We start from the raw sequence: 72,089 nt of genomic DNA, 5'->3' as shown, positions 1-72,089 counted from the left end.
GTTTCATTTCCCAGACCTACTAAAGTGTGTTAACAGACACCAAACACACAGAATGTCCCACACACACACACACACACACACACACACACACACACACACACACACAAATACAAAAGTGTGTAATGTTGTCATGTGGCACTGAATGGTTTGATGACATGGAAAGAGGAAGACAGATACAGACACACACACTCTTATAATGCTATCATGCAAGCCTGACTGAACACATTATTCTAAGAAGAAACCACGTGAACTGTCTCTTGAGTGTGTACTAAAAGGAAAACACACATACGTGCATGCACACTCACACAGTGTGGGAGTGTAGCATGCTGGTGTCAGGTCACCTTTAGATCGCTAACAAGGGAAATGAGTGATCATGTCTAATCATTAATCCATCAGGACGAAATCTGGGTCAAAGACTCAAAGATCATCAAATATTGCTGACAGGCCACAGACACTGAAGAACAAAGAACGCATATATGTAACAATGCTATGGTTTTCTTATTTTGTATTTATTTATTTTTTTAAGATTTATGAGCCAAAGAACAGGCTAAGAGCTAAATAAGCTTGTTGTCAATAACTGTCTGCCCAAATGATTGACTGTCTTTCATTAAGTATGACACAATATTATTTCTTTGTCCACAAGAGTGCAACTCCACAAAAAAGCTTTTTTTCCTTTTTAATAAAATACAAAACAAATAAATTCAAAAAGCCTTTATTAAGATGACTACATGATGAAAAACTTTGTGGTTGATAGATATTTTTCTTGCTTTTTAATTTGTCACTGAAGTTGAAATGTTGATGGTATTCTTTTAATAACAGTTATTTTAATTTAGTTTTGGACAAATGATATAATGTTATGTCTGAAAGTGTGTGTTGCGAAATAGCACAACAATATATCAATGCCTTCTGCTCAATACGGTATCATCCTCTCTCTCTCTCTTTCTCTTTCATTAACGCACAGACACACAAACACATACATATTCTTCCTAACTACTGCCATGGTCCTTCTCATGACTATTCTGTGTCTCTTCATTTCATCCTCCTCCTCCTTTTTCACCACCTCTGCACCATATTTCTCCATGTTTTAACATCTCCCATATTTCCCGCTACATCCTTTTAGCCTAACAGCTAAACACTCTGATAACACTTCCATTAAAACATAAATCTTAGCTTTTTGTGGCTTGCCCGGACGGTCCAAACATGTTTCTGGGTGCAGGTAAATTGGCTTATTATTGCCCCATGTGGTCACTATAGGTAAACCGCCTATTGTAGGGGAAGTAATGCGCCTATTAACGTGTGGCGGACCAGAAAGAGACAAAAAAGATGCCTCACTTGAAAACATACTTGGACAAACCACAAAAAGGCAATGCTTTATTTTAAGAGTTTCAGGCTATACATTTTATAGGCCTTGATGAGAAGGACAAATTGGTTGATTTGGCTAATGGATGGCATATGGTTATTCATCCAAAATGGTTTCCCAAACATTTAAAAGCCTGAAATCATATGCAATGTACATAGATGATGCATTGACTGCTTCACTGCTGTAATATGTCAATGTTGCCAACTTACTGGACCTGGAATTCATTTTCAAGGGTTTATGATATACATGGAGTAGAGTTTTAGGGAAAAAAAGCTTATTTTTTTACTCCATGTAGATCATAAACCCTTGAATATAAAAAAAAACACTCATTGAAATAAGCTGAGAAATATAAACATTACAGTATTTTATGTCCAGAAATACACATTTCCCCTGTTTTTTCTATGGGTTTACATTTCAGTCTTGCTTGGTCCAGTATGGCAGCAGTGTTGACATACGATGCAAAGGCCATTTCGATGTCTATGTCTATGTATATGTCTATACCAGAAATGATAAGATATTATTACTGCGTTACACATTAAAAATGTATTATTTAAAGCATCTATGCAGGTTTTAGTCAACTTCTGTTTCTTTGCTGTAAAGTGCCTGTCTCTTAACTCTCTGAAGTTCTCCCTCCCACTTTCAATCCTCTCTTTCCCTTAAACTTTTTCTGTCTAACAATCAATGCTTTTTTTCCCCTGCCAGCAGATAGGGGTGGTGACAGAGGGCTGAAGATGGAAGGAGTCAATGAGAATAGAATAGACCACTGTAACTCAATCTTTTATGTTTTTTTCTTTTCCATCTGCCTTCCTCTCTTCTTTATAGCTCTGGATGGCCTTAAAACAAGGCACAGGATGAAATACAAAGGATTTAATGAAGCATCTCTCTCTCTTCCATTTTCTCTGTCTCACATACACACACACACACACACACACACACACACACACACACACACACACACAGAGAGGACCACTATTTCCAGCACCCTCTTTTTAGGGTTCTTCGCCCACTCCAGAGTTTTATGGCGCTGTAATAAAACAGACAAAAGACAAATGGCCAGTGAAGAATTGCCTCTGCAAGGGACGTTTAGCAGTCACTTAGTCATTCAGCTGGTCAGTTACACAGTCAATAAGTTGACCATATAGTCAAATAGTAAGTATCCAAACCAGGTGTGGAGGCAGTCAGTAGTGTAATTCAGCCCAGCGAAAGTGCAATTTGAATAACAAGTCATATATCTAGAACTTCTCCAGTTTGTTAGTCAGCAGCCAGTAAACCAGTCAGTCAGAAAGAGATAAAAAATGAGTAAAAGATTAGAAAATGAAGACATAAAAGGGGGAATAAAGAACAAGAGAGAGGCTCATTCCAGTAAAGCTTAATGCTATTAAACTCGTATTATTGTAAATCATACATAAAAAACCTCCTAACCAAAAAATCTGATCTTATTGTCACTTTTATGACCCTGCGGAGGAGTTTTACTATTACAGCAGTCCTTGCCATTACAGCAAGGACACATTCACATACCATATGTAAAGCTTTTTTCTCCCGCTAAAACAATTGGCTGAACTCAACTCCTCCCAAACACAGTTGGTCTCTTGGTGTGACCCCCTACTGCTCCCCCACTCCATCAAGACTAATGGGTTGTGACACACACACACACACACACACACACACACACACACACACACACACACACACACACACACACACAAGCATGACATTGCACAGCGAGAACACTAAAAACATTGGGCATATCTATCTGTCTCAACAATCTCTGTGACCCCTATTACCCCTGTATTTGGCTGAGCAAAGTTCCACTCAAAGCAGTAGAACACCAGCACTCAAATAAAGAGAAACATCGTCCGTCTTGCCATTTGTCCATGTCAGGTTTGCGGTGGCAATCTGAGAAAGCAGGACATCCTGGCAATGATCTCATGTACCCTTCTAGGTATGCTCGGAAAGCCTGTCTCATAGAAATTAGGTTTATATAATATGTAATTCTAAAAGCAAATACTGTATGTTTTGGAGGAAATTTGATGCCAACTGAATTATGTTTTCTGTCAAAATAATGAGGAAATGTTGTTAATTATTGTATCTGGCATGTCTCAAAAATGTTGATACTGAACATATGAGTAAAATGTTCAGTGACAATGTTTTTTTCCCGCAAATATATCTGACTTTGCAGTACAATATCCGCAGCTAGTAAGTACAGCATTATTTAACTTATTTTCTTTATGTTTAGGCACCTGCAGCATTTGGTCTTGTTTAGGGAAAGTTTGTGGATGTGGTTTAATACCATAGAGAGCCAGCAGAGATTTGAAGCAACCCTAACCCTAATCCTAAGCACAACATATTTATTAACAAATCCAAACCACAATCTTTCATTAACCTTAACCAAAGTGTTGCAAGTGCCCGAACCTCAGCACACACTGGACTCAGGATGTCAATCTCGGTCCACCCTTACTCCCTCCCTCTGACTTTGGTGCTTCATTCATTTGGAAAAAAACAACAACAAAAAAACTGATTCCAGGCAATAATTATATTTGCAAATGTAATGTTAGAAAACAATTTAGTTGTATAAAAATGTAATTTCAAGGAGAGATGTTTGCACTGGGAGATGTAGACCGTACACCACATCCTGCATTTATACCCTAAAATGGCTTTGTTGTTGGTTGTGCTGCTAAGCCTCTAAAATAGAGGAGATTAATTTGTTGAGCTCTTCTTTTTCTAATGAACAACATAACCTGCATTTTCTGTTAACTTGTATACATAACCCCATTATTATTCACACTTGAGCTCATGACCATAAAAATAAGACACAATGTTGATTGCTGACTCAAACAGCCAATAACTGAAGGAGAAAATCAGAACAACGATGGAATCATCGATTGAAAATTATTTGTGCTCTTTCTTCATCAACACAGTTCAGTACAGCACTTAGAGTCCTGCATCTAATAGAAAAATGAACCTTTTTACCTTCACCTGTGAATAACACTCAAAGATACTTGAATTCCCCTATTCACCATTCACATGAGTAGACAGGCTGCAACTGTTAAAGACACACTGATGTGTCCAGAGGAAGTAGGATCCACCAATGACCAAATTTGTGTGAGGGTATGAGACAGAGAGAGACAGAAATAGTTGTACATGTCATACACAACAATACTTAAACACAGAATTACAGTATCTTGTATAAATCTATTCACTTGACAATATTGTCATATTTGTTTGTTTGACACTAAAATCACAACAATAAAGTGAAGGTAATCTCATGGAAAAATAAAGACTTAGAGAATTTATCTTCATTCTATCACAAGTTTTAAAGTGGAAGTGAAAGTGATTATGAGTGTTTAGTTTTGGTCCAGTGGGGCTCCAAACTGCAGCATGAGATAACATCTTATATCCCACTGAGAATGACAGATTTACATGGATCAAACACATGTTCGGGGTTTACCTGAATGGGTCAACTAGCCTCAACTGACCCTCTGTCACAACCCTTTTTGAACAAAAATGGTTGGACACAAAAGTTACAGAAATGACTCTAAACAGCCACCCCAAACCATCTGACCATTTGACAAGCACTTTTGAATGTAACATATCGGCCCCTTGTCTTCAGCCCTCTCTGGCAAGCAAAAAGCACCCACCGCTAAGAAATGAGTGCATGATAATGGTCTGTTTGGCTAGGAAGGAGCCTTGTAGTATAGTACAGTACTGTGCAAAAGTGTTAAGTGCTTTCTATGTTTAGATTCTTATCCATTATGCAATACCATCGGGGAAGCATCTGATCAGTCTCAAATTTATTTTGCAGCAACGATCCAAACATAAATCCAAAGTCATAAAGAAGTACCTTCAGCTGAAAGAAGAACAAGGAGTCCTGCAACAGATGGTAAGGCCCCCACAGAGGCCTGATCTCAACATCCTCGAGTCAATCTGGGATTACCATTACAAGCGCATTCAGGATTTTTTTCTATTTATTGAACTAAAAAGCTATTCATGGCATTATTTTTGGAAGCATCCTTACTTTTACTTTTACTTTTACTGCTTAAAACCTTTGCACAGTAACTGTATTGTTTTCTGTGTGTACCCCAGGAAGAGTAGCTATTGCCCAGCGCAATTGCTAATGGGGATCCTAATAAACAAACAAACAAACAAACAAACAGTATAACAGCCCCCTCTCCCCAAAAGGAAATGTGGATGCTCAGCTGTGTCCACTCTCCAAATCAGTCACAAAATTCTCATTAAACACAGGTGTGGACACTTGCTCTAATGAGCCTACACAGCTCCCATCCCAGGAAAAATGTTCCTCTATTACAGCAGGTTTTGGAAAGTATTCAACCATTATGTACAGTATGTGTGAATAAATCCATAATAAGATGTGCAAAAGTTGGTATGGTATTATAACCTTTAAATAGAGATTTCCTGTGGGCATAATCTTCATTTATTCCCCCCCTCTGGTTCATGGGTGTAGATTTTGGGACCTGTCCCTACCAGCGTCAAGGTGTTGCTGTATTGTCCCTACCATTATGTGTACTGATCTCAAACAATCTTGTCATTTTAACTCCACATAACATCACTGGTAAGATCTATGTAAGTCAGCAGGTTTGTGTGTTTCCTGTGAAAAGAGTGCTATGATAAATAAAGTTATTATAACTAAGATTTAGGAACAAGACTACACATCTCTCCTTCATTCGATCACCTACCTATGTGGGTGTGCCTAACACCCTTTTCTCCATTTTGTCTTAGTTGTAACGACCCTCCCCAAAACCCCATTCGCCTTCTCTCTCAGTGCAGGAACCGCATGTGGATGATGAAGCCGAAGCTCATTGAGATGAGCCGTCAATCTGAATCTTGCTCCCTGGGCTCGATGTTCCAGACACATCATGACCACCATTCATTTCCTTGTACTCAACCTCCTACATTCCTCCCGTCATCCCACCATACACGACCCTCATGCAACAGTCAAACCAAATAAACTATTAGACTGAAAGAGTTGGATAACAACTTGATGATCTGGCAACCCTCAACTTCAAGCTGAACACGTCAACTAGTTGCACGGCAGTAGTAGAAATGATGATGAACAATGGAGAATGTATTTTCTTGGAACATTTATTGTAAAAATAATACTTTTGGTTTCATTTTTTTATTGACATAATAAATGTGAATAGTCAATATAGTAAACTTTTGGCATAATCAAGCTCTTTTTCACCTACACTGTGTATGTGTGTGTGCATATGAAAGAGCAAAGAGTACATATGCAACAGTTTATTTTGGCCATCCGACAAAAAATGTCCCTACAAAAGTTAAAACCAAACCTAAGCCCTTGTTGGAGTTCAAATCAGACAAGATTATCTGTGGCCATCAATATCAATTATTATTCCTTTAATTTCAGTTTACAATCCTGTAGAGAAAACCTCAACATGCAACAGGGTCAATTTATTGAATTAAAAAATGTTTTTTATCCTAATTTTTTGTCAACACTGTTTACCATCAGTACAGCACACTTACATGAGTTAAATTAAAAATGTATTTAACATAATTTAATTGATTTGAACAGAATTGAAATTAAATTAATTTGGATGAAACGACTGAATTGGGAGAGCGAGGAAAACAAGCCCTCCACAGGTGATGAAAAGCGTGTGTGTGTGTGTGTGTGTGTGTGTGTGTGTCAGTTAATGCATTGTTAGGCTAATTTCCCAACAGCCTCCTGTAGAGACACATTGTTTCATTTCAATATCAAACGGCTGTGAGGGAAAGCTTTTTAAATGGCACACTAATTGTTGTAATGGTCTGTTCTTCTGCACCTCTCCTGTGCTCACTCGCTCTCTCTCCACTCCCCTTTTACAACCTCTCTCTCTTCCTTTCACACTGTATTATAATGACCTGCTCCCATCTTTTTGGCTTTCTCTTGCTCCACGCACACATGAACACAGATTTGTGAGTGACAGTTTAATGAGAAGTGCTTTTCCATTAAACAGACAAAAGGAGAGAATGCATCAATTAACACCCACTTACAAACAACACACACACACACATATACTCACACATTTCTAGATGAATAAGATTTTATGTGTTAGGCTCAGACATACAAATACACACAGCAAAGACTGATGTATAGATGCATCAATTAAATCAATCACAACATCGCATTCATGCCACTCTTACACTTTGATGTGGATGAATGAATCTCTTTCTCCCCCTCTCTCTTTCAAACACATACAGCACAGTAGGTATAGAAAAGATGTCTGCGATTCTTGTGTCTTTTTGTCTAGTCTCCTTGCACACAAAACACACACTTGTGCACTTGTACGCTATGTACATGAGCATTGTACGGCTATAAAAAGCTAAAAGTCAACATTCAGAGAGACAGACTGGTAAATCAAAAGATAAAGTATGATGTTCAGTAAGTGATTCTCACGGCAAACCAGAGAAACCAACCAAAATAGAGCCAGAAGATTTCAGAACTTATGCAACTCATGCAATTCTTTCTAGATATTTAGTGTGCCCAATTCTAAAATTTACTTGCCATCTTTCGAACCTAGTCTGCTTCCTCAGAGCATGTGCAGCTAATAAGAACAAACAACTTTTCCAAGTGTTATGGCCTTTGTGTTTATATCTGGAACACAGTAAATTACCTGGCAACTACAGACTTGCAGCAACATGAGCTACCATATATTATATACTCTAGTCTAGTGTGTATATGTGGGGGTGTTATTAAAACAATGAAAATACATGAATTCAAGTCAAGACTTTAAATGCCCTTCTAAAGTACAGAGTACTTATGAAATTATGCACAGCGAGGCATGCATACTTTGAATATTTATTGTAAACAGTCATACTATAACTTCATTAGTCCTGAAACAAATTGATTAATAATATACGGTACATGTCATACTTTTAAACAATATGTTTCTTTTACGCTGACTTAATTATGAGGAATATAACTCAATTCTAAATTGGTGTACCAAATTTGTTATCCTAAATTCCATAGAGATGTGTAGTGAGACTCAGAAAAAGACAACTTGCCATGGCAGATATCTAATTGGGGATGTTGCTGAAACAAAACATGTGGCAGACTGCTGGCCCAACAGGATGCAAGATCAATGATGCAGCCACAAAAGGTTTAAGGTTTTTGAAAGAAGCTTTGGTGTGCCAAGTTTTGAATGTACATACAGTATGTGTGTGCATGCACATGTACATGTGGTGAGTATGACAACAGACAGCAGAGGCACGCAGAAATAAGTACAAAATAATCAGAGCCAGTGCAAAAGAGCACCAGCCAAAAAAAAAAAAAGAAAAAAAAATAGCTCGAAGTTAATTTTCCTCTTCCTCAGAGAGACTGTGTTCATACATGCCCGCACACACAAACACACACACACACACAGATACAGGCAGCAGGAGTGGAATGACTGGACTCCGCCAGTGGTTTATATCTCAATAAATGAATATAAACAAACAAATGAGCACCGGAGGTCTTTGCTCATGAACTCCATCTAGCTTTTTTATTCTAAAGGGGAGAGAGAAAAAGAGTGTAGAGATACAGGTAGTCCTTAAAATGAGAGAAAAAGAAAAACTACAGTAAATAAAAATTTAAAAAAAACTAAAGAACATACAAAACCACAAAAAGACAAACCAGAAGAGAAATGGAAGGAAAACAAAAGCAAAGCCGGAGGAAAAAGAATCAAAGAAGACTCACAGGAGAAAAACAGAATGATAAAAGCATAAGTTCACATTTTTTCAAATCTATCTCTTCTAGGCTGCTGAATTTACTACATGAACAGTTGTTGTACATTACAGATAATTCCAATCACCTCATTAAAAAAAAGATCTGGCCTTTATTAGTGACCAGCCTTTATTTGTTCATGTTGGCAACCATTTAATTACTGACTTTTGCTGTATTTGAGGATGTACAGTATATCTAGAGAACCAAGTAGAGCATGACATCTAATGTTTGTCAAAAGGGTCTGTCTTATCAACTGCACCTTACCAGATGATGTTGTTTTCAAACTGCCATTGAAGTAAAACAGCTAAAAATATAAGAAATAAAAGTGTCTTGTATTTTGCTTTGGTGTTTTTGTGTTGACTGCAAATTTGTAATCATCTGAAAAAACTTCACAGTATTAATTTCCATTTATACATTTATGGCATGACATCCATGGCATGACTTGGATTACAGGAAACTTTTTTTTCTTCACTAATTTCTCTTCTCCCTTGCTTTCTCTTTTTATCATTCCTATATCATTCCCCTGCTTAGATTGTGATGTTCTCTGTGTTCAGCTTCCTGTCTTTCTCAGGTGTACGTGTCTGAATCAGAATGAACTAAATCACCTATAATCAACTTAATAAACAGACACACACACACTCAACCACAGAAATAGAGGCAATTTCCATGACAACGCAACAAAGTGTAAAACACTGGAGCAAACATGCCGACAAGATTTGCAGAGTCTGATCTCACACGTACGTACAGTATGTGTCCAGATATGTGCGCTACCACGGCAAACACCAACACTGGTGTCAGCAGCATGATGCATCTCCAATTAACAAGCAGCAGCAGTCAGAAAGAATAGCAGGACATGTCCTATGAATCAAGATCACAGTTCAGACTCTCTACATCACCTCAAAAACACTTTTCTCCTTTTATGATTATAAGGCCTCAACTACAGCAATCTATGAATTATTTTATTGATGAATCAATTATTATTTTGTCTTTACAATTTCAGAAAATTATTAAAAGTGTCCATTACAATTTCCCGGAATCCACAGTGACAAATTGCTAATTTTGTCCAACCAAGAGTCCAGATCTCAAATATATTCAGTTTACAACAATATAGAAACACTGGAAACAGAAAAAAATTCAAAAGCTAGTACCAGAAACTGTTTGGTATTTGTGTATGAAAAGTGACTCAAGTTTTTCATTAGTTATCAAAATGGTTACCAACTAATGATCTGTCAATGCTGATCAGAGTAATTGACCAATCAGCAACTCTAGATGATCACAATGCACCACATTAGAGCTGGTAGAGATGTCACTCAGATCCACTTGGGTATTAGACACATAGTCCATTAGCACCTGGCCTTAACATGTGTCAGTAATTGGATACGTTATCTGGGTAAGTAAAATCGCATGTTAACGCCTGGTGTAAATGCACTCAGAACGCATTGTTATCGCATCTCAGCCAGGAGGAAATGCAATTTGTACAGCGTGACCACATTCAATAGGGAAAAATCGGCCCAGTGAGTTGAAGGTCAAGAAGATGTCTACTTTACACCAAATTATTCACAATGTCAGTCACAGCTTTTTGTGTGTGTGTGTGTGTGTGTGTGTGTGTGTGTGTGTGTGTGTGTGTGTGAAGGGTGAATACTGTGAGGGTTCTTTCATTAAGCCATTTCAGAGAACAGCCGGTCCATGTTTGTGAATGGAGTGTGTAACTGAGAGGGAATGAACAAGACTCAGTGTGTGTGTGTGTGTGTGTGTGTATAGATTCTCAAAGACGACATTCAGGCTTTTGGGCAGTTCAATGTTCTTTTTTGTGTGTGTGTTGAGAGGAAGCAAGATATGAGGCGCCACTAAAAGCTTCCCTACTCTCTCACACACACACTCTGTTGCTTGTTTTTTTAAAAAGGGTCAACATTTTTTTGTGTTTGTAGTTTTGTGTGCGTGTGTGTGTGTGTGTGTGTGTGTGTGTGTGTGTGTGTGTGTGTGTGTGTGTGTGTGTGTGTGTGTGTGTGTGTGTGTGCATGCTTGAGTGTGTCACATCCTGAAACAGAACGCTATGACAGAAACAGAAGAGAGTGATGGAGAGGGGAGGTGTTGAAGTCACTTGGGTGTCAAAATGACAGAAGGGAGGAAGCGGAAGAGAAGAGAGCAGCAGATGAAAAGAGAGATGAACAAAGGTCAAGTATTTAAAAGAAGAAGGAAGTGTGTGTGATAATCAATACCTGATCCCTCTCTTTATTTCCCAACCTAACTGAGAAACTGTTTGTTTTCTTTTCTCAGTCATGTTGACTGGTCTCTGCTCGTCCAGCCCTGCGCCCTTTCTATTTGACTTGGAAAGAGACAAAGAAAGACACAGACACACACACACAAATTACAACAACCAGTTGAACAAGGCTTTGGGAGGAAGTAGCTCAGGCCAAACACACAATCAGCTTAAAATAATTATTGACTCTTGGCTTTTTGTTTTAAAAAAATGAATAGTTTTAAAAGGGAAGAGATAGTTAATGATGCTGTGGAAGCAGAAAAAGAAAGATTGGGAAAAACAGAGGGAAGATGCACATTCCATTAAATATTTGAGGTACTCAACATATTTTTTACAGATCAGCTATTTAAAACACTGAACAACAACAGTTCAGACAACAGTTCAACAACAATAGATACTCCTTGTTCTGGTAGAAGCAGACCGTAGCTGCACTTTACAACTGCAGCTGCTGGTTTAACATCTGAAAAAGCCAACAAGTCCACCAAAAAACAGCCACATAGGTCATTTGACCATGCACTCCAGAACGACCCCTACAATGATTTTCTGATCAGTTGTCTCTGTCAGCAATAAGCAGCAGGACAACATACTTTGTCAAATCACTGTTAAAAATAATCATGTTTTATGATGTGACAACACTGTGGTTAAGGTCTGGTTAGGTTTTGGCACAAAAACAACTTGGTTAAGGTCAGGAAAAGATCATGGTTTGGGTTAAAATGATCACTTGAAACGTGGTGTGGGTTAAAATGACCACTTCTTTCAAGTTAGGGCCTTTGTCATCAAAGCAACAGGAAACACAATGACGATCATCGTACCGTTTTTAAAAAAACTGTCCTGCCTTGATGTGAACAACGGTCTCCAACCCACGAATTCTGAATATGGAAATGTATAACCTTAAATAGACGTCATCTGAACTGAGTCACTTCTCTGGGTCATTATTGCGACAGCTGCTACATGCCATCTGTCACTCAATCGTAAGTATAGGTCATTCTTGGCAACTGACCTTATGACCCACTGTGCTGATTTTCTTGGGAGAAAAGGCTCAAAAGAAGCAGATTTTCTATATTTCAAAGTGTGGTTACAGGCTTTGGCAGTAAACCAAAGAGATAGACAGCAGGGTCAATAAAAGAACATGTTTCATTCAAGAAGTATTTTCCTTCCAGCATACACATACACACTCTTAAGAGCACAGTTAAATGGCTATTTTCATCAGTGCTGGACCGACTGAAACACCGTAAATTGTGAGTGCTGCTTCAATGGCTTTTGTCAGTACTGCTCAACTCAAACAGAGTTTTATTGACTTTTGTTTTATTACTGTTACGGAAAACAGTCATGTAACTTACATTTCTGGGTCATTTTTGTTATTGGTGCTGTAAACAGAGAAGATGATGTCTTAGGCAAGCATTACATACCCCAAAAACGGAGTAAAGTCCTGCCTTTTCTCAACATCCCATATAAAAAGAAGCAAATAGAAAATAGGTTTAAGAAGGCTGTCTTACAGTATTGTTAAGGGGAGTCGAGTACAATGCAAAGGTACATTTTAAGCAGATAAAAGAATGACAGCAGCAGATTTGTAGGACAGTTTTATCTTCACCTCATTGTTCAGAAGAACTAAAACCAAATAAAAGTTTTCCCATTCTTGCTTCCAAACACTATGTAGTGTATCAAGAATGACACACGCACACAAAAAGACAATTCTCCCAAATCTTAAGCTTCAGTGCAACCTATTGTTGATTCCTGCACTGATTGCAATGGCTGTTGTCTGGAGTTACTTTACTCCTGAAATGCCTTTTTGTCTTCAACCAAAACAGACAATTTTCACCTTTTTTCATAGTAACCACAAATCTGTGCATTCCTTTTATTGTTAAAATGTTTAGTATTACACTGTAATACATTTGGGGACTCATTATGGGCAGATTGAAAAAAAAAGAAAGATCAAACTTTAAGATATGCTGACTTTTATCTCCTAGGGTCTGGAAAACACTGGATTCAATCAATAATATCTTTTAATTGGACCCTTCCTGTCTGGTAAACAGCTTTCAAACTCTGCATCTGTAGTGGTTTATAAATTAATTTGTAAAACAAATTTATGTTTGAATTTATAGTCTCGAATCCCAAGTTGAGATAACTCTACTGACATCACCATGACATCATCAGGGTCATTTTCTCAGCCTTGACAAAGCAGCTCCAGAGCCCCAAAAGACGTTATAGAGAGTCAACAGCACATGCTCAGAAGTTGTAACCCTTCACAATTTTAACAAATTAAATATTTTATTTATTAGTATATAAAAAAACACTACAGCTCCCATGAAAATGTACCTGGGTATTTACGTCATTGTAACTTGGCTCTTAACTCTTTAGCTGTTATCACTGCTGTCTAAAAATGCCTACACTGTTCAGTCCTCTCTGTCCTGCTGTTATTACAGACACGTTTGAACTGACATGACCCCCTCGCTCACCCATGGTGTTGGCACGTCTGTCCAGCTGTGATATTTCACCCACGGTGGTCAAAAATAGGGAATGCCGTTTATCAAAGGCTGTGAAAAAAAACCCAGAAATATTAAATAAACAATGACATTAGATTACGGTTGTTTTTAATTTACCATCGTTGTCTAAACATATGGAGTGAAGAACATGACTTAAACTCTGGACTGTGGAAATGCATTTTTAAGTTATTTACATTACTACAAATGTTAATGAGATTTTAAATGGGTGTATTTGAAGACATAATCAGTATTATTTACCAAATTGACTCATGCATACTGTGTCCTTAGTTCAAGCACAGGTAGTTAGGACAAAGGAATTCATTGTCAAATAATATTCACTACAATAACAAATCTGAATAGCACAGGGGGAAAAAACAAAACAACAAAATTATTATTTTTTGGTGAAAACAGTACAGGCACCTTTATGTTAGCCAGCTTGGGGCTAAAATGTCAAACTAATTTAAAATCGAAATCATCATTTAGCAAAAGTAAATGAATGCTTACTGTAAACTGGATCTCAGTGTAGAGTAGAAACAGCTGAAAGAGATTAACTAGAGTAGCTGGAGAAGAATGGCTCATTACTGTGCACATGTGTGTGTGTGTGTGTGTGTGTGTGTGTGTGTGTGTGTGTGTGTGTGTGTGTGTGTGTGTGTGTGTGTGTGTGTGTGTGTGTGTGTGTGTGTGTGTATGTGTTTATGATTATTATTCATGTGGAGTTGCTATGATACAACGAAGCCAGCTGGGGAGCAAGCACTGCGCTCAACCTTTGTTGCCCTTCCTCATTTATTAAACACACACAGAAATGCATGCAAGCAAGACCCTAAACACACAAACACACGCAAATCAGACAAATCGGTAATCTACCCAAGCAACACAAACACAAACACACAACCCTTCGTGCCCTCACTCATGTTAACATTCAGTTTATAGTAGCAGGCTTTGTAAGTGGCTTCCTCTCCACCCACACACTGCTCACACAGGCTGGGAGCATCAAAAACATTGGTACACTATGTAAAGCGTTGCCAACTACAAAACAACAGGAAGAAATCCATATGTAATCATTTATGTTATAACAACACCTGACTTTTCCACAGATGCCTGTACCATAGCTGGCCAATTAAACAGAGCAACTAGCACACACATTTCCAGTTGGTGTCCAAAGAGAGGGTCATTAACTCTATATCACCATAACATACTGTAGAGGGCACTGAGTTCAATCAAGAAAGTGATACAGAAAGAAAGAAAGTAGCAGAAAGAGAAGGAAGTTCTTGGGGGATATGGACCATAATATCACACAAGAAAGGTGAGCACACACAGTGCCTGGCAGTACCTCTCAGTAGTGTTTGGTTTATACAGGATCTGTTTGCCTCTACATAACATCTCGGTCCTCTGAGAACCATGTATCTTTGAAATATGCCATGAGAGGTCGCTTGTCAGTAAAATCTAAACATATTGTACATATAGGTTGTTTTATGTGACGACAGTCTCAAGTGAAACACGGAAAAGATAAAGTGTGAAAATAAAGAAGTTCCAGTATTTCTATATGCTGTCGTCGTTGGGCAGAAACCGTGTATCTCCATATTTCATCATTTACGTCTGTCTGTTACAAACATTTCACCAATTAAAAGTATTAAATATAACTTGATTAAATCTTGTTACTCCATTGGATTTTTGAAATTTGCTGAAAAGTAATAGTTTTGGATACAAGATTTGCACCTGAAAGCAAGGATATACTGTAAGTATTATGTTTAGTTGTAAGTGTTTGCCTGCAGTATGTGTATTTGGAGGTAACATGTATCCATTTGTGCGTGAGTGTGTGAGAAAGATAACAAGGCTATTCTGGTCAATATGATAATCAGCACAATACAGAGTAATAAATGTGTATGTGTGTGTGTACAGTCCTCTGTGAATGTGCTCAAGTCTAGTTTAAAACAATACTGACATTACCAATAAGTAAAATAAAATGATTATTGTTTGCTATCATTTTTATTCCTGTCCATCGTGATCGCGATGAGATGCCTTCTAAAAGCAGTTTTGTTGTATGTGATGGAGGACAAAAATGTGCAAAATGATTCTGAAATTCAGTTGAAGCTAACCTGAGGCTGCTGCAACATAGTCAAATGAAGAGATCTTCCAAAGTGTAAAATTTGCTCTTTGGCTTTCTATTCCTCTGCTGCAGCTCAGGGAGTAAACACTCTCTGTGGAAGCAAAAAATAAAATAAAAAACTTTGAAAGAAACCAACTTCATTTCATTCTTTAGTGCACTTATGTACTGTGCATATTTATCAACATTAATATGTGTCTTCATGTAAGAGTAAATATGTGTAAATATGATACTTCATGATGGGAGCAAGATGGTTAGCCAGCAGGCAGCAAGCATGAAGTAGGTCAGTGCAGTGCAGAAGTTTCAATGTAAACACAAACAATTGAAAGTTACTTTGGGTCAGTGACAGAACGATTATTGGATAACTCGCCAAACTGTTTTTTGTCTGCAGCCTACAGAGTCAAAAGTACGGTGGCCGAGACCCGCCAACGTTGCAAATAAAAGTAACGCTGCAAACAAAAACAAACGCTGCTGCAAATAAAAAGAAACGCTGCTGCAAATAAAAGAAATGCTGCAAATAAAAAGAAACGCTGCTGCAAATAAAAGAAGCTCATATGCTGTATGTATATATGTTTTTCATAAAGATTGTTTTTATGGTTGATTAGTGTTTTTTGTTATGAGTGAATAAATGACTGATTGATGGATGGATTGATTTGTATATTTGAGTGTTGGGCAGCACTGGTGCCCAGGGCAGTAGACACTGAGCAATTAATCACATAATAATTTCATACACAATAGCCACGTAGTGAACACCACACAACTCGGACGGCGCGAGTGTTATTGTCTTGTTATTACAGTCGCGAATATGGCATAACTATTGCACGGCGATCCGTCCCCCAAAATTTTAATCAGTTGTTCCTGGTCCCATCGCGGACATTTCCTGAAAATTTCATCCAAATCTGTCCATAACTTTTCTGGAGTAAACTGGATAAAACACCGGAGGCCGCCACCTTGCTTTTCTGTTTATCAAATGGAGCAAGCCTATTGGGCTATCGCGGTCACGTGTCGACCGCGTAATGCCTCGCCGTAAAGATCGGGCAGGATTTTTTGCGACAAACTTTTTGCTGTGAGCTTAAATTTGCAGCGTGTTTCTTTTATTTGCAGCGATGTTTCTTTTATTTGCAGCAGCGTTTCTTTTTATTTGCAGCGTTTCTTTTATTTGCAGCAGCCTTTCTTTTTATTTGCAGCGTTTCTTTTATTTGCAGCAGCCTTTCTTTTTATTTGCAGCGGCGTTTGTTTTTGTTTGCAGCGTTACTTTTATTTGCAGCGTTGGCGGGTCTCGGCCACAGTACAAAAGTGCTGAGTATTTCTGTCCAACAGGAGCCATTTTACATCCCCACCTAAAAATAAGCAAACAGATACTGCAAAGGGAATGCATAAAAAAAAAGCACAGATGGCTTGGACTATTTTACATTGATCATAATGGAGACTTAAAATTGTGAATTGGTAAATCAAAGATATGAAGTTAGTTGTATTACGATGAACACAAGGAATAAAAGTGCACGGTCATAAACTGAATGAACTGAAAAGTCATGAATTCAATACCAACCCCGCTTCAGCCAACACCTGCTGTGAAAGTATCTCACTCAATTTTACATAATTTTATAGGTTATGAATACAAAAAGGAATTTGGGGGAAGAAAATACAATTACACGCTCAAACACGGACACACTCGGCAACAGCAGAGAGCACAGCAAAACAAGAGAGGGAGACAGACCCTCCACAGGTGATGACGACCGTCGGGGGAGCCACACGGGGTTCAGTAAAGAGCAACAGTCCGTGACCTGTCTGGACAAACACACACACACACACATTAAACCCTGCAGTGACATGGCAGTGCAGTCAACTAGGACCTCATTATCACTTGGCTCTGAAATGCACCGCTGACCATCCAGGAACAACACACACACACACATACACCTGGCCAATGCGGTGGTATCGGTTAAGGGTTACTGGACAGGATTTGAACCACATCTCTCGGGGTGTGTGGGCTTGTGTGCATATATTTGCAAGCTGTGTTTGCTTGTCCTCATGGCCGTAAGTGTGCGTGTGCATGTGTGTGTGCACGAGGAGTCTCAGAGGGCCAACAAAACCTGCCCCTGCTATCGATACTCTCAGAGTGTCACACACGCCTGACTGACCAGCTACAGGAAAGAGGAAATGAGAGGATTTGGAGTGTGACATTTGCGCCTGCATCTAAAAGAGTGTATGGCTGCGTTTGTGTGTGTGAGTGTAGGCGGTATTTCCTCGTCAGTCTGTGAGCTTGCATGGGTCAACGAGTTGGTCTGCGTATACTGTGCGCGTGCAATCGAGCATTCACTCCTGTCTGTTTGCTTCACTGCAAGTGTTTGTGTCAGACAGAGAGGGTTCAATGTATGTCAGAGCGCTACCAGGTAACTCTAGTAGGTGAAACAAACTAAGAGGAAGTGGAAATGTATATGGGGTGGGAGAGAGGGAAGGAAGAGAAGGGGAGAAGAGGGAGGAAAAGGTGGATTGAGTTAAGAAGAAAGGGACGGGAGCTGAGTGAAATGAAGTCAAGCCAATTTTTAATGGTATAGCCCAATATCACAAGCCACAAATTGGCCTCAGGGAGCTTTACAATCTGTACAGAAATATATCTATCCTTAGAGACTTCATTCGAATAAGGAAAGACTTCCTAAAAAAAAAACCCTCAGGAAAATGGAAGAAACCTCAGGAAGAGCAACAGAGGAGGGATCCCTGTCACAGGACAGACAGACGTGCAATAGATGTCAGATGTACAGATGGGGGTGTGGAGAATGGATAGACGGGTGTGCTGAGTCAGCTGTACCGTATCACCTCATCTTTGTCCAGAGGCCTCATCATTTACATTTGAAAGCATCCATTTCTTGAAAGTCGAGTGGATAGAAGCATCCTTAATACTCAACATGAGGCCTAGCACCATGGATGGCAATGTCAGTTGGTCCATGACTTTGCTTCAGACTGAAATATCTCAGCAACTATTTTATGTATTGAGATGAAATTTAATACAGCTATTCGTGGTGCCCAGATGATGAACTCCTGTGATTTTGGTGATCCCCTGACTTTTTCTATAGTTCCACCAAGAGGTCAAAGTTTTCACTTATCCTGTGAAATGTCATGAGCACGATGGATTGGCACAGACTTTTGCACAGAAATGTATGGTTTCTGGAGGATCATCTGACTTTTCCTCTATAGTTTGACATTTGTGGTTTTATATGAACTGTCTTGACTACTGGATGCATTGCAATGGCGTACATGAATACAAATACTCATGTCCTCCTCAGGATTAATTGTAAGTAGTTTGGCAATTGACTGACTTTTCATCTACAGAGATAAATATAAGCCAAACTTTTTAAGTTCAGCATTTCATCACCGCTGCTTTGAAAGCATGCATTAGGTTCACTGCATAGTGAAGTATTTCTTAAGGTTTTACAAGGTGTCTCACTTTTTCTTAAATGAAACAAAGATGAAATCAAGAAGTAACATATATTTTTGCCTGGCTTTTTGCTGTCTGCCACATTCAAAATAGCAGAAAGTGTTATGAAACAACCTGCAGGGTTTTGGAAAGTGTCTTGCGGCTTATAGCTGTGATTCATCAATGCAAAAGCCTAAAAAAGCCTAAAAATGGTTTTATGAGTGGCGAAAACCCAGGGTTATTCAAGACTAGAGAGACATTGTCTTGCTCTAAATAAAAGTGTCAGTGTTATCAAAAAAATAGGGGTGCCAAAGAAATATCTTAAACCTGCTATGGAGTTGAGAGTGGGTGCTTTTAAAGCCAATTCATGTTGTGTAACTTTGCACTTTTGACTTTTTATGGATAGTTTGTGTAGGCAGGATCTAACCACACAGCCAAAAGTTTGAGGTAAAAAGAAGTTGGTTATTGCAACTGAGATTGAAGCACTAACTCTTTCCCAAAATGAATTTTTTTAGGGAATTTACCACATTATACCTGAAGCTGCCTCAGAAAAAGCTTATCTAGTGCTGTAATATTCAGATTTTTGTCCTCAGTGAGAAGGCGAAAAAGAGAGAAGACTTTTCAAATTGAGAGTGGCAAGGAGAAGGTGAAAATTTAAAAATGGCCTGAAAGCAAAATAAAGAGAGAAAGAGAAAGGGAAGGAAAGACAAAGTAAGAAAGAAAGGGGAAAAAAGAAAGAAAGAAAGCCTGAGAGAGTGAAGTGTTCTTTGATGAATTGGTTTGGAATGAGAGCAGAGTGCTGGAGAGACCAGTGAAAACAAACTGGACTGAAGCATTTATTTACACTCTGCTTCTCAATTAAGTCAAATGGGCCACTTTAACGAGGCTGACATTTCAACAGTATAATGGGATACGGAAAGCTGAGTGTCCTTCTGCAGGATGTATGGTAACCGTGAGTGAGTGTTATGTGTGTTTATGTGCCTGGATGAACATCAATGTAAATGTGCACATGAAAACACATTTTTGGTACAAATTCTGTGTGTATTAAGATGCACATGTGTTTCTGTGAATGTCATGCACTCTTGCACACGTGTGTTTATTCTTTTCTTTTTTTTTTTGCCTTGTGGTCTCAGTCCTACATCCCTCAACTCCTCTGTCTCCACCGCTCCACTGTGGCAGCGTTTGTCTAAACAGCGCAATCTGGAAAGCTTCAGCGGCCGGCACGGGAATGTTAACAGGCTGCATTGTAACATTACACCTACAGGAGTGTGTGGGTGTCTGCAAGTGTGAGTGAAGGAGTGGAAGTAGCAGAGAGGAATACAAAAAAAAGAGAGAGGGAGGGAAAGAAGGTGGGGTGTGTATACTGGTGTAATAGAGCGAAAGAAAGAGATCAGCTTGATGGAGACAGAGGGATGGAAAGTGAAGGTTTGGTTTCCCCTGTATATATGTATGTGTGTGTGTGTGTATACTGTGAGGAATGCAGCACTTTGGAGCAAAGGGAAACTCCCTCAGTGGTAATGTTTTAAGCAGCTAATAAACTCTCATGGCTGAGAGAATGAAACTCTACCCACGCCAGGTGAAAACCATTTCTCACGCTTTTGTGTTTTGATGTGTGTGAATGAACACAGATTTTTTCCATGTCTGTGTGTGTGTGTGTGTGTGTGTGTGTGTGTGTGTGTGTGTGTGTGTGTGTGTGTGTGTGTGTGCGCACCAGTCTCTTCGCATGTGTATTTGTGCACACGTGTACTGTTTATGTGTCTTTGTGTGTAAAATGCCTGAGTTTAGGTGTCTGGATAAAAGCTTCATTCTCAGGGGATCTTTGTGAGCACGTAGACTGTATGTTTTTATGTTGTAACACAGAGCAGAACCCATGTTGAAATGATCCATTAAATATACATCACTGCACCTTCTCCAAAATATAAGAGGCTATGAGTAATAAGCCCCCATAATTGGAAACATGGCATACTTTTCTTTCATCCACAGAAAGCCGGTTTATAGAGGCAGACAGAACAAATTCATGGATATTAAAAATTAGTTTTGATGTGTGTAAGTCAAAGGTGGTTTGGCTCAAGTTTGTGATGTAATCAATTGAAGATTTGGGCTTTCTTGTACAGATCTGCAGACAAGGAAATGTGATTACTTTCTTCCTACCACCAAAAATCTATGATTTGTGAGGTTTAACAAACACTTTAGTTTGGGAAAAACATGATTGTCCACGAGCACGATTCAGAAATTATGGCAAGTTGATGGAGAGGGCATTTGGGTCTGTATCAAAATCAGAAAGCCTTTTGTATGTTCCAACAAGCTTTACTTAAAAAAAAAAAAATTATTAGTTACAGATACACTTTTTTTTTAACCAGTGGACATAAGTAAGAGTGACAACAGAGTGACACATGAAGGAGAAAAAGCCATTTACTTTTTACTGAAGAAGTTGTTATTAGTGTACCTGTCAGGCTTGTTTATGTTCCTGCAGCCTCTCGCTCTCTGGACTTTGTCTTTGCTCTGCATGTGTGTAAATGCATGTCTAAGTGTTTGTGATGAGAGCGTGTGAGAACTTTTACAAGTGTGCATGTGCACCCAAAAACTTGCACACTTGCGTACAAAAGGAGGGGATGAGTCTGTGCTTAGACCACAGCGGAAAGCTTCATTCCTTCCAAACCTCTACATAGACATTTTGAATAATCACCAGCAGGAATGAAGCAACATTATTTGATCATCAAACACAGGAACTACAAAATACACCCTCAACAAGCTAATCCAAAACATAATTCTTTAAAACATACATACTTGATTATATATAAGAAAATATAAGGATAAATACAAGTTAATGAATGTGTCTCCCTCTAGATTTTAGTCATTCAAACCTTTGTCACATTGCAACACTCATTCAAGCGAATAATGAACAATCCATAATCACAACAGAGCTTAAAAAGAAATGAAACACTTTTAGCTTATTTGCATTTCAGAATTGGCTCAGAAAGCACTGCTGCGATGGACGCCACATTCTGGAAAATTAATTAAGTCCCTATTGACTATACCTCTCAGTATCATCAGTGCTCTTTAGTGCTTGTTGCAAATCTAGCGTTGTTAATTCTCTCGTGGCAACAGTGTGTAAAACGTTTCTTCGTGGGGCCAGTGTGCTGTAAGAGTGTGTGTGAGTGTGTGTGTGTAGTTGAGTACTGATGAATAATATTATTAAAAAGCTTTCTGGAGTGCACTCAGTTTCAAATGCTTATGAGCTCCATGGATTAGTTCTGTATCAGTTTGCGTGAGAAAAAGTCATGGCCACTGCCAGCATCCTTTCATCATAACACCCACCAAAACGTGGTTTGGCACAAGTGGTGAGGCTTTGTCACTGGTTTTACCCAGATTCACCAAAACCCCCTTATCACAATGTCTTTTCAAACCAAAGCACACCCTCAGAGCTTATAGTTGATCCACATGGAGAATGTCAACAAAAATCATATCCTAACCCAAACAAACTCTGATCTTTTCTCTGTAACTTTATTGTTACAGTTTTTTCTCTTCGTTTTTTTTAAGGTTGCAACTAACAATTTATTCTTAATTCAATCTTTTCCCAGTTATTTTATTCAACAATGTTTGTATAAAAAATGTGAGAAAATTGTGAAAAATACCCATTATAATTACCAGAGCCAAAGGTTGCCTCTTCACATTCATTCTTTTTAATCCGACAAGCAGCACAAATACGCTAATATAGTCAGTTTTCTATCACATATGACAGATAAAAACAGCAAATCCTCACATTTGAGGAGCTGGGACTGGGTAATGATGTTTTTGCTTGAAGAAATGATTAATTATCTAAATAGTTGCCAATTAATTATTACTAATTGATTAATTGACTCAGCTCTAGCTATGATACATGTTCCAATCAACAACTAACCTCTCTTTCACTTTCTTATTTAAAAGAGCAAACACACAGAAATACAAGAAATGTGCCAAAATCTTTTTATGACAACATCATTTTATTTTCTGCTTGCATCTTACTGTTACTGTGTTTTCTGTCTATTGGATTAGAATCAACGAAAATTGATTTCACACCATCCACATTAACTAAACAATATTTTCTCTATAATTTCGAGAATTGTAAACTCACAACTAGTGTGACTGATTTAAAGCAAAGATGACTTTTACGCTACAGTATGAAAATTTGGAAACTTTATTTTTAATTTAATGTGATATAAAACTGGCAAAACAGCGGAACAAAAATGAAAGCCGTGTTTTTCAGGTCAAGGTAATTTATGAATCCCTGTTTACAAAACATGCTCTTCACCACGTTGCACAGAGTAACAAAGAGCACGAGGACCTTGCATGCTCTCATTTCCCCTTTAATTGAGCTGCGCACATCCTGCCACGAAAACCCTGAAATTATAAGAGCTTCACCTTGTCCTCTCTTTGGTATCAATACAACAGACGCAATGACATTAACAGGCAGGCACATGGTTACTGTACACAATTGGCCCGTTTTTCTACAAAAGTGTAGCGAAGTGGCACTGTATATGTGATACTGCATGTATGCCAAAAGCCCGGTAGGACTTTCTCTTTCTGTGGCCATTACAAAATGAAACACTGTATTTTTTGCATGCACCATATAAACACAAATAGTTTCTTAAAGTCAGCAATATTATCTTTCAGTTCCTTCCACTCATAATTTCAAACTCTATGAACTTCCCATATGGGACTTGTTATTCACATTTTCAGTTCTATATTTATATCCTGGGCATCTACTGGAATATCTTTGCTTGATTAACATCTCAAATAGCTAATTATTTATCTTGTAAATGCCCTTTATGCAGCTCCTCAGTTCAACCTCTCCGTTTAAGAGCCATTCCTTTGTTTGTTCTTTACTTGGAATGGAAACGTCTCAAATACGTACATGTTCAAACCCAAATCCAGTCCAAAATATATGAGTGGACAACAACCCATGGAACAATCTTAGCAACAAAGGCTACAGAATGGACGGCCATTTGTAGGTATGTGTGAACAATCTCACGTCATCATGAGGAGGAAGTAAGAGTAATGAAACGATCAGAACAGGTGAATCCCTGACTTTTGACTTGCAGGAAGCATTTTTACAGCATTTTAAAAGAAAAACCAACATATCATGTTTTATTAAGACGTTGAGCCACTACATGCTGCCAGAACAGCTTCAGTTCTCCTTGGCATTGGTTCTACAAGTCTCTGAACTCTACTGCATAACAGAGCCACCAGATCTCCTCACTGTAGGGGTCAACCAATCAGACCTGTGCCAGATTATCCTTAAATTTGACCTCCATTTGCCTGTTCACCTAAAGTTTTGGACCTTTGACCGAGTTTAACATAGACATCAGACGTCATAACAGTATATCAAATAGGAGAAAATCACAAAAATACATGATATGTCCCCTTTAATGTCTCACATGGACACAGATCATTATTATCTGAAACAGGTGTTTGTTTTCAGGTACACTTGCTCATAAATAAAGTAAGTGTTGGTTCAGTTATGACTTCTCTCTTTATATGTCTTTCTACATCCCACTCACCAGAATTTAGGGGGGGATTTTGTGTATACAGTATATAAATAACAATAACAGAAATAACAACAAAAATCATAAAAAGCATATCTCTTTTAAGGTGTTTGCATCTATGCTTCTGAGGAGTCTCTATGATACAAAAAACAAAAACACAGAGGACATTAAAGCTACCAAAAGGACAGCAGGGTGTGTGTTACGGTGTGTGTGTGTGTGTGTGTGTGTGTGTGTGTGTGTGTGTGTGTGTGTGTGTGTGTGTGTGTGTGTGTGTCAGCAGACACATCTGACAACCAAGTTAATGAAGTCAGTGGAGGCAGCAGGACTCTGAACTAACAGTAAAGAAGTTGCCCACATCTCATTAGTGTGACGACTGTTTCAATGTGGAACAAAATGCTAATAATATCCATCAAAATTATGCTGAAGAACATTTGGTGCCAAATCATGAAATATTATCGCTATTATTTGTACCTTCATGGCTTTTAAAACAGCTACAGACATCTACAGTATCCAGCGAGACCAACCCACACACACACACACACACTCACACACACGCACGCACAGAGTCTGGGAACAAACCAAATCGGCCATGGAGAAAACAACAGCTAATCCTCATCCTGTCACAGTCTTTATCCTTGTTAACTCCTTTATCCATGTTTAACTCTTCCTTTCATCTTGCACTCACTCTCAAAACCGTTTCCAGGACAACAATCGAGGCACATGACCCCAATACATGCCGGATATAACACAGATCATCCCAGTGTCTCCAACACTACAGGTTTCCATCACAACTGCTACTCATATGCTTAGATTGACTCTTTCCATTCATTTGTGCATTGTTTTTACAAAATGCTTTTCTGTCAAGAAATGACATGATGGAAAAGTACCTGAAGTGATACACAGAGAGGCAGGAAACAGCTCCAGACAGACAGATGGAGAGAGGAACGTTGGTGACATTTGGAGGGTTCTGACCTGATACACCCCACTCTCCATCTCCTCTTCTCTGCCCTTCCTGCTCTATTCAAGCCTTCCAGAGGATAAAATGGGCTTTAGGAGAGAATCTGTCCACTAGTTCTCCATGCCAGCACATGGCACTCAGTCACAAGAAGATCAACTTATGGCACTATCAACAAAATACGTATCAAATGAATCTTATAGCCAGAGCCGGACTGGCCATCTGGAGTATTGCGAGGACTGGAGTGACTGTCCAGGAGTCTGTTCCAGAAAGCAGGACTCTGATCCTAAACCTGAATTCTGGATTCAATGGCTTCAGGTTGGCAAACTTCAGAGTTCATGCATAGGTGATCAGAATCAGTTAAATCAACTATGAGTGAATGTGCAAAGCTACCGACAATACAAACCACCCTGACAATAAGTACATAAATGGCAGGGCCTTTCTTTCCTTTGATACCATGTGTTTGTATTGGAGAATTTAAACAAACTAAAGAGAAAATATCAAATGTATTTGGGTGTGCAAACCCCCTTTATGTGCCTTGGAGTTTTGACAATATGCACCTCATCCCCCATGTCTTTTAATTGAGTGTGATGTCTTGACTGAACTATAATTATGTGCATATGCAGATTTACGTGCATGTATCTTGTTTTTAAGTGACACAGCATGCAGTAAATGAGCAATTAGCTTTGCCCACATGCAATACACATGTTGCAGCTGTCAATTGTGTAGAAGGAATTAGAATGTGTTTCATTTTATGACACTTACTGAATTTTGCAAATGTTACCCACTCTTTGTTCTCTACTTTTGCACTATATTTAATCCTGTACATCCCTGTTTAATAAAAATGTTATTTGGAACTCCTCCTCTATGGCATTAAGTCCAATTCTAAAATTCATAATGGCACCAAAGTAAAACATTTGACCATATTTCCTTACCAGAGAGGTGAGCCTGTCTGGGGCTTGTATCAGGGTGCAAGATCAACTTATTCTGGCTCTCTTTAGGCTAATTCACTTCACTTTACAAAGTCTAACACATTAGTTATCCTGCATAACAGGTATCACAAAGCTGGTCAGCACCTGGCTCTAATTATCTAATCATGAGCATGTTCTCATTAACAAAGTGGAGCTCTTACTGTCAATCAGTGGAGTATTTAACAAAAAAAACAAACAAACAAGTGGAAACATTTGGTCACTGCAGTTTATTTATAGATTTCTATCTCGTCTAGTTTTGTAAAACATCAGCACTTGGGAACAATACTGAAGTAATCTAACTTTCTGGTAAGTTTAAGTTTTAGGATAAGTAAATTACATTGACACAATGACCTGCTATAGAGTGCTGGTGAGTAGTCACAACTCTGCCAGCAAACATAGCAGCTGAGCTATGGAGATGCTGTTGGTGAAGACAGAGAGCTTGTGTGAAGGTCAGGAGAAGTATCGACAAACGCTGGAGATTTAAAACTCTCCGTTCATTGATCACTACGGGGAATGTGAGATTGCTCACCAACAAGGCAGATGAACTGACAGTCAACAGCCGGTGCAGCCACAGCAAGCACAATTAGCTGCTTGACAGAGATGCAGCAGTTCACAAATTTCAATTAAAGGTGCTTAAAAATTATTTGCAGGTCAAACTTAAACTATGTGGCAGGAAATAACATTAATCTCACAAGACTTTTTTTGGATTGTGCATCATGTGAAATGGCAGGATTATGAACATACATTGTAAAATATTCATCAGACCACTGAAACTATCTTATTAAATTATTATTATATATAATGAATTTTGCCTCTACTGAAGGTCCTATTGACAGACACTTACATTAAGGTGACATTATATTTAGTAACATGATCATTTTATAAATCTAATACCTCTAATATATTCATGGTCATTGCTGGAGGTAAATATTTCTTCAGATTTTTGACAAGTGACACTGGATTCTCAGTACAGCTAATCTACTGCAGTTATTAAAGGTAATCTTGTATTTAAAAAAAAGGCTCAACTGAAATTAAGTGCCAGTTAAAGAAGCACTGATATGTTATAATTGCAGAATTGGCATCAAATTAAATCCAGACTGTGATTTATCATTGCTTGTTGCATGAATTTCTTTAAAAAACTAATAAAAAGTGAGAAGATAATGGACTGATGCCCTTCTGCATGACAAAGAGAAACATAAACAAGTGTGCAATATCCTTTTCTTGCTACTTATCTTCATATTTCATATTTCTCTTGTCATCTTTGAGCTGCTCTGTCGCTAAGTGCCCCTCTTCTGGAAAAAAACAACCCTTCACCGTCTCTCCTTTAACCATCCGTCTTATTTTAATTCCTATAAAATTTCCTCTTGTATCTCTTGAGAGCGTTATAGTTAAATGTGTGGGCAAATCATTCCCCCTATTTCACACATATTTATCTGTGTCTGTTTCTTTCAGAAAACAAAGCATGGCTGTTAGTCTGCCATTCCCTCTCTAACTTATTGCCCTGCACAGAACAATCTCTATTTAAAGGCTGTCACAGGGTAACAGAGAAATACATCTGGGACAGAGGCTGTTTGAGTGTTTTGGTGTTTACTGCAAATCACAGGCTCAGGATTAGACAGGCATGTTTTGGTGCATGTAACCCCCCCCCCCCCCCCCCCCCCCCCCCTCCCTATCTCTTTCTCTGTCCCTTCTCCTCCTTCTTTCCCTGAAGCGATTTGAACACAAACTCTCAACTACAGAGTCTATTAGCTCGGTCAGGGATTCTGTAAAGAGGGAGATGTATTTTTGGAAGATTATAATTGCTCATGTCATGCTGGTCCCATCCCTGTAACTGACTGTGTGATTTGTGTGTGTGTGTGTGTGTGTATATACTGTATATATATAGGCTGAAAGCTCCCCAAGGCTGTATAAACAGTGGTGACCTTAAGAGAAGAGCTTTAAATTTAGTTAATAAAAAAACAGATATTCGCTCCTCCTGGAGTTCCCTCTTCCAAATAGTTCTAAAGAAGCAAAACTTGAGTTGAGGTTCTCAGGCTGCCCCTTTGTCAGGATTTGTAAATGCTAACCCAGACCTTATATATTATATTTTTGGGCATTTTTTTACCTTTAATGGATGGCTGGCGGTGGATAAGCAAACGTTGCAGTTAAGTGGTATGCGTGGTAACAACTCCCTTACAACCTTTAATTTAAACACTTGTTTGGTGGACTATATTGGGGTCTGTAAACAGTCTGAGAGTAAGCACTACCTTAGAGGTTAAACTCATGGCAAGCTAGTTCTCCAACCAAAAAAGAAACTTTAAGGAAGCTGATATCTTTTCAAACACACACAGTTACTTTTCTCTTTTATATAAACCACTCAGACGTTGTAGTGTATATTTACGGTGGTTACAAAACGAGGAGCCTGACAGCCTAAACAACCTTTACGTGTTTATTTCAGAGGTGTTTATGTCATATAAACATCACAATGAGTTCTGCCTTTTCAGGAAAAGATTGCAGCCTGCTCGGTGGAGTTTGTTTAGTGGGGACCTGAAGTTAGTGTAGCTGAAAGACAAAATGGAAAAATGTCACAAAATAAAACAAATTTGCATTAAAGCGCTTGCCATGCCCAGCATTCTCTACCAGCGTTTGAAAGAGAAACTTTTATCTCACCTTAGTGACGTAAAACAAGTCGATGGTTAAAACTTCTACCACCATTTGAGCATTTTTGGTCTATGTGTCTAACTTGCTCATAGTATTTTAAAGTTACAGGCACAAATAATAATAACAATAAGTGATTTTGTTGCATTTTGATTGATTGACTGAAGATGCAGCATGTGTTATTCAATTGAAAACAATATATAGATGACAAAGTGGAGCGAGAGACTGAAAATGACCTAAAACAAAGGTCATAAGTTAGACTTGAATTTTCATGGCAGGCACCTTAAACTCAGACACCACAGGGGACCTAGGACCTGTACCAATTAAAGTTTGACTCAAATCAGTGCAAAGATAATGTAATAGATGGTGTGATAATGAGTTAATCAGGTCTGCCCTTAAAATAAGGTCATCTTTACAGTAGAGAGTGCCATATTGGACACAAGGTGTTCAATGTGCAATGTGAATAGGGTAGTATGTATTTATTTCTTACGGTTATTTTGTTTTATATCTTTTGCAGCTTGGCGTACATTTGTTTTTCAGTGTGCTCTTAAAATAAAGTTACTTAACTGGTGACGTATGTGATTGGCAAGGTTAGTTATATCTGTATGTTTTATTTTATCTTTCCAGCTAGCTGTAGTTATTTATGAGAACTAAATATTCTTTACAATAAAAGATCGAAACATTGCCAATGTAATCAAAGCTGAGTGATAGCCTCACAACTCCATGTTTTCTTTCTCTAACTTTTCTCGAAACTTCACGTCATCTTTTATGTGCTAAATTTGTTTCCTGACCACAGAGCCAATAAAATCCTTTCAGACTCCCCTGGAAACTTTCACTGATACATTTGCACCAATGGAAAAAAGGCTTTTTCTATTTCTTGAAATGATTAGTGTTAAAAAAGTGGATAATGCAACACCGAATTTTCTGTTTAAGCCTCATTGTGTAACAAGGTCAGAAAAGGTTTACAAAGATGCACAAATGAAGGTTGGAAGGATGGAAAAAATGTGGATAAAAACAGAGAAATGTATCATATTAATGAAAAGTTGAGCAAGCTCTGTTTGGTGGTGTAACTTTGTTGTGGGGAAAAGGAAAAAGATGAAAGAAAAGTAGACAATTACTGAGGTGAATAAAGCGACTTCAGATTTCTTCATTTTCAGAGAGAAAGCAAACCTTTGCTGTTCCCTCTCTCTTCCCCAAAAAGATGATGAGTGTCATTTCTCCTTTCATCAGCTGACAACTAAATGCTGACGCAGTGAAGGATTGTGTTTGGTTGTTTTTTCAATGGAGAACACAAGCACAAGTGATGGATAATGTGTGAAGGTTTTTCGCAGCAGAGGACGAGTTAAAAATGCTAGATCCAGTTTTAGAGGACTTTGATGCAGGTAGCACACTATTTTAAACACAGAGTAAAGGGCATCCACACATTCAGCATCAGGAATCATTATACCATGTGATAGGACTAGATCCAGAGTGTGACCTTCTGAATGAGTAGGTCCAGTCACAGCACGTGATAGGTTAAAATACTCAATAATGTTTAAGAGCTCCAGGCCCAGGGGGTCATCAGGGCAGTAGAAATTGATATTAAACTCTACAAGGATCTGAAACTTATCAAATCTAGGCAGGATTGAGGAAGTTATAAAGTTTATAAAGCTGGGATAATATATAGGTGGTCTCTATATTATAGACAATGAAATGTCCTTTTATCGAGAATGAAAGCGCTTCAGAAGTGCTAAATGGCCCCAAATCAATACTGGAGCATTTGTAGCTATTTTTATATAACACGGCAACCCCACCACCCCCGCCTGTTTGTCTGGGCTGGCTTAAAAAACAATAGCCAGGTGGGCTGGCTTCAAGTAGGGGAACATGATCATTTGATGAGAGCCAAGATACTATGATCAAGAAGAGATCTGGGTCATTTGAGAGAATACAATTGTTGCATCAAAAATATTTGTTAACAAGTGATCTCACATTGAGAAGAACCGATCGAAATGAGGAACTGGTAAAGATGGCAGGGGATGAAGAAAATGAGTACTAATGTGGATCATTTTTTAGGGTCATGCTGGGATGTGGGTCAGAAAGAGTTAAAAACGATATTATATTATTTCTGGTTCCCTTCCAATAGTGATGTAAGCCAATAGATTTATACAGATGACAACCTGTTGCTGTACAGAAGTTTTGCAACCACTGATGGAGACCAAACAGATGGCTGAAACATTCTCTGAGTAGGTCCTCAAATCGAGTAGCCCACAACCAGAATTGTGGGGTTATTATAGTTTCCAGAGACTCTATACACAGAGAGGTTGGGTGGAAGCTGGTCACCGGGCGCACCACTGGGTACATGCATGGAGTTATCTCTGGGACTAATACTACCTACAATTGTTGAGGCTGATAATTGGGGCGCTTGCCGAAAGGACATCATCCCGAGGTTGGACAAGTTAGGCGAGTTGCGCCTTTTGGATGATGTTGTAATGCGTTTGGCTTCGAGAATGTGAGAAGATTGGGCAGCTGTGTTGTGAGTAACCTCAGCTAGAGTTGAGCAAAGTGGTTGAAGAGCGGAAGAGTTATCTTCTCCATGTGGATTGTAGAGAGGAATGGAGAGCTTCCTCTTGCCTTTCACCACAGTTGCTCAGGAGGAGCTGCCAGGAACGTGGCTAGTGTCACCCACTTGTGTCATGATTGCTGAGACCAACGGGGACTGAGAGCCCGGCTGTTCTAGATCGGGTAACCAAGAAGAGAGCTCCATTTGTCATTGGAGAAGATCAATGATGAGACACTCAATGGATTACAGTACAATCTTTATGTCTGTGATGTCGTAGCCATTCTTCGAGAGGAGACTTCAGTCAGATGGTTGGAGTGACATGATCATCAAAGTAGGTAAATGTTATTCTTTAGTAATGAGTAACATATGGTGAATGCCAGCAGGGTATAATTGTGCACCGTAGTATGTTGCAGGCCGTCCAGCTAGTGAGATGATCCGTAGGTTGAAAGCAGAGAAACAGACAAAAACTTCAGCAGCAGAGTTTAATTGTGTTAAATGACTGTTGTTTACTGTGGTGATCCAGGTCTTGAAAAAACACAGATGTTCAGTTTTACTCAATACTCTGTAGTCATCTTCATCTGGTTAGGATTAGGATTCATCAATGTTCATCCTTCATGGAGGTTTATATTGGGATCCGAATTGTTCAGAGGTTTTCTCCATTCAAAAATGAACGAACACTGAATAAAACAGTTCCTCATTAAAAATCAACGTTATGTTAACACTGTTTGGGGAGTGGCTGAAAACCGAACAGCTGCAAACATTTGCTCAGTTTGTTTCTTTGAAAACTTCTAATCCAGATGTTTGATGACTGAAATCCTTCATCCAATTAAATTATACAGTACAAAAAACAACAACAAAGAGAAATCTAAAAAGTGAATCATAAAAATGTGGCTTAAAACTAGATAAAACTGGATAAAAATTGATAAAAAAATGGACATCTAGATTTGTTTATGTGACCTCTAAAGCCATGGGAAGTCTACTGCATTACTGATAATGTAATCTCAATGGGGCTCACCTGGTTAAATAAAGGTTTAATAATACAAAATCCAGCTAAATATACAAATAATTGAATAGGTTCAATTTAAAAGGTCTTGTGCCTTTGAGAGAACCCTCCATTAATTTTAAATGAGTTTAAAATAGAAAAATACAATATAAAGGGAATTTTGAAAAGCACCAGGTTGTAAAATATAGCTGTGGTTTTAGGTATGTATGTTTTAATGTTTGATGCTACAGCAGCTGCTACTGAATCATTAAAAAAGAGGAAATGTAGAGAACAAAAAAAAGCTGCTATTGTGATTTTGTTGTTTCCTGTAGTGTTGTTTCTGTGTTTGTGTGATCACTAAGGAAGCTACATAAAGCTGCTGCGTATTCCTCCAGGCTCGGGCTCGCGTCCACTTTCAGCTGACTTGCTTGGCGATAGCTAAAACTTTACTGGTATTAGTGTTTGTGTCTAAGTAAGTAAGATAAATAGCGTTTTAGTGTCCTGCTTGTTTGTTTTGTGTCCACATTACAGAGTGTGTGGCCAACTGTGTAAAAATTCCTGCTTTTTGTGCTTGTTTATAACTTCAGACTGCTCTCCTCCGTCGCATACACAAATCTCAGTGTGGCTCAGTGCTGTGGATCGACCCCGGAACACAAAGCCAGGCCTGTCACCCTCTCTTCTGAGGGACACTGGAGGATCCGGCGAGCCAGACAGTGTGAGTATGTATGCTAGCAAGATGGCTCAAGGTTACCATTGAGCTGGTGTGTGTGTGTGTGTTTATGTGTGTGTGTGTGTATGTGGGACGGGAAAAGGGGAAACAGCTGCCACTGGAGTTTACCACAAGTCATTATGGTGCACAGGGGACAGAGGAAATGTAATTTTTACACACAAACACTTAATGGGACACATTCAGTGTTCTTGATACACTGTCCATGACCCTGTCAGGAAGTGAATCTTAGGATGCACACACGCACACACGGCGTGCACACGCACACACACACAAAAGCACAATGCATGTGGTCATTGGTTTATTCACACACTCCCACAGTTAAGGGGAAGTTTGATCTACATTTCTACAAGGATTCATTTACACTAGAACAGTGTTTCCCAACCTGTGTTTAAGGACCTACTAAGGGGTCTCGGGATAAATCTGAGGGGTCATATGATGTTTGCCAGGATGCGAAAGCAACATTTTTTTTTTCTTCAAGTCTGGCTTTTTTTCTGATGAATTACTACACAATATTACCTCTTTAGGCCACTACAAATCATTCAATTAAAACTATCTAAGAAGGATTAATCACTCTTATGTTGAACTGGTCAAAACCCACTGACACAAGCATGTACTGAGAAAGGGTTCCCAGTAGCCATAACTTTGTTTTAAGGGGTTGCAAGTAAAAAAGGTTGGGAACTACTGCACTGCGCGACATGGATTTTAAAAGTTTCAGCTGAGCCTGGCTCGACCCTATATAAATATAAGTAAAACACACAAAGTGTCTAAAAAAGCTCACCACTAACAACTGTCTCTGCTTTGTTGTTTTAGTACGATCTCATAAACCTTTGTCGAACAGAGTACAGTGGGTGGGAAAATTGAATGACTACGTGAAAAATAGACATTTGGGCTTGTGTTTCACTTCTGCATATGTGCTGATTTATACAGTGTTGAGTTGTCATCAGTTTCATCAGATTTTAATTAGTCAAGGTTCCAGAGGCAACAAACATGAACACTGTGGTAAATTTATATTGACATGACTGAAATGGGTTGGCTTACATGGCTTTTGGATGTGTGTGTGTGTGTGTATGCTCAACTGTGTACCAAAAAATGAAGACTCCTGATGTTATACACGCCTGACACGCTTGAATCACGAGTGCACAGTCAAAGAGAAAACAAAATGGTAAGATGACAATAATTAATGAGGATTTTTGGGTGGTCTGGCAGTTCCAAGGACAGCCTTCAAACACAGTGTGTACATGCAAAACAATCAAAAGTCAAGGGAACAAAAAGCAGGCTGCCAGTCTGCCTATAATAGCAACAACTGAACAATACCTTGCCAAGTAGACTCACACACACTCACACGTCGGCAAACTGGCAGCCACTCATAATAGGAAATCCTAATTACAATGGCTTCCAATGCTTATTAAAACTACTAATAATAACTGCTAATAATTACAGCATGCCAAACCTGCCCTGGGAGGGAGGCTGGAGCAATTACACACCCAGTCAGTCAGTCAGGAAGCCCAGCCAGTGACTATTTCCTACAGTCAGCCGGGGAGTCAATCAAACTGTTCGTCAATCTCTCGAACAACGCATTAGTCAGAAATTTACCGTCAAAAGTCCACTCGGTCAGCTAGTCTGTTAGGAAACTTGGGAAGTTACTGCAGGGTTAGTCATTTAACCTCAACACATTACGTGTCAATAACAGCTGCATTAGGTGATTGTTGGCGTATCCCAGCAACAGAATCTTGGAAAACAGTGAGCTTCTTAGGTTCTTAAAAGACACAAAAGAGACAATTAGACTTAAAAAAAGCAAGAAACAGTGTTTATTCTCCAGGAACCCTTTCTACTACACTACCCACAATGCAAGCCAATACCATTTTATTGTAAAGTTTTTCTGTGATAGGCAACATTTATCTCTGACTATGCTTGCATCCACTTAAGTAGCTAAAAACTTCCAACAATTTGAAGCAATTTTTGGTTTTGGTGGGAAACATGAGCTGAAAGGTTTTCAAGGTTTTTTCCAAGGTTTTGGAATGAGTGATATCACATCATCAACATCAAGATATTAGTTTTTTGTTTCAACAATTGCAAAGTTAATGGTAGTAATAGTAATACATTCATATTACTATGTCATATTACACCAGCAATGTGTGCTTGCATGCACTGTAAGTGACTGGCAGTGCCTTTAGAGAAGATGCCACACTGCATTGCATCAAAAGTTGAGCCAGGTTCAACATTTTAGCCCAATGACCCCGCGTTGTTTTGCCAGAGCCCTCTGCATTGGCACTCCTGCTGCATCACTGGACTGCCCCTATTGCAATGAATGAGAGGCCTTCATTTTTTCACCCTGGTGTCAGTCTGAATGCAGCATTTTGGGATGAATTGGAGAGCGGGACCTATCCATTCTGTAAGGTGAAACAAAATATTGAGCGCAAAGCTGCACAGGCTTGAAGAACAGTGATATAATTTAGTACAGATTTAAAGAGCTAGTGAGTTTTTCACTACTTTACTCGACCAGCCAGACAGCTAAAAAGCAGTGTCCTCAAAAGTTTATCAGTCATTTAAACAACCAGTTAGGCAGCGGACCACTTGTTCAAGTCCACCCACTCAGTGACATGTTTGATTCAGACAGCGAGAAGAGTCCAAAGTACAATGCAATTAATCTCTTCAACTAATATAAATTCTGACTTGCATTAACGCTAGGACTTAATTAGCCATTATAATCAGAATATGGAATGTTGAAAACACACACACACACACTTTATAGATCCATCCTAAACCCTGTGCACAAAATGAATCTTGGCAATGAGTACTTCCTCTCTCCCTCTCCCCATTGGCAGAGAGGTCTGGGATATGCTAATTAAGCCTTGACTGATAAAACACTCCCTTGGCCTCTATGTCTCATTACTACTAACTTCTCTGATTGCAGCCCAAGTCCTGCACCTACAGTGTCTGATAAATAAGAAAGCACCTTAAGCCACAGACTGTGACTAAATGCTTATTAAATGGAGGGATATGACCTAGCAGTGCAGTGGCAATATGCCAGAAAAACTCAAAAAACTTCACTGCAATCAGTGTACCTTATCTTCTTTTTCTAATTGATAATTAGTCTTGCATTAATTTGGGCCAACATCTATCTCTTATCACAAAGGTACAATTTATCAGCTGCTTAAATGATGGACTAAATTGGGTTGGCAATGTTAATGATTCACCTTGCAGGGTATGGGGGACATGAGGGAAATAATTTCTCCTGACTCATATTTAATTAACCTTAGCAGATGTGCTGGGCATGCATTGTAGCTTGAAAAAGAAGCACATTTAAAGTATGACATCTTTCGGGAAACATGTTTGAAAATGAATATTTTAATGCAAAAAAAGATGTTATATACATAAATATAAAATGTAGGAAAACAATAATAGAAATCATGGTTATCATTGATACATTTGTTTTTGGAATTTTGAATACAAGCAGTTTAATAAAATAAAAAAAGAAGTTATATTTCTAAGACAGAGAGGTTATTTAGTTGGTTCCTTCATACACTGATCTCTGTGAAAAGGAGATCCAGGAGTACCAGAACTCTTCAAACAGAAGACTCTCATTCGTACCTTCAGCTTGTGCAACTCGTATACTGCGAAAAACCAAAAAGCCGTACATACAGATTGTTTGATATGTTTAATAATGCTCTGCAAAGTGACAAAATGTCTCGTTGGTATATTTATTAAATTTTTTGAAGTTGCAAATTGCTTGAGTAGTCAACTTTTATTTGTGTTGATTGTGTCTATAAAACAGAACAAAACCAGCATGAATTGAAATTAGGAACAATGTGGTCTGAAGTATGCTGTGTAGTAGCATGTTAACAGTCAAACAATCTGTGGCTTGTTTCAACTCAACCAGCAACACCAACTGTCATTAAAAAGAAACATATACAAAATAAATGCTTGAGAAGAGTTGCATACATGTAAATGGCGTACTAATATCAGACGAGTAACAATTATTATGATAATAACTTCATGTAACGTTTACATCTCGACATACTGTAGCTAAGCAAAGCGCCACCGAACACTGACCCAGCATTCACATACACATACAGCTGAGGTGACGTCTTTCATCTAAGCTTCCTGCTCACTCTGTATTAAAGGAGTGCAATTTTCAGAATGATGACAGCAAAATCATCCGTGCGGCCACAGTGGATCATTTTCTCTAGTGCTCCATGTTTGCTCTTTATCATACTGTAACACATGTTTTTCAGTATATGGTTAACCAAGGTCATAAAATGGATAGTTTAGCAATAAGGAAAACTATTTAGTCTTTTGTTTTATTATTATTGGCTACAGATTCATACATTACAACTCTGCAGCATGTTGAGTTCAGAACATGCTTTTTGTTCATCATTTTGCACATAGATTTATACAATTTTCCCTTTCAATCCCATTTTAAAACTTGCCATTTGTCATTGTCATATTTGAGGTAATGTTGAAGTGCTAGCCCACAGTTAGCACAGAGCACAGGAGCGAATGATCTAGAGGGGTATGCGGATGATTTTGGTGTTTAGTTCTGTACTTTATTATTGTATTTTCAGCAAGAGCTCGACAGTTTTGATTTTCCTCCTGGATTTGGAAGTTTGATTTTCATAGAGCTGCTGAAAAGGGATGGTAGCATGAATAAGATTAATATCTGTTAATAATACCCAGTCACTACATTCAGTCAATACAAACCCACTGCTGTAAGTTTTGTGCACTTCTTTTTCTTTCCTTTCCTTTATTTTTGATTGAAAACTCTCTGAATCAAACAAACCTGAACCACAAGGGCTCTCTCCATCAATCTGTTCTATTTAGTTTCTTTAATCCTTCTTCATCAATATCCCTCTACCTTCTCTACACCCTTTTGTTTCATTTTCCTTCCTGGTTTCTGTACTTATCCCTCTTTTCTATTCCTTTGTTCTCTCCTTTTACCATCTTTCTTTTATCTAGATTATTTTAACCCATCATTCTTTCCTCTGTTCCTCTCTGCCTGCTTTCCTTTCGCTTTCCAGTCAAATCCAGATTTGTCAACAGTAACAAACAAGCATGGTCCTCAGACAAAATCTGCTTCTTTTTTTCTTTTTCTTTTTTCTTGCATGGTTTCAGTCAAATTACTCTCAACATTCACTTCAGTGGGATTTTATCCATGGTATTATTAACAGAAATGCAATTCACCCATTCCTGAAATGTCATTTTAAACATTTAATCCCCATTGAAATTAATACTGCTGAGCTCTGTGGAGTGAAACACAGAAATGAAATAGAAACTAACTCTTAGTCACACTTAATTGATGGTTTAGTAAGTGGCTAAATGGATATACACTAAGGTGTAGCACTGAGAAGAGTACTCTAAAGCTCAATTCACGTTTCAACAGAACTTGTGTGCACTTAAACGCACACTGACGCCCACACAACCGGGTCAGAGAGATGTGCCAGTAACATCCTTCACATCCAATCTACAGTACATAGAATACACAGACAACACAGAGAAAAAGAGGCTGCTAAAGTGAGTAATACAGAGTGAAACACATGACCCACCCCCTATCCCCCCCAACACAATCAACATCTGCAAGGCAAAAACATTTTACTCTACTCCAACATTCAGCGTGAATATTGCAAGACTGATATGTGACAAAATGTCCCATTGCAGTGGTTTGATTAGATTGTAATATACAAATTAAAGAACTATTCCAGCATTATTAGACTGATACATTTTTTATCCCCTACTTATATTACATTTCTATTGATGATGTTCAAGCACCATTTTAACAAATGTGCTCTTGATCGATAGTTTGGATGTTTAAAATAGTTCTGTTTTAAACAAATACTGTCTAAATACAAGGAGTTACTCCTAGTAAAGAAGATGGAGTAATACAAAGGTGTAACATTGTCAAATTAATATTTAATTAGGACTGGGTGTTGGAATAATCTTGCTTTGGTTTGCTTTTTTGTTTCAGCTGAGTTTCAATCTGACAGAAAGCCCCAGCGTTGTTATAAAAATGGAGCTTCTTCCAAAAATGAAAACGCTTGCAGAAAGTGGTTTTTGGCCTTTTGTTTACAGCTGTGGAGTATCACTGATACACAGGTTGACTTCATGGATCACACACAGATGACTGTCAAAATGTAATCCATGCAAGTTTTTCGTACATTCAAGTAGATGTTTCAAGTAGATAAAAAAAAAGAAAAGAAAAGAATTAATTCAAAGATAAACTCAAATCCAATAATGTTACTGTGTTCTGAAATGAATAAAAATGATTTGAAAACTCGAGATTCAGCCCTTCTATAATGTGGTTTGAAATGTTGATATACAGATAATTATAATTTTAATGCAGGAGCAGAGTCATTATTAAGTGCTGTATGTTCACAGCACTTATGAAACCTACTTATAGCAAGGCCTGGTTTCACACTTGTATTATATCTACTCCTGTACTAAAACAGGTATTAAAAATCATCCCTGTTTAGAGAAATATGTTGGATAAAAATGAAAGGCATATTATTACAGACATATATTTCATACAGTGCTCTACTGTGCTACAATGCACTTCAATTATTAAGTTTCCATTATTCATTGACAAAACAATGTGTGAGACATCAGACAAGTCACAATGACAAAATCTGTCCTTTCATAAAGATTAGTATAGTGGCGTTCTCCCTGTTTGGCATATAGACAATAGGCCTCAAAATGAGCACTTCATTTAAAGGAATGGTTCAGTATTTTGGGTAATATCCTCATTTTCTTTCTGGCAGGGAGTCCAGTTTCCATTAAATATAACATTATGGTGAGAGCTGCTTACCAGCACCTTTACAGCTCACTGATTAGATTGTTGTATCTGATTTGTTTCATCTGTACAAAACCCAAACTGTAAAAGAAACCATTACATAACTGCAATTTTATGGAGGTTATGTGCTGTACTATTTCTTGGCCATGCACAGTAACTTTCTCCACTGGTTGCCTGACAACTGCTCAAGAGCTCAAGCCAAGAAATAAGAAAAAAAGAAGAAGCATATTTTCTAAAATGTTGAACTATTGCTTTTAAAAAAAATGAACTATGACTGCTGTCCAAATGTTTAATGCCATATACTAAAACCACGCTTACGTTTTTATTCTAAATCTGACATGGATGGATATACTATCTTGAATTCTGTTTGTAGAATAATGCTATTTTTTTTTGTTTCAGGAGCCATTAGTAACACAGCAAAGAACTGTATCTTCAGGCTAATTGGTTTCTATCTTTGGCACAGTGATGCTTGTTACAATGACAATGCTAACATGATGATGCTAAGCAGTGGTAATATTTACCATGTTTGAAATGTTACGTTAGTGTGGTGGCATGCTAATATCTGCTAATTAGCACTAAATAAAGAGTACAGTGGAGTCTGATGGAAATGTCATTAGTCTTGCAGGTATTTGGTCATTAACCAAAGAAATGGGCAAATCAAAATTTCAGCCTAATGATGGTGGTGAGATTAGAATTCATCCTGAGTGGGACATGAATGTTTGTACCAAATGTCATGGCAATCCATCCAGTAGTTGTTGAGAAAATGCAATTAAAACACCAGACACGGTCATAATCTTGGTGGTGCTAGTGGAAAAGTAGAGGATCACTAAAGTTGGTAGGATATATTGTCTATATTTGCCAATCCAAATTTTGTGCCAATACACCCATGAGATGTTAAGATATTTCTTAGGATATGTTGACCTGTTGGTAGCACTAGAGGAAAAGTCCAGGGATCACTATAGTCATGAGGATATATCCACTGGGCACCATGGATACCGAATTTCATGGAAATCCATTTAATGGTTAATGGTATTTAAGTTCTGATCAAAGGGGTGGAACGATCAATCAAAAGACTGACATTGCCATGGCTAAAAACAACCTCACATTGAAAGGTGTAATTTATCTATGTGTGTGGTCACATATGTTATAGCTAGCATAACTAGCATGTTACAGTGCTACTCATAATGTTTCAGAACATTCTTCTTGTCCTGTGGGTGCAGCAGCTGCACTGAAACCACTGTTTAAAATACGAGACTGTAGAGCTCTATGTATGTCTTTAGTGGCTTAATTTAAATGGATCCAATTACCTTTTTGGCTCCGACTGAATCTTGTTGAAGACTTAATCAGAGTATATCAAAAAGTAAAAACTCTGCTAATTTTATACTCCAGGAAGGAAACTGAGGCAATTTAAATGACTTCAAACAACATGATATTATGCATCACGCCAGCCACTTTACAATTAACCTTCTTTACCTTGCTTGTCTGTGTATTACCATATACTTCAAACAGTATAGACTGTGTTTGATAATGATGGTGATTCAAATCACACCATTATAAAGGTTTCAACTCTATTTCATGGGCGTGCTGAAAGCAGCAGAACTACACAATACAAAGCAATTAGTACTCTGCTTATTTTCATCTCTGGACCTGATTTGTCTACACAGCTGCAGTCATGGCATTCTTCTGTCTTGGGTTGGTTTGGTGTTGCTGTTGCTGTCTTCCTCCGTCTCCAGTATAGCCATATTGGTCTGGACCAGGATCCACCATGTGCCTATAACAACATTTTCTCTCATTTATGAAGGTCACAGTGATGTCCAAGTGAATTTTTGAGGTTTTGCCTTATTCCAAGAGGCTTTAATCAAAGCAAGACAAATACTTTAAACTTTATTTAGCATTTTAGAACAGACAACTGTCTTTTGTAATTTGTAATGTTGCACTAATGTTGTACAATGCCGTGCTGTTTTTCTCCTATTGGTAAATTCAAAGTTTCCTAACACTCGTCAGGTGTTAAAAAGGGCACAACATGAGTCATTTTTGAAACAAAGGAAAGAGACATTTCAGATTTTACTTGGGGGCCATCTTCATCCACAAATTGCACCTACCTGTAACCTCCTCCACCCCCAGCTCCACGGGTCATAGTATCGTACCGGAGACCACGAAGTGGAGGGGTAGGAGATGGGGGCACATCTTGCCGCAAGGGTCCTCTCTGCTGGGAACTAGAAGCACAGAACAAGGAGTGGTCAGGCAGAGAGAGAAAATGAGGAGAAGGAAAAAAAAAGAAAGGTTGAACATTATCACTTCATGAGGAAGAACAGGTAGGGACAGGTAAGGCTGATAAGAGCTGAATTTCTCCATAATCCTTGCATTTAATCACCTTGGGTGGGGGTAGTACCCAGGGTCTACTCCCCGAGGGTCCCCTGGCCGTGGGTATGGCTGGCTGGGGGGATAACCGGAGTAAGATGGAGCAGGCTGGGGGTTTGGGTTGGGGTAGGACGGGGCATGAGGGTATCCCTGTGGGGCCTGAGGAGGTCCAGTGTAAAGACCTGACCAGGGCTGCATGGGGTAATCAGCTGGATCCAACGGACCTCGTCTGGAGAAGAGAGGATGACAGTTTTGAAACAAATGATGGCTTAAATAAACAGTAAGTTATGATTTAAAAAGTGAGTTTCCTGATAAATTAAAACTAGTTTTATAATGCAAACAATGTAAAAAGTTCAGTCTATTCACTCACCATTGTAATTTACTTATTCAAAGCTACACATTATCTTTATTTGATAGACTGCTGTGTTCAAATCTTATAGTCCAAGCACAGATGGACAGTAATTATACAGTATGTATTTTCATTTGATGCTTTGTTTAAAAAAAAAAAGAAGTAACAACACTACATTAGTGAATAAAACATAATTTGCCTGCATAAAATCACTCAGAATCAAACAAGCCATCAACCAACTGCTGGCACTGTTAACACTGGGCTGAAGTTGTTTGGTTCTTGCTGTTCTTTTCATGTCTTTTTAAAAAGGGAATATCAGCAAATCCTAATGCTGCACTTGTTGTTGTTTCTTTCTTGTAAATCTGTTGACTAAATGACTAAAATATTCATGAAAATCTGCTAAAAAACATTTGTTTTGGACTGAGGGGGAGAGGAGAGACAGAGAGAGGGAGAGAAGTACACAAACACACAGATACACACAGCCAACAGCCCATCCCAGCCAAAGATCACATAGCAACAGAATATAAGTGACATGTGACAGTTTTAAGTGGGCTAGGGCTCAGTTAACACACACACACACACACACACACACACACACACACACACACACACACACACACACACACACACACACACACACACACACACACACACACACACACACACACACACACACACACGCACACGCACAAACACACACGCACACACCCACACACACAGCTGTGGTAATCCAGTCCAGTCCTGTTAATAGATATCGATGTCTTGTGCCCAGTGGAAAGCAAGTACACAAACACATGTCGTCCACATAGCTAACATTATGAGGTATTACATTTTATCTCTCTGTCCTTCTGTCTCTTTTTGTTTGTCTACATTTGTTTCTCATTCTCTCTCTATCTACCCATATGCCTCAAGTTCCTTCTTGTTTCTCTTTGTTCATTTTAACTTTTTGCTTCGGTCTTATTTCTTTTCTTTTTTTTGTATATTCATGCTTACTGAAATGTTCGCTTGTGTTAAAACGTGTTCGGAGCAGAATCTCGTTACTCTCACCGAGTGTCACATTGACACTCATCATTATGCATAGTTGAGTGGGTGGTGCTCCGTAGCCTCCAACCAATCACAGGGCTGACCTGTTGCCTGGAGATAATGTTAATGCACACACAAGCACAGAGGCAGACAGACTGAATCAAACACAGATTTGTTCATAAATACTTTTTTAGAGCACACGCACACACACACACACACACACACACACACACACACACACACACACACACACACACACACACACACACACACACACACACACACACACACACACACACACACACACACACACGCACACACGCAGAGTGCTGGTGGTCTCCATGCTGACGCCTGTGTATGTCAATTTGGGTGGTCAGCAGTGGAAAGTGTCTAACTAACTACATGCCCATCATGTTTGGGATATCTGCCTCTGCCCCTCCTGGCTCCGTATCCACTGTGAATGTGTGCGTGTGTGTGCGTGTGTGTTTGTGTGAGTGCAGACATTTTTTTTGCCTCTCTGTCAACTCATCTGTCAACCTATCTGTCATCTGTCTTCTGGTTTTCAACTTATTCTGCTACACTTATTGTGAGTCACTCTGGGTAAGTGTATGAGCTACATGTCTCAAATGTCTCTCTTCTTGATAGCCACAGTGGTTTTTGTCTAGCTTCTCTTCTGCTGGAAAGCCAACCGACACGTCAGTCTGCCAGCTGCCCCGTCTATCCATGTGTCTGTCTCTCCCTCTCTCGCTCTTTTTAGAAGTTTTATGACCACAAGTCTGCCTGCACGCCCCAGCTTGCTATCCATCTCTTCTTGATAGCCACAGCCTGTATACCTGTGCCCATATCAGTCAGTCAATCTGTCACTCGGCATTTTGCCCCCAGGCCGTGATAATGTCACCAAGGCAGAGATAAGAGTGGTGGAGAGGTGACGGCGAGGGGAAGAGGGCAGGATACCGTGAAGAAAAGAGAGATAAGAGGGAAGGGAAGGAATAGTATATGAGGAGGTTTGAAGGAGAGATGAAGAAGAAGAGAAATGAAGAGATGAGTAGAGTGGGCCTGACATTTTCTATTACCTGTTTAAATGTGCCGTGATTTATTGTAATGTTATCTGTTCTTTCACTTTTCCAAATTAGGATACTATATCATTTTCTTCTCGCAGTATCAGTGATTATTAGCGAAAACCTGTTATGTAGAAAATGAGATGACACAGAAAGGGCCAGTAATGACAGAGATGAAAAGATGAGTTAAAGGAAGGTGAGAAGAAGATAATACGTGGTCAGATGGAGGAAGGATTAAGATGAGAAAGAGAGGCATGAAAATGGAGGTGGGAAATGTGGAGTAAAAGAAGAAGAAAGAGAGATGAAGATGGGTAGCAGGGAGGAGTGAGAGGATAGTAATCTGTCCATCATTTTAAAGATCACACAATTGAAAGGACCAAAGGAAATTCTTTATTCTACCTCCTCACTAAATAGCTCTTATTTCCAAACATCTGTGATCTATCTGTTGTGACAATTTTACTGCACATGGCACCATGGCCATTTAACTTCTGCTTTATGTTTGCTTTGTGCCTGCTTAGACTTGCAAACTAAGCGATGCAAACTTCAGCTACTGCCTGACAAACAGTGATCTAATGGAAACTAAGACAAAAAAAAAACATTTGGAAAACATTGTCAGTTTATTGGATCGCTGGGAGGATTAGGGACTGACTGGAAATATACCAAGAGAAGGAAAGCATGGATGCACGCAATTTTCAACTGACAAAGACAGATAGGAGGCCCATGACATTCAAAGTAATGGGAGTATTAAACGGCCAGCAAATTATAATGTATTTATTATTAATATTCTTTAAATAGACTAGTGCTGAAACAATTAGTTGATTAATTGACTGAAAGAAACTTAATTGCCTGCAAATTAACTACAATAATCATTGACGTCATTTATGAAGTAAAGTACCAAACATTTGCCTGCTCTAGTTTGTCAAATGAAGAATATGCTACTTTTTTGCTATTTTATATCATTGTAAATGTTTTTGGACTGTTGGTTAGACAAAACAACCAACTTCCTTCATGAGAGTTTTAACAACTTCATGGTATTTTTCAGAATAAGCGATTTATTGCAAAAACCAACAGGATAATCGATAATAAAAATAATAATTAGTTGCAGCTGTACAGTCTTGCTGTATTGGGGATGGAGTGGAAATCCAGTGAGAATCTTTTGGGAATCCGTTGTAAATCCGGTGGCAAGTTTGGAATTCTCTCTCCAGGAACCCAGTCAGCACTGCACAGCAGCTGGGGATTATGGGGTAATGAGGATAGAAGCCATTACTGGCACGGAGACACACACATAGACACACACTCAGACACTCAGAAACTCAGACACACACACACACACACACACACACACACACACACACACACACACACACACACACACACACACACACAGAGAAACAAATACACACAGACACACAAAACCTTAGCTTAAATGCAGCGCTAGCCCCTCCCAATCCCCACGTACACCACGCAAATTGGCACACAGCTGGAGAGGACCAAATGAGGAAGTTGGTGGTCTGTATATGTGTGTGTGTGTGTGTGTGTTTGTGTGTGTGTGTGTGTGACTGTGTCTGTGTGTGTGTGTGTGTGTGAGAGAGAGAGAAACAGATGTAATGAATGAGAACAGTTTCCTGGCACATGTAACAATTAGTTCAACATGATTGAAAGAATAATCAAACTAAAATGAAAAAATTGAAAACATCCCGAGCAGAATAAAAAAAAGGCCATTGAGAGCTCAGTTTGAGTTGAAATTCAATCTGTAATACCTGTTTAAGGATGAATTCAGCAGCATCGGTAGATATGAGGGCAGAGAGTATATCGGCTAGATATTTGAAAGGATAATTGGGAGCATTTCCTCTAGGTCTGACAGTTATTTGGAGTAATGTGATCCTTTCTAATTCCCTGGTATTTAAGAGATTTCTTATGGATTTTAGAGGAAACAAGGAGTTGTTATATGCCCTCTGCACCTGCCTCATTCTCTCACATGCACGCACACTTTCACTTACTCTTTCTAAAAGGGGCTGGATACAGCTGTTATTCCAGTTGAAACACACATACACACAGACGCACCCACCCACCCACCCACCCACCCACACAACCATCGATCATCCCAGGCTGCCTCAGAGAGACACAAATACCTTTAAGAAAGAGACACAAGATGTAGCGTGGTGACACAACACATTAAAGAACTCCTGAGAGTCTATGACAGCCACATTGCAGATGGATTGTCTCAATAAAAACCCGAACACTAAGACACACACAAACAACACCTCAATATGAGAACAGAGGAAAAGTTTCAGATGAGAGGAAGAGGGTTATAGAAGGTGAGAAAGAAAGGATGGGAAGAGATAGAGGGGGAGGTAAAGAGTGATATTGAAATAATATTGGGGGGAAAGTGGAGTGAGGGAAAAAAAGAGAGAAACTACTGCATATTTAATTCAGTTACCTCTTTATGAGTCTTTATAGAGCTGAGACCTCACCTTGTGTTGATCCATTTAAAACATATTTTAGGATTGAGGTTAGGAAAGTACTTCATATATTCAAATTGCATTCAACAGTGTCAGATTATTTGTCAATGAGAGTCACGATATTTTGAAAGTCTGGTAATAAAACAGATTAATAGCACAAATTGTTCCACAACTGCTGTTATAATGTCATTTTGTGAGCCATAGTGAAAATGGAGCTGCCGTGTTATAATGTCCCCGGAGTTAAACTAAGTTTAACTTAGTTTCATCTTCCTAATGTGATACTTCATTATGAAGCTTTAATCACAGAGGCATCACAGTCCAAACAATGAGGCAATAAAAACCTAAGTGAGAAATAATGAAGGATGGAGAAATATTTTACCGTCTATCTGAGGTAGGCTTGGGAATGACAGGAAAGTCTATTTGCGGGGAGATTGTATTGAAATAAAAATGAAAACTGCGTCATATCTTGTTTTTTTTTTATTACATTCATTATTGGTTTTGAACTGCTCTGCTATACTTTAACGCATCAATATGTATAATGTAATTCCTAGCATGGGATTTGTATAAGAAATTGACTTTCAAATGGTATTCAGGAAATTATAAAACAAGCTTGATCAATGATTTAAAATAAGACTAGAATAAGAGTGGTCAAAGAGTCTTCACTATAGGTGAATCAGCTAATGTACGAAGCATTGGAGCTTCCTTATTTCCTCCTACATTATAATTTAAATGTGATTGATTATACATGAACAGTAAGTAATGAATACAACTAACCAATGTGGTAATATGAAAATGTTCAGTATTTTTATTTTTTAATATTTGCAGCATTTGTATAAAGTCCATATATATATATATATATATATATATATATATATATATATATATATACTTTAAGATAATAGGGTTAGGTAGTTAAGTTAAGGAAATCAGCAATTTACACATTTAAGCAGCAACGTGCTTGAAAATCCAATACTCTAATTAAGCCAATACTAATCTTCAATACTCTGTTTATGAGAATCCAGGACATGAGGCTTTAGTACAGTAGTGGTGCTACAATGCACGTGCAAAAATGCAGTACACAACTTTTCAGAGGCCTCGGGCAGGCAGGCAGTTAACCAAGATTTTCCAGTCACCATGCAGAGAAGACAAGCTTTCAGTGTGATTGACAGTTGTCTTTGTTTGACTAAGCTAAACCCCACTAAGCTGCTGTCTGAACAGACTGCCCAGGTACAGTATGTGGCATCTGGAACTGTATTAAGTGAGAGCAATAAACTCTCACAGAGGTGACTCATTATGTCTGACACTCGAAAGCAGCAGTGGGAGGGTTTTTTTTGTGTTTTACTGGAGAAGCCAAATAAGTAGACACTAGGCTGTTCCCCTACTTCTGGTTAAGTGATTACATACTGTGTGTCTCAGTGTATGTGTGTGTCAGAGATGGTATTTTGTTGGTTCAGCTGTCAGTGTGGTTTGTGTTGGTGATGTGTGTTAGAGACCCTTAAATCTCCTTTGACTCCTGACCCCTTGAAGTCACATGATACTCCACTTAGATGGGTCAAAGGCTAAGAAAGGGTATTATCAACCAGGGATAGGGACATACCAAATACATAGACAAAACATTCAAACCTTCAATACCATTTGGTAAAGCTAACAACCATTTGGTTGAAGACTGGGCCATTGATACTGCAGTGGAAGCGAGGCTAACGTCACTTTTTATTTTCATGGACATTCCTAACATTAAAAAAACCACAGCTTTTTGGAGGCCTACCACAAGCTTGTTAAGTAGAGAAATGTTATTTGTTCATCCCAATAACTGAACTAAAGCATAAGTAGACATAAAGTCTCTCATTGTCTACTAAATGTTCCCATGGCTTGAACAGAACATCAACAGAGAGCGAGCATTTGCTGGGTTTGCCTCTAAACAGTTTACTATTATACAGTTCAACCAAAACTTCTCAAAACTCACTTAAATGGCCTTGCCTTTCACAACTGCTATTTGTTTTTCTTTTTGTGAAACCTATTATATTGTTTTTTTTAATATTATTTCTGTTTTAGTCTATATTCTATACATATGAATCTTGTTACTATAATGCCTTTAATGTGAGGCACTCAATTTTGAAATGTGCTACATAGATTTTTCTTTTTTTAATACTGGTTATACTGGGTATACTTATGGTTTTGAACAGTATTGATTGGCAAAAACTTAAAGAAGAAATCTCTATTTGAATGAACTGCTGTGGTTAAGTGATGTAGAGGGCAGCTAAATGCAAACACAAACCTGAATACCAAACACATTTGAATCAAATATTGTTGGTCAGAAAGGTTGAACGGATAAGATCGTGCAAAAAATAAGAATCAGACATTATTTCACTGGGGACTATTTCGACAACTAAAGTGAAGATGCAATGCCTTCTTTCTTAACCTGCCTACTAATTTAATGCTACAACTATTCGTGACCAAAATGTAATTACCAAGGATGTCACGATGGGGGCAAATGTCTGGCCAACAAGGGGTTTACAGGCAAAGAGCAGACAACTAAAAAATAAAATCTTAATCTGTATTCCTGTGAAACAAGCAAGGAACAAAGGTCACACAGAGTGCAGATGAATGTAAAGAAGATAAGGAGGTGATGTAAAATGTGACCACAGAAGGCTGAGACAAAAAGGACAAAAGTAAGGAGAGACAGGAGAATATAAGGTTGACAGTAAGACATATAGAGAGGGACAGGGATGGATTGTCTCCAAAGTGTAGAGGAGAAACAGAAATGTTTTCAAAAAGAAGCTTTAGTCAGAAAAAGGCATGAAGCTTAAAATATGTCAAAATGGCTCTGATAGTGAAGTAAAAGCGGAGACAAGGGGAAAAGGTTGATGAGGACGACATGAGGAGATGACAATTAGGTAGAAGAAAACTAAGAAGGAAAAAACTACTGAAGAAGTGACGATAAATTGGACTACAAGTAAGAGAGATTGAATCTCCCAGATGGATGCCTTGTGAAGCTGAGAAAAAATGAAAGAGAAAGGAAGAAGAAAGGAGCAGAAAATGAGAAGGAAGGAAGAAGAAAGAAAAGAAATTGAGGGGAGGGAGGGGGGGAAATGGAGAAGAAAAGAAGTGAAAAAAAGGCAGGGAAACAAGTGCTGCCCTCCAGAGAACTGGCATGCTGAAGGTCAGCATCTGCTGAGAATAATAGGCCCTATATTAGAGGAACACACACACACACACACACACACACACACACACACACACACACACACACACACACACACACACACACACACACACACACACACACACACACACACACACTCCGGATGCTTGTTCATACAGTTCACGTTTGAATGAAACTAAACACCTTTCAGGGTCTCCTATCTGTCTTTGTCAATAAAGTTCTGTCAACTATGATTAATCCACCTGGAAATCATGAATTAAAAACTGACCAGTCCAGGAAACTAACATGATTACACTCCCCTGTGTATGTAAGTGTGTGTGTATGTGTGCCTATAGACATGTGGGTGGAAATATGTCATATACGTATAATGGTTCAAATATATGTGAGGGTACATAATGCAGAAAACTTATTGAAGTTAGTATTGAAATAAACAGCTGTAGTGTTAAAAGACAAAAAAGACATAGGAAGGAAGAGCATGAAATGAAAATGACCACAGGAGGATAAGAAAAGGAGGATGGTGATGAGCAAATCAAAGTGTTTGGTAAAGTACAAGAAAAAGCAGCAGTGAGAAAGGAGAAAACAGGAGAGATAATTACAATGGAGCACAAAAAAGTATATAAAAAAGATGTTTGTGAGAAGAGAAAGCAAAACAGTGCTGAAAGAAAAAGAAAATGAGATAGGAGAAGGACAGAGGACAAACCCATTAGAGGAAAGTGAGAGGAACTAAGGGATGAGGGCCTTCCAGATGGTAGAAGACTGTTGCCTCGGAAACGCAGAGAGGGCAGAACAATGGGGATTTGGAGTGCTGTTTCGCACACCATCATAATACGGCCATGCCATTTGGAAACTGTGCGATGAAGCTACAGCCAAAAATCACAGAAACTGTCAGTTTACCCCAGACAGCCCCTCAAAAAATGAAAATCCAACAAATTCTTATTAAATACTATGTCAATACGCTAAGAAAACACATCCTGGGCTACCACACTATGGGGTTGAATGCCCTTTTAAAACCTTTATTCGTGTCGTTGCAACTCATTTTCATTGCATTCACTCTCTCATCTTGCCTGTTACACACAAAGTATCCACACAAAGCATATTAGACAGATTCAGATGACAGTACTCCTGAGGAAACTGAGGTAAAGAAAATTATTAAATACACCTTGTAATATAAATGTGTAGGGGAGACTAATAACAAAATAGACTTTACACATTGTGATATATATACTGTATATATATAAATTAAAACATGTTCTTGCATTTTATCAGTATGAGCATATAATTTAAAGACTTCTGAAAGAAAGCTGCTCTATCTATCTATCTATCTATCTATCTATCTATCTATCTATCTATCTATCTATCTATCTATCTATCTATCTATCTATCTATCTATCTATCTATCTATCTATCTATCTATCTATCTATCTATCTATATTTGTTCTACATTCAGATTCTAGATAAAAAATATCACTGCACAGACAGCACTGGTGAAATTATTTGCTTTTACGTATAGGATATTTAATTACCACTAAGCCTTGTGGCTATACCATCTGCTAACAGGCCACAAAATACACTGAATGCCTTTGCCAGCAACAAGAAAGGATGCAGGCCTGAACTGAACCCTGGTGAGCATGACTTGCTTTGCGCCATAGTTCCACTCGTCTCCAGCAGCGCTGCTCACACTCGCCACATGGTTGGGGGCCAGCATACTCAGCTCAATGTTGGTTTCAGTTCATTCACGTCAACAAACAGAAACTAAATACTAAAAAAGGATAAAGGATGTCACACTATGATCTGCAGCATGTCAAACTTTCTTGTGTTAGTATCTCTTTACTCTTCCTTTCTGTCTCCATCATCAGCCTTCTGACAGGCTCATATTTAGTAAGATCTGACAACCTGCCATGTGACAACCAATTAGTGACAAATGACCATCTGTGACTATGTGATAACCATACTGAAATTTAGATTTTGTTTATTAAGTACACCTATTGTCCAGACACAGGTAGTTGTGGTAAAATTATATGTTGTTAAGTCCAGGAGACTTATTTACAACTACGCCTTTTGGTTTTACCAGCTACTAACAAGCCACAACATACAGTATAATTGGGGATAATATCAATGCCATTTTCAGTTCTGCTTATTGGTTCAACTCTTTATCGATTCCCTTATTGATTCCTGATCAATTTTCTGTGTGCAAAATAGTAGGCCTACACTGGTTTTCAGCATCAACACAACAGCTTCATTGTCTCTGGGTCTGAACACTCTGTAGAAACAGAGTAGAAACAAGCCATGCATGACACCGTAAGCTGGAGCCAGTGATTCTACTCAGAGAAGGGATTGTTCGGAGATCACCACCAAGTTCCTTCAGTATGATGGTGAGCCAATGGACTGTCAGCTAGCCCTTTTGCCACAGTTGGTAACAGCTGACGGTCCACTGTCGGCAAGTTAGCTCCAGCAGCAGACCAACAGAACACTAGCTCTCCCTGCAGCCAGCCAAGTCACAGTACCAAGTCAGCGCCGGGTCTTCTCTATTATTCTGGTTGTGTTCTATTAACTGTTTCAGTTCTACCACATTGACTCTTTATTATTGCAAGTTTCCAGCAGTGAAGACACTAGAGTTTGACATCATTGATTTTCAATGCCTAACTATCAGAAAAAACATGCCGACATCAATGAAAGGAATTGATAAGCTTGGATACATACGTTTCCAATGGATACATTGTACAATTTGGAACCAGCTCTCAACTGGAACCAGTTATCGATTCCCACCCCTAAGTATACTAAATACCATGATTGCCAGTAACAAGAAAGGATGCAGGCCTTGCTCATTTCCCTGCAGTCAGCTTGGCGTACTATAAGCTATCATTGTACCTGACAGTCTCCACAAAACAGCCACTTGCTATCATCTGCAGCATGCCACTCTCCCATGGGGACTGCCCCCTGACCTGCCCCCTTATATTAGCTAAGTAACGCCCCCTTTAACCAATCAAAATGACAAATGACGACCTGTGACTGTGACACTATAGACAAAATTGTCTCCTAACACCCTCAGTAAATACATTTTATATAAATGTCAGTTTTACAAAATATATCATTATTACATGTGTTCACAAACTGCTAAATCAAAGGAAATGATAATTTCGTCACATGAAGAACCTTTGGAAAATTGTAACATCAAACTGGGCCATGAGTGATGTTAAATGGTGCAAAGCAAGTTGCTAGCTATGTCAACTTTTAGATATTTTAAATTGTAAAAGCCATAAAGACAGACCGATAACATTGACAGTGAAATGTCTCCACCTTGTAAGTACCAGAATGGGCCATGTCTATCTACAGCGGGTGAAATAATTCAAACTTAAGATGTCATATAGTTATGGCAGTATGATACGTACCCACTTAAAGGCAGTATAGTGGCTGACTTCCTGAAACATCATGACATCCATTACTGATAATATCATATCCCATTGAAATAACCTCCATTATTTCACATCTTGAGCCAATAAGGTTCCCCTCAGAAAGAAGTAATAGTTTCAAGCTGGGGACATTTTGCTCAGAGCATGACCACTGGATACAAATTGCAGACGAAATTACTATCCCCCAACAGCCACTAATTCAGTACATGAAGAGGAGTTTTAAACAGTACTTCTAACAGGGAGAAACTACTTTGTAAAGAGGCAGACAGGGTTCAAACATGTTCTCAGTGTCTGTATGGTACCTTAAGAAAAGTAACTATACAACCTACAGTATTACCACTCTACAGTGACTTGTATATGTTAAATCCATTCACCAATTTGACCTGAACAGCCTGCTTTCACTGCTTTATTTAAATGTCAAACCCATGCCTGTTGCAGTAACATGAGCTGCTTCCTGTTTCAACAGATTCATAAATCATCATAACAATGTACCATTTTGTATCACAGAATTTCAGTTAAATTTCAGAACAAACTGTTGTGTATTGCATGTCATATTTGTTGGGACACAAAACACTTTGCACGCACAAACACATCTATCTATCTATCATTGAACTATCCAATACAAGTTTGAAAATGTCTGTATAAAAATTCTTGTAGCAGTGCAGGGATGGCAGATGGTCATTAGACCATTGCCAGATGTTAACATTTCACAGCTGCAATTGTTAAAATGTATGAAAAACAGTCCATCTACTTAGAGGTAAATAATAATGTATAATGTATAGTTGCTTGATGTATTTCAAACATATCTGGTGATCGAGTAATGGTCATAAAGCGTAAGAAAAGCATAATTTACCTTAAAAATTAAATTGATTCTAAATAGATATGATACAGATCACTGTACATGAGCAAAATATAACTTTTTTCTTAAATAATTTTTTATTATTTACCAGTATAAAATAAATAAACACAACCACCTAACACAAACATCCTCTACAATACTGTACAAGCACAAGCAAAAACAAGTTTTGGCCATAGACCAAGTGCTTTCCTAACCCGACCCTGTACTTTCTGGAGCTTCTTTTTACTGTTCTCTGTTACAAGACTATTTTGTGTGTTCAAAAATTGTAGATTTCCAGTCTTGAATTGTTGAAGCCAGATGTGATTTCCAAAATTTCAACACTTTTTGCATACCAAACAATAAAAAAATGTTATCAAGCCCAACAGATACCTTATCTGGTACAGCCGTGCAAAAAAAAGAATGAAGGAGTTAAAGAAATATGACACTTAAGTACTGTACTTAACATATTGCTCTAAATGAAGACACAGCTTTTGAGCTTTCCGACTTCCCAGAAAGCATGGATTTTGATTTCATGTTGCCCTCGATGCACACAACTGTGACCAAATCTGTGAATTTTTTTTTTTTTGACATAGTGAATCCTTGTCATCAGTTTATAAGACATAAAACATCATTAACACTAATCTCATAAAGACATATTCAATACATATACATATTCAGTTTTCAGTTTTTCACCTTCATCCATTTTACTCAAATGTTCTCAAGTAAATTCTTTCTTTATGAGTGTTGGGGGTGCAAGGTATCATATTAGTACAACTTCAGGATACCCAAAAACCTGTTAAACATTCAGCAGCTAGGACCTGAAAGAATAATGGCCTCCCTCCCTGCAGGGTTCCATACTTCTGAAACCATATCATACTCCTGTCATATGGAGACCCGCTGGTTCTGCAACACATTATAGGTTGTAACCTAACATTTTAAAGACTGTGATCAAGATCAAAGCTTTGACCAAAACTCTGTAAAGCAGCAATGGGTGAACACATCAGAAACACTGGAAGCTAGGAACAAGGCAGGGTCAAGAGAGAAAAAGAGAGAGACCGGGTTAGGGTGGGGTGAGGGGGTGCAGTCTATGAGAGGAAGGGTCTTTATTGGGATCCCCTTCATGGCTAACAAACAACCAGAGTCTCGATGAGTCCAGAGACACACAGAAAAACAACTGGACAATGGGGCAGATTGTGCAGCAGTTGTAAAGTGGTCTGGGAAAATCTCAGGCCTGGTTGGGAGGTCTTCTCAAGAGAGATGGAGGGAGAGAGAAACAGAAAGAGAAGTGAGAGACATTCCATTTCCTTTCCCTCCTCAACAGGGTGAAACGATATTCAACAATGTCCTTTTCATCCTGAGTTCAGAGATAATGAGGAGGAGAAGCGGAGGGGGCCGAGGTGGACGCAAAGAGGAATGGAACAAAGAAAAAGGTAACAAATGAGGAAATGCAACTAATGCGACATTCAAACTGCACGCCTCAGTGCTCAAATTAAAGCTCAGATCTGATTTTTTTTTTTTTTTTTAGCTGTTCACATTATTTTTTAAATGTGGCCAATATCAGATTCACACATGGAGGACACTGAAGTGAGTGGTTTCGTTTACAAGTTGAAGTGCAGTGGGGGCCAGTCAATTCACGAGCAGATGATAATTAGGATGAAGAGAGAGAGAGACACATTTTTAATTACGGCTTTTTGTGGAGAAATGGGTGCTACTTCTGTACGGAGGTGTGTGTGTGGATGCAGAGTTGGAGCTACAAGATATAGAATTGTGACGTCACAGAAATAGATTTCATCCAAACTTTCAGGATGTAAAGGGCAACTTTTAACTACATCTGTCAGCTTTTCTCCACAAGACTCTCACACAGACTGGTTACGATAAAACCCCTTGAATTTTGATAGTAGAGATGTGTTACCCTAAATACTTATGAGGTCTAATACCTCACCATCCCTACCATCTGTCTTTCGTGTTTGTATTCACCAAGTGACTCCCGCCAGCACTACTTGTGATAAATGTCGCTCAAGAGTGACGTAAAAGTCGCATGAATTCCAATATGACTGTTCAGACGTGTTCAGGTCACATTTCAAAAAATAAGACCTATATCTGATTTAGGACCAAATATCAAAGTGGCCCAAATCAGAACTGCAAATATAAGATTCTCTGTGATTTTTGTTATTCACACTGATGTGAGTAGCGTACGAGGGGAAAAAAAATAAAAAAATCTGGGTCACTTTTGTTTGCGGTCTGAACGTTGCCTAAATGAGACATACAGAGACAGAGTGCAAGACACAGTGCAACATCTGCTTTCTAATTACTAATAATCTAATTATCATTATAACAAGGAAGTGACAGCATTCCCAGAAACCTGAATGGCAATTCTGATTGGCTCGTTTAATCCAATAAGAGCGGTAACAAGGAACCATGGGAAAGGGTGTTTGGCTAATCCAATTGGGTAAAGGCTGTTTCGAACAACTGATCGCTGTTATCAACAGAAATCCTTGGAGACCAGGATCATGTCTTTAATCAAAGTTGACTTAGTCCAGCTCTGTGTCTTGAAACTAATATGGAACTGATAGCTTCAGAAAAACAGAAGGATGGGCTAATAGAAGAAAACAGCGCTACTGAACAGCAGAAACACACTGGATTGGTTTTTTGTAGTTTATTAGCTTTTTATTTTCTTTATTTCTCATTAAATTGTTAATGTCTTCCCATATCTTTTTTGACATTATTAACATTTTTTTCTTTCTTCATTCCTCCCTCATTAATTCAATATTTGTGTTACTATTTAACATTGTTAACAGTAAAGGTCAGCCTGGGGTGCAATCTGTCAACATCTATCCTTATTTCATTTATTTTTTCTTTTCTAGTGGCTTTGGTTTTTTGTGTGTGTTTGTTTGGTTTTGTACATGTATATATACAGATAATTTGGGGAAAACATGCATTTCTATGAGAGTGTATGAATGGAGCAAGTGTGTAAATGGGGCAGTAATGGTGCACACATGGTAGGGGTGTGACCTGTTAATGTTGCCCATACACACACTTTGATAGCCATCTACCGACCCCCAGAATTACTGAAACACACACACACACACACACACACACACACACACACACACACACACACACACACACACACACACACACACACACACACACACACACACACACACACACACACACACACACACACACACACACACACACACACACACACACACAGGTGCATACACATGACAGGCACGTATGCGTACACATACACACTTGCTGAAGTAGTTTCAAACAGATGTACATTCATGTTCAAACATTAACACAAAATTGGTGAGTGTCAATTACACATACCATGTAACTGCAGCTTGTAGGTTTGATTCCAGCAAGGAATGTTTGCCTGAACGTCATATACCTCTCTCTCTCTTATTACACGCCCGTTCATGGATCACACAAATGTAAATGTGATCTTAATCCTGAACAAACCACTGTTAAATGTTTAAAATTCAAACTAGTTCTCACATGGATAAAAAGACACACACTCTCAACAGATGTTCTTTGTTTCAGAATAATAACAGTACTGAGTAAAAAAACTGAGATGTAAGGGGAGAAGCATAGGAAAATGGTGAACACAGGGAGAGGATGAGATGTGGTGGATGGGGGTGAAGAGGATGAAGGAGTAATTTGGAGAAAATGGCAGTGAGAGTAGACCTTGGGGGATTTGAAGTGAAAGGAAGTGCTCTGTTGTGTCCTGCACTCCTTCCTTTTCTGTGTTGTCAATCATTCTTTTCCATGAACTGAAGGTAATAGTTATTATTTAATAGATTTAATTATGGTATACATAAAAGGAAACATTTAGTGTAAAAAAAAAATCACTGTGAGATTCAAAATCATGTTCAATTACTCTAGCAAAAAAAAAAAAAGAGACTTTAGAGCTGGAAATACACTTCATGTGACAATATTATGTAAAATATAAGATATACCCTCAACAACACATTCCACTGTATGTCATGAACCGACATTTGCTGACAGTCAGGTAAAGTGTTTGTGCTTAAGGCAGGGAAACATCATCCACTGCTGCGTCATGTTTTAATTTTAGAGCCATCAAAATCTTGTCTCACTGCTTGCACACACACACACACACACACACACACACACACACACACACACACACACACACACACACACACACACACACACACACACACAAACACACACACACACACACACACACACACACACACACAGCTCCAGTTAACTGATGTTGAGTCAAAACACGCAGTACCTCACTAAGCACCACGACAGTTATTTCTGGTCTCACTTGGAAATAATAAAAAAATACACACACTCACCAATACACACAAGCTAATACACAAACATGTCAACACACACTCAGATATAGGTACAGTATACAGGAATGTAGACACTAGATACACACAGGCTGCAAGCTATTTCTGGGCCAGTGGCAAAATAATATGTTTTCATAAGGTCAACAGCTTGGATGTGGTTTCCAAACATGATCTCTTTCTCCGACTCTCTGGATATTGAAGATTCTCCCAGTTAATTGACAGCAAGAGAAAGAGTGTGTAGACAGAGATGCAGAGGCAGAGAGAAAGACAAACAGAGACAGAAGAAGAAAAAGATTAGTTCCTTTCAGATGTAAATCTCTGAAAGGGGACACATTTCTGGGTTAATCTATCTATTTAGCAATGGCTTTTTGACTTTTTGATTGATGTGTTTAACTTCTTGTTGACTCACTTCAAATATATGCAGCATCCACTATGTGAGATTGGACATAACAAGGCATTACTTATGTGTAAGACTGTTTACTGTGAAATACTGCTAATCTGCCTAATTATCCTGCCCATGGAAACAAAGTAGCTCTCTTATGTAGAAGTTGGAACGATTTCCTGCCATTTTTACATTAGTGTTGCTCATGTTGCTTAGAAAAGACTCTTTTTCAGAGTCAAATTTGCTGCTTAAAGGCTACAACATGTAAAGCATTACTTTGTATGCTACATAGGAAAATGTCACATGCAAGAAAGCTGTGCTATTAGCAGCGTGACTGCTTTAAATTGCACTTGAGCCATGTAGAAAAGGTTTTGGATATGTTACCAGTTGTAAGACGACATAATGCCACAGTGGCTTTTAAGGAAAAATGACTCAGGGTCTTTTTCAAACATGATGCACGCATGTAAAATTGGCACAGTATTTACAGATTACAGTTCTCAAAGTGGAAACCGAGACATGGTGTACTGTATGTGAGTGTGTGTGTGTCCAATTTCCCAAGGCTTTTCAGATACCACAGCCAGACCTCAAAACTATCATCACTGTTCTCGCTCCCATCTGCCAAAGTCATCACCCACACAGACACTCTCCCTCCCTCTCTCTGTCTCTCTCTCTCTCTCACACACACACACACACACACACACACACACACACACACACACACACACACACACACACACACACACACACACACACACACACACACACACACACACACACACACACACACACACACACACGAAAGAGGTGTGAAATAGCCATCCCTCACCATTTTAACAGGGGTGGGAATCTGGCTATAAACTTTTTGACGTTTAAAACTTCTGTCTGTCATTCCACTCATTGACTTCTTCTCTCTCTCTCTCTCTCTCTCTCTCTCTCTCTCTCTCTCTCTCTCTCTCTCTCTCTCTCTCTCTCTCTCTCTCTCTCTCTCTCTCTCTCTCTCTCTCTCTCTCTCTCTCTCTCTCTCTCTCTCTCTCTCTCTCTCTCTCTCTCTCTCTCTCTCTCTCTCTCTCTCTCTCTCTCTCTCACTGGCACACACAAACATTTGTTGTTGTCTCGTTTGTCTGCTGAGGTGTTAGCTCTTAGAAGCAAGGTGAGAATAAGCTAGTGGCACAGTCATTAGCACTATCGCTACACAGCCAGAGAAAGTCATTGGTTCGAACCATGTCCATGGTAGGTCCTTTCTGTGTGGAGTTTCCATGTTATTAACCTTAACATACTGTATTTGTGTGGAAACCCACACAAATACAGTATGTTAAGGTTAATACTACTACTACAGTCTGTGGCCCTGACCGAGGAACCGTCAAAAGAGCCAGAGTTGGTCCCCAGATGCTGGACTGTGGCTGCCCACTGCTCCTAGTGTGTGTGTGTATAGGATGGGGCAAATGCAGATGATCAATTTCACCACGTGGATCAATACAGCACTACTACAACTACTACTACTACGTTTCTTCTTCTTCTTACTGTTTCGGGTTTACACCGTTTTACTTTAATGAGTTTTTCTTTTTTAGATATGAGTTTACAATGCAGTTATACCAGACTTCTTCAGGGACTTTATTTAAGCACATTACTTAAGTACTGTTCATCTCGTGAAAGTCATGAAAAAAGGGGATATGGATATCACAGGGGTAAGAGGAAAATGGGAGAAAGAAGAGAAGGAATTAAGAAACAGCAAAAAAAAGAGAAAATGTGGCGATGAAGAGATAGGGAAAGAGTGAAGAAAGAGAAGAGGATTAAAGCTGAGGCATTTCAGCCAGTGAAACTGGCAATGTTGTAAATGAAAAATGAGACACTGAAAGACAGGGAGTGACTGATGATGGTTGGAGTATATAGGATGTCTGCGACTGTGTTTCACATTAAAAGCAACCTGTTTAAATGGCCAGTGAGCAGCTGTGCTTCCATAAATGTTCAAAAAGAAAATTTAAATAAACTTTCAAGCAGCTAAAGACATTCTGACCACATCAGAAAAACACCGTTAGAAAAATGGAAACAATTCATCAAGATTTCTTTAGTATACTCAGTTAGTTGTTGACGCAAATGTTGGTGATATTTCATTCTTTCAAGAGGAAAGCTACTAAATGCAGATATCTGTTATGTTCCCCTACTTGACAGTTAAATAATGGCTTGAGTAAAATATGACCAGAGCTGAACCCTCGTAGCCACACAGGGTTTCATGCATATAACATTTGTGAGAGTGTGGTGCTTGAAATATGTGTCTTTCCTTAATTTAATTCAAAAAAACAAATGCCAGAATTTTAGATTGAATTTTGGGGAATTATGAGTCAACTCAACATGTAGACACCACATATAATAGTTGATGTTTGAAGTTAGAGAGTTAACAACATCAGAGCATGCACTCACCATGACTACGGATAAGCCAAAGTACGTAAGTTAGATGGGGGAGCAGATCTGGAGTCAGGGATCAGTTTTCAACCCGTGTCTGAATGTGTGTTCCCCAGAGAGAGGATAAGGTGAGTTCCTGGCTGAGACTGAGGCCTCTAGAGACATTTGGAAAGAAGACTATGAAGATTTAATTAGAGGCTTCAAAGAGAAGAGAGGAGAAGAGAAGAGAAGAAAATAAGAGAAGAGAGCAAATAAACCACTTAGTTCAAACCTTCAAACCTTGTTGGACCATCTCATAGAAAGGAGGGAACAGAGTTTCGTGGAGCAGAGAAAGAGTAAAAAAGACAAAAAAAAATGAGTACCTTGGTAAGGAGGCATATTGACGTTCCACCTCTTCATACCGTGGTGCCAATCGATGATCTGTTCCTCTGCCTGGCATCTGGTAAAGAGAGACAGTTGGTAAGTGTTGAGCTTGTGTGTGTATCTGAATAACAAAATCTTTCAAGTAAAACTGCGAAAAAATTTGATTCCTCTGCCCAAAGTTCGAAAGTTATAAACTGCACAACTACGAGCAGAGGTTCATAATCATAAGCCTCTATATTTCCATGTGTGTGAGTGAGTGATACAGAGGTAATTTAGGATTGACAAAGGCTAGTTATTAGGGATTTAGAGTTAGAGTTTCTTGCTTCTGCAGGTTTTTTTGGGAGTGGGGGTTTGGGGGGGGTCTCCATCCTAGATTAGGTTACTTCAAAACAGGATGGAGTCCACACACACATACAGAGTCACGTCTCATCTCCATCTTGAGCAAAAAAAAAAGTTAAAAAAAAAGATTAAGTCAAGCTGCTGACAGTCCAATCTCTCCTTCTTCCTCTCTTACTCTTCATCTTTCTCTCACCCTCTCGTGCTTTTTCTGTTACTCCACTTATTCCCATTCCTCTCCCTTTTTGCTCAGACACAGACACACACACACGCTCTCTCTCTCTCTCTCTCTCTCAGAGATTATCCCGGTCTATTCACTAGGGATATTCCAGCTGCTGCAGCGCTCCTTAAAGAAGCCGACTAAACCCCAAACGTCAACAAGCTCCATTAACTGACACACACACACACACACACACACACACACACACTCACACTCACACTCACACTCACACTCACACTCACACTCACACTCACACTCACACTCACACTCACACACACACACACACACACACACACACACACACACACACACACACACACACACACACACACACACACATAACACAGACATACACACGAGCCATTCTCTCTCTAAGACACACTGAATATTGCAAATGAGACTCATTTTAATATACTGTGGGGTGAGAGAGTGAGATACGATTCAGGTGATTTAGCATTGTGACTATGCACACATGCTGAACTGAAAGCTGCTTTTCTGAAAATAGGCCATCAGGTTAAATCTATCACACCTTTGCCAACCTAAAATGGTAATTTTGTTGATGATACACATTTCTATCTGATAAAATTGACATTCACTTTCTTTTCTTGTAGAACCCTGTTGCTCCTCACACAGGACATTAGTATATGTCATCTGCACATTAAAAAAACCACAACGTCCTGTAAAAGTAGGGTGTACAGCATGTTCCTACATAGTGGAAGAAAGACTAAAAGAGTGTTATTACATCCAAAAGAAGATAATAGAAAACGGGTGAAGTGTATGTGTGAGTCCCAAGTGACAAAGACAAAAGGTGGAAGGTTTTACAGAAAACTAGCTGCTTCTTCCCTCTTTGACTGAGGGTAATATTGTCAACGTAAAAGGTGCTGAGAATTAGGTATTACAGAGCACAGCTTTTTCTTCTCCCCCTGCCTTTTCTTCTCTCTGTATTCTAGGGAATTATGCCAGGAGGCATATAAAAACACATTTTCTGGTCCTACTTTCTTTTGAACACCTGTTTTTATAGCTTCAATATCTCAGGTGGAGAGACAGTGGGATATTAGGAGGGAATAGAGAGATGGAGCGAAAGAATGAAAAGGCATTAGATGGAGAAGAAAGGGGGAAAGAGAGATAGAGTGAATGAGAAGTAAATGAGTTAGAGAGAGTGGGTGAGAGAGAGTGAGATAGGAGGAGGGATGTTATGAAGCCATTGAGAAGTGACAGGGGGGACAGACGGGATGAGAGGTGAATTATAAAACAAGGGAATGAATGGGGTGAAGATGGGGACGATTTAAAAAAGATGTTAAAAGAGGGACCGAGAGATAGTAAGAGGGGTGAGAAATGAGAGGAGCAGTGACTGCATTATCTGGCAGAGAGGGAAGATGAAAGGGTGAAGAGTAAAGCTGCAATGATTACTTGATTAATCAATTAATTGGCTACTATTTTAATAATCTTTTTAGTCATTTAAGCAAAAATGTCAATGTTGCTAGGACAAAACAACACATTTGAAGACGCCACCTGGGATTATTCCATCATTTCCATGTCAAGAATCCCATGGAGACACCAAAAATGCAACAATTATTTAGGCTGTCTCCCAATAACTTACCATCCCTGTGAGTGGAACTCAGCCAAAAGCCAATGCGTTCCTCCTGAAGACGGGAATCTTGTAATTTCTGGAAACAGCCAGAAATTGCAAGAGATGCACTTGTTCGTGGACTATTTTCAGTTGCAGATTAAGACTGCATACATTTAATGTGCTGTTGAGTATTTACGGCATCAGGAAGGTGTGTGTTAGAATGATAAATAAACTACAACGTCGTAAAGTAGGAACATTTGTTTTTAATAGTTTTTGGACAACAATGGAGGTATATGGCACAGATGAATGAGCTATAAAAGGCTTTGGCTGCAAAGATAATTCTGTTAGTAGGATCAATTCATTGCTGCTGTTTGTTTTATGGGATTTGTTGAAAAATATAGAAAATTGCGATGTTTGTCCTTTAAAAGGCATCTTATCCTGGATATCCAGGACCTGAGTACTGTATATGTTTTGGTGCTTGTCTGCTGCAGTGTGCTTGTCTTTGTGTGTTTCCTCACACATGGATCAAGAGCAGAGTTTGTAAGTAAAGTGCATGTGTGTGTGTGTGTGTGTGTGTGTGCGTGTGTTTATGTGTGCGTTTGTGTGTGTGTGAAGTGAAGAAGTGTATAGAGTTTGAACTAATGTCTCTATCTGACCACTAATCACACACACATACATGTACACAGTGTTGTGTATTGAGGGGGTTTGATGCATAAATGTTACTTAATAACAATAAATAAACATATTCATAAAGAACATTTTCTCCCTCTAAAGTAACAGTGTGTGTATGAGTGTGTCTTTGTGTGACACAGCTATTTGATGGTTGTGTTTATAGAAGTTTGGTATTCATACAAGAACTGGATAGAATTTTGATTGACAAGAAATCTGGGATGCACATCATTATCACCGGCACTTCACACTGACCAAAATAATGAATTTGTGTCAAATTTTAGTGTTGTGTGAGACACATGAAATATTACTGAAATACAATGACAGGCTGAATGCATGTTGTGTGTATGGTTCACACTTTGAAAAACTTTTTCGGTCAAGGTAAAAAAAAAAAAAAAAGTATGATTCCACTGAAAGATGCCGACAGCTAAAAAAAATGACAATCACCAAAGCAACTCAACCGGAGCTAAAAGATCCACTGGTTTGTTTGTGAACTGAATGACTCACTAGCTTTAACTTTAGCTGCCTGCATGTCAGTAGCTGTGTGTGACTGTGTGTGTGTGTGTGTGTGTGTGTGTGTGTGTGTGTGTGAGTGTCTCAAAAGTGTGTGTGTGTGTATGAGAGAGGAAAAAAAGAGATGTTAGATGTTAGTAGACTCTCAGCATTCACAAAAGTGACAGTAGTACAGTGCAGGGCAAACACTATGACAGCTGAGCTTGCGTGGAATATACTGTACACACCCTCTCTCACATACATACTCACACGCAGTTACACACAAACACACACACGTACAAACATATACACACACAATCCATCATGCCTACACATAATGAAAACATGCACAATCCTTCTGTTTCAAGTGCAGCTACTGTATTCACATTCACACTCCTCTCTCTCTCTCTCTCTCCAAGTGTGCATACATACACACACACATATTACACGCTTAAACACACACACACACTTTCACTCACAGAGGGCAGTGGCGGTAGCGTGGTGCACTGGTTGGGGTAATGGTCTAGTGAAAAACCATTTCATGGCATACCGAGCAGAGGAGAGGCAGAGAGGGGAGTGTGGAAATCAAGCACACACACAGGCACACACACAGACACACACACACGGTAAGAGGGGCTCATCTCTCTCTCTCCTTTCAACAGACCCTTCAATTTACACACAAAACACACTGCCCCATCAGTTTCAGGAATGGCGCACGCACACACGCACGCACACGCGCACGCACGCACACGCGCACACACACACACACACACACACACACACACACACACACACACACACACACACACACACACACACAGTCTCTATCTGTCTATCTTACACACATAGACGCACTCATAATAGCTCAAATGTCCCATCCTTTTCACTCAAGCTGTTTCAAGGATTTCAAAGGGATTTAGACCGACGTGGAGTATTTGGGAGACGCATACTGCTTCAATGAGAACACTTAGTCCAAATGTGAAGCATCTCTTTTCTTTCTTCCTACTCTCTCTTAATCATTTTGTGCTCTTCTTCGTCACTCCTTCATCATCTCCTTCCGCCACTTCTTTCATCTCCCAGTCGGACTCTTTCTCGTCCTCTCTTTGTCCACACCTCATCTTTTCCCTACTTTACTTAAGTACGGTTCACTCCCCCTCCTTAAAACTTCCTAAATATTTTTTTCCCTCCTATTTTCCATGCTGATGTCATGAGGCACCTCTCTTTCTCTTTTCCATCCATTTATCGCTCAACCCCCATAAATACAACTTTATCTTACTGCTCCCTTCCCGTTTACATCCATTTTTCTCTTACAATCGTTCCCCTATTGTCTTTTGCTACCCCCTCTCTTCCTAAAATCAATGATGACAGGAAGGAATGGCATAATCTCTATCATTCACTTCTGTTTCCTTCGGTGAAATCCTTCCTTCCGAACCCCCACCTGTTCTTCTTCTGCCCCTCTGTATGACTAATAGAGAGGGAGGAGATTCCCTCTTTTACAATCCCCCCTACGCTCCTCCTCCTTCCATATGTGTCTTTACTCTGTGTCCATCTGTCTGTCTTACTCTCAGTGTCATTTTCCTCCTTCCGGAAATCGATGGAAAAGATTTTGATCCCTTGCCTTCCTCCTTCCATCGCCATCGACCCCCCCCCCCTTCACGCTGCATTCCTCCTCTGTAGAAATCGATGAATAGGGAAGGTTGGTTCTAATCCGTATCAGTCATAATGTTTCTGCTCAGCCAGCACTTTAAGGCTGACTCAATTAAAACATAGCTCTGAAGAAGCTGCGGCCTGTGTGTGTGTGTGTGTGTGTCTGTATAAGTATATGTGTGTTGCCTGTGATACCTGTGATATACCTAATGCTTAAAGCCTGTGCATGTTAGTGTGTGTAGCCGGAAAGTAGTAGATGGGTGTGTTTGAAGGAGCGCCATCTGAAGAAGCTTGACTGTGAAAGCATACAGCAAAAAAAAAAGAGTAACCGTTCCAATAGTAATGGGCATTTTATGAAGATATCTCAGGTGAGTTCACACATTAAATAATTCTGCATTCAAAATGATTTTATGTTTCAAGTTTGTCATGAAGAAAAATATTGCTTTTTTTTTCTTAAGGATTATGCAGGTAATGCTGAACTTGCCCACAGAGCTTATTTCACTCTAACTTGTAAATACAGAATGAAACAAATCAAAATACAGTAGATCAATGTCCGAATACCCTGTGTTCAGAAGAAGTCTTTATGGATATGTTTTACTACAGCACCTCTGTAAATTAGTGCTGCCCATATATGACTGATTCTACAAAATATACTGTGAAACAGCACCCAAAATGCTGGTCTCTTTAGTTTTTGGGTGTCAAACCCATCATATCATCAGGAGCTGGTCAGACCCCTTTGCATAAAACATAGCTATTGCTTTTTATGAATAGCTGTGTGATGGAAAGATCAATAACCAAAAGCAATGGGAACAAACTGTATTTTGACTTGTGTTAATGGCTTGAACAACACAGATGTTAACCATCTCTCTAATATTAGAGCATTTTTTTCTTCATTTAGTCTAATTTGCCTCAAAGGGCTTTACAATCTGTATAGCATACAACGCCCTTTATCCTTAGACTTCAGTTTGGTAAGGTAAGACTCCTTGAATGAAGCAAAAATCCTTTAATGGATGTTGTGTGTATATAGTAAGTAACAGTACACAGTATGCACAGAACAGAACACTAATGCTGGATGTTGCTCCAGTATTAACAAAAGTTGTGCATTTTTATTTCTAAATGGCTGGAGGACATAATATTTGTATGTTATTTTGCACTTGGCATTTAGTAGCAATTACATAATTGCTAGTCATTGTTGACCTCATATTTGATGTGGCCATTGATCTATGGTGCAAATAGGTACTATACCCTTTTCTTCATGTCCATTACCACCCATTCACACCAAATATTGGAACATTGTAACTTTGTGTTGTTGTTGTATAAGGTTCTTATGAAATGCAATAAAAGTTGTTATAAAAAAATAAGTATTTAATTGAATGCAGTTGTATTTACTATAAATTGTTCATAAAAATATCAGCCCCTATTTTTCTAATTGTTCTTTATATTTGAAAAAGCTTTCCAGCGTCCACCCAAGTATGCCACACATGGTGTAAAAACTGCTTCAGGTTTTAATACAAGGTTTAATACAAACTAGTTGGATTTTGTCACTCATATTTAAGGTCTTTCTTTGTGATTACTTAACCCCAGGCATGCTCTTAATATTTCACAGGCAAAAAAAGAAAGATTTAGACACACACATGGATGCACACACCAAAAAATTTAAAAAAGGAAATCCATTCACACACAACCTTATCACACTCTTGCACACCTACATGCTGTGTGTGCCTGATTAATTATTGCACCTTAATCAAAAATAATATTCGTAATATGTCATCTAGCGACCAGGAGAAAACATATTACACCTGTCGCTGTGTGTGTGCGTGTGTGAAGTGAGCTATGTTCCAGATACAGAAATCTAACAACTGTCACAATGTCAATTTGTAATTTATTCTTCATTTACTTTCCAAACTCACATCACATTTAGTTTATAACCTTCATCACCTGTATGCCATTCATGACAAGATGCAATGAGTTATGATACCATCCAATGTCTCTCAAGTAGTAAAAAAAAAGAGATGGAAATGGAAACCAAGCTCATTTATCCTCTTCTACCTCACACACTCCATCTTTCTAACCCCCCGCCTCCCTCTATCCATGCATACTTACTTCCGTTAATTTATCCCCACCCTGTCTCACAGCATCCTAGTCTTTCTCTCTGCAACTACAAATCCATTAATTTACTACTGTATACCATCCCTCTGTCTATCAGTCCATTCATTCATTCATTCTAGGGGAAAGTAGCAATTGCAGCTGCTGGTGAAAAGCCATCCATTTTCTCAGGCTAATTACTACAGCCTCTTAACAAAGTAGCACTAAAGGACAAGAGTAGACAAGCACACTCACAAGCACATGCTTCTTCACATTCAAATGCGAGTTCAACTTTACACACACACACACACACACATACACACACACACACACACACACACACACACACACACACACACACACACACACACACACACACACACACACACACACACACACACACACACACACACACACACACACACACACACACACACACACAGCTATTCAAATGAGGCCTTTCCATAGTTCATCATCCTGCTAATGAGACTGTGTTGACTACACAGGAGGCAGTCACTCTCCCAAAGTCAATGGTAGTATGTCCTGGTCAGCTTTCCATTTGGAGTTAAATATGAATCAGAAACACAGGCTGCTACCATCATAGGATCTGTGGGTTTGTGAAAATAATCATTGGTCATGTTGGAAGAAATCATTTATTTAATATATATAATGTATAATGTATAAACCTGTATAATTTGACATGACTTTTTACAGTTAACTGGCCTTTTCAGCTTTATGATAAAACAATTGATGTACACTATAAAGCAGAAGTACATTTCTGTATTAGTAGGAGAAATGACACCTTTGTTTTGTAACCATGTCCTTAAACTTGGGCAAAAAAAGGTGTGAAGGCCAGACGGAGACAGTCTAAGTGTTCATTTGTGAGAAGTTCATCGTATCGTTGAAAATGTAATTGATTCTACAATTATTCTGCTGGAGGCTTGATATGACTTCAACTCGTTCAGTTTTGTGGTTCTTATATCTGTTCTAACCCTGTTCTGGGGATAGTTGTGTTTAAAGGGGGCATGTTTAGTGTTGGAGTAAAGCTGCTGTTTACACTAATACATAAAATGGTTTGGTGCTTCCCTCGAGCAAAATGAACGTATATTTCCTCAGTCCAGTTTCACTGTCAACCTTTCGTTTTTGGATTGGCAAGTTCTGAAAAAGCACTTTTTCAACCAGAGTTCCAATATCAGGCAACAACATTGTTTACTACAGCAAGTAGCAGGGGGGCAGAGTGAAGACAGGTGAGCTGACATGATAGTGATGTGTCCCTCAAAAGTGGTCCAGGTCAGGCAGCAGTAACATTTTGTGTTATTTGGTGAAGATCTGGACCAAAGTCAGCCAACTGAGTATGTATAGTATTAGGGAAAATATGAACCCTAATTTATAATACACAAAACTGGAAATGTATTTATGTTATTCCTTCTATAAACTACAGGAGTAAGCAAGTTCCGAATTTATCAGAAATGTGTAATGATAAAAAATAAAAAAAACTCTTTACAATTCAGCAAAAAATAATAATGCTTTTTGTTTTCCTCTCTTAGCTCTAAAGTGTGACAGTTGTTCACTTGCTTGTAACATCGTAATCCATCTTTGACCAAAAAAAGAGGGTCTAAGTGGGGATATTTCTGTGTGTGTTAACAAAACACGGTAAAGGCCGAAGGCTGAAGAGTGAAGTTACAAAACCAGAAATCTCAGCACCTGGCACAGTAATCGCTGAGTCATTGCTATTATCAACAACCCCATGAAGCCTCTGGAGACATATACCATTATGGTCACTATGTGGTATTGGGCTGTAAAATGCCACTCAGAGAGACACGGGGAGTGGCAGCTGCAAAGAGTGTGGGCACTGCACAACACGACTGTAAGAGGCAGAGAAAGACAGTGACAGAATAAATAACCATGGGCAAATTTGCTTATTTGTTTACAACACCAAAGAAGCACCAACATCTTTATTCACAAACCTCTTCTCACTGAAATGTCAGCGAAGCACTAGAATAAAGGGCTAAGAATTAAGACTGGAGCACAGTTAAATGTCACAGCGCTGTTGAGCCTCTGGTACAATTAAGACTACAGAAGGTCAATTTTCCCCAAAGCACGCAGCTTAGAGCGTCTCCCATGAATACAGTGATTAATACTACCTAATGCAAAGCATATCCTGTTTATTTAGTGTAGGTTTGTGAGGAAGTCGAAGCAACATCATATTAGGGCTGTGTGTGTGTGTTTGTATGCATATCAGTATGAGGACCTATCAATCAAATTCATCCCTCTTTTTTAAAATGGCATTTAAAAGTTATCAAGTAATGGAATCCCAACAAACGCACACACACACACCCAAACACACACACCCAAACACACACACCCACACACACACACCCACACACACACACACACACACACACACACACACACACACACACACACACACACACACACACACACACACACACACACACACACACACACAC

This window comes from Scomber scombrus, chromosome 13, assembly GCF_963691925.1.
Source record: "Scomber scombrus chromosome 13, fScoSco1.1, whole genome shotgun sequence".
NCBI lineage: Eukaryota > Metazoa > Chordata > Actinopteri > Scombriformes > Scombridae > Scomber > Scomber scombrus.
This window is presented reverse-complemented; position numbering follows the sequence as displayed.